General features: G+C 39.0%; 1 protein-coding gene across 1 annotated transcript; it reads left to right on the top strand.

Annotated features, from left to right (window-relative positions):
• Nucleotides 1-14,246: 14,246 nt before the first annotated feature.
• On the top strand, nucleotides 14,247-69,171 carry apob (apolipoprotein B). The gene is made up of 29 exons (XM_033021513.1): nucleotides 14,247-14,380; nucleotides 15,043-15,081; nucleotides 15,838-15,953; nucleotides 18,793-18,938; nucleotides 21,821-21,977; nucleotides 25,432-25,587; nucleotides 25,708-25,814; nucleotides 27,368-27,453; nucleotides 28,970-29,198; nucleotides 33,048-33,275; nucleotides 33,548-33,665; nucleotides 33,761-33,907; nucleotides 34,779-34,990; nucleotides 35,471-35,708; nucleotides 36,585-36,764; nucleotides 36,859-37,047; nucleotides 37,920-38,087; nucleotides 39,054-39,259; nucleotides 39,352-39,507; nucleotides 44,920-45,041; nucleotides 47,012-47,222; nucleotides 48,421-48,599; nucleotides 49,997-50,196; nucleotides 52,304-52,446; nucleotides 54,256-54,677; nucleotides 55,283-62,986; nucleotides 63,316-63,437; nucleotides 66,731-66,910; nucleotides 67,144-69,171. The coding sequence occupies exons 1-29, from the start codon at nucleotides 14,323-14,325 to the stop codon at nucleotides 68,854-68,856; spliced, it is 13,932 nt and encodes a 4,643-aa protein (XP_032877404.1). The 5' UTR covers nucleotides 14,247-14,322; the 3' UTR covers nucleotides 68,857-69,171.
• The last annotated feature ends 2,918 nt before the right edge of the window (nucleotides 69,172-72,089 follow it).

Genomic DNA, 72,089 nt, shown 5'->3' with positions numbered 1-72,089 from the left:
GAGCATGTAGCAAAATAAATAAATCTGCAGAGTGAACCCCATTTTCAAAAGATAATCTTGTTTCCTTCAGTCTTAAAATAGAATTAGTTTCCTGCTAAGGTGTTCTAGATCATGAGGTGAATCACCTGAACGCTCTCCAAATGAAATCACATTTATTATAATAATGGAAGTTGAAGACATCCACAGAAGGAACTTCCTAAAATACTGGATGAACTGATAAGGTGAATCATAGACATTGTAAATTGTATCAAACCACCAAATGTTCAAATTGTTCCAAGCTAGATGTTTATCCATTCAACAAATGCACCAGCACATTGTAATCTGCTTCCAAAAGTAAATTCCACTGAAGCCAATAGAATTTAATTTCAGAGGCAGAGCTACACTTCTGCAGAGAGATCTTATCAACGCTGATGGAGAATAAACAAATTATTTAAAAACATCTTTAGAGAATACAAAAATGATGCACGTGCCTTAATGTTAGAACAATATTGGCTGATTTTAATGGAGTTTAATCCACTGACTTCAACAGACAAGAAGGAAAGGCAGAATTGCCAACTAGCAGATAATTTAGCAGAGTGAAACCCTTGGTTATTGGATAACTGCAACTATTTTGGTAGTTAATCAACCACAATGTGATTCCTAGAAATTTTACCCTATGTGCTGTTAGACATCCAACCTAGGAGGTGCTGTATTTCCTCGGAAATACTGAGAGTCCCATGATAATTGTTCATTTGACTTTCTTATGAATAGATGTAATAGGCACAGAGAACTATCACATTATCTGGGCAGTTGGTGCTGAACAACCTGAAGGCAGTATACATTTCATTTGAAATAGTAATATATTCTGAGCTTCACTAATGTTGTTTTGGCTATGCTCCTCTTAGATAGCTGCTGATTTTACATCGAATGAAAATCAGAAAACTGCAGATGCAGGAAATCTCAAATGAAAACAGAAAATTCGGAACCCTTTTCGATGAGGGTTTCTCTTCCCATAGGGGCTACCTGATCTGCTGAGTGATTCCAGCATTTTGTTTTTTAGGTCTGGAATATTTGTCTGTGTTGAAGACTTAGATGGAAATATATGCTTCCAGGCTGTAAAGCAAAATGAGCAAGAAGGCAAAAGTCATGTCAAAAAGTCCATGGGAATGAAAGTTTTTATGTCTTTAGATCAGAGAAACTGGTGTGTCGGTCACAGGTTGATATCAGAGATGAACAGTCACTGAAAACAGAAAATTAAAGTATATTTTGAGGAATATCTCTGTATTCAAAACAATTAATGTTTTATTTTGTAAAGTATTGAAAATATAGCTATAATGTTCCTTAATTGTTTCATTGTTAGCCAATTTCTTCCACTTGTTTGGAAACAAGATAAATTAATTTATGAATATTATTGGAATTTCGTATCATTTTTATAATGACCAGCTGCCTAGCATCACTCAGATTTAGTTGAAAATATTCTATCCCAGAAATTCATTGGTCAGCCTTACTCAATCAGCATATTTCAAATGCATGCAATGGATAAATGTTAAATACTGGTTAAAGTATATAAATAGTAAGATTAAACGAGAACTTACCAGTTTGAAGTTTGATCGTTATTTTATGAGGAGTAACGTTGAGGGATTACGTGAAGAACCCCGCCAGGACGCATGCGTGTCATTTTTCAAAGCAGCGGTGTGAAATCACAGATAACTGTAATGACTAAACATAGTTAGATTAGAGAAGAGATACCAGTTGAGTATATGATCAAGGGTGGGAGCGGAGGGCACGTAATCCCTCAACGTTACTCCTCATAAAATAACGATCAAACTTCAAACTGGTAAGTTCTCGTTTAATCTTACTATTTTACTTCGGAGTCACGTGAGTGACTACGTGAAGATTTTAAAGCTCTGTGATTTCATGCCGTGGAAACGAGTCCATGCATCACATCTGCCTTGATGACTGTAGGAGGAATTGTGTCAACATAATTTAGACATGAATTCGACATTGAAATTCATAAAATTTATTAACACAAAATTATAACCCCTATTTATGGGGTAAATTAAATTACAGAACTTAAAATTGTTTCTGCAAACGTTCCAGGTTTCATGACTGGTTTATGATAAAATAGTTGGAATGTTTTTCCCCCTGACCATCCTGCTGCCTTGAGGATTTGGTCCATTGGTACATCCAACTGCATAGCTGCCGATGTAGCTGCAGCCCTGGTGGAATGAGATTTAAAAATATTAGTATCCACCCCAGCCTGTGTTAGCACCTGTTTCAGCCATCTTGAGATGGTCTGGACCGTCACACTTTTGTGTGGTTGCTTATGGCTGACTAAGAGTGCCTTTTCATTGCATCTGATGATTTTCGTTTTCTCCATGTATAACGACAAATGTCTTACTATACAGAGACGATCATCTGTTGGGTATGACCTAAATTCTATATTGAGGCCTGCTGATCCCTGTCTGTTCTGCTTTACTAATTCATATATATGAAACGTAATATTTTCAGATGTTGAAGTCATGTTGTCCAGTCTTAATTTATGTAATGACTGTACCCTTTGTGCCGTGACCAATGCCATTAGCATGACTGTTTTTAATGTCAGTCTGTGTAGGGACAGAGCTGTTGCTGGAGACCAATTCCTGAGCATCTTCAGGACAATACTCACATCCCATATTTGGGAGTACCTGGTTCTTGGGGGATTGGTATTAAAAATTCCCCTCATAAGTTTTGTTACCAGTGGGTGAGTTCCAACAGGGTGACACTCTGTTCCTTGCCATAGATAAGTCGATAAGGCACTTCTGGTACAGTTGATGGCACTATAACTGAGCCCCTCATCATAATGGAGGCCTGCCAGGTATTCCAGAACAGACGGGATGTTCATATCTCTGTAGGTGATGCTGTTTTTGTTACAATACATCTCCCACTTCCTGATATAGACCAGATACTGTTTTTTGGTGGACTGTCTTTGGGCCGCCGAAATCATATTCACTGTTCGGTCCGTCAGTCCCAGCTGTAGTAGAGGTATTTTAAACTCTACAAATTAATAAATTCAAATAGTTATGGCATGGGTGGCTATCCCTTGTTATGGGATGAACCAACAAGTCTGGTCTATTCGGGATGGGGATACATGGTTCTAATACCATGTTCATTATCACTGGGAACCATGGTTGAGTAGGCCAATCGGGTACTACCAAAATACCAGACGCAGAGTCCTGCTGTATTTTCCTTAATACCCGACTGATGAGGCAGAAAGGAGGGAATGCATAAATAAACAATTTCCCCCCCAATGCAGCGAAAATGCATCTGTCGCCGCTGCCCCAGGGTCTGGTTCCCATGAAACATAATTTGATAACTGGTGATTAAGCCTGGATGCGAATAGATCGATATCTGGTGTTCCATATCGTGCTGTAATATCAACAAATACTTTTTATTCAACATCCATTCGGTGTTTTCATTAAATTTGCGTGACCTGGTGTCTGCCACTAAATTTAGTTTACCTGGTAGGTAAGTAGCTGATATCCAAATATCTCTCTGGATACACCACTGCCAAATTGTATTAGCCAGATTGTCACATGATGTCGATTTGTTTCCACCATGTGGTTGATATATGCTACCACGGTGGTATTGTCAATCTGTAGTCTAACATGCTGGTGATATGACCCAGTACAATATGACTTTAGGCCATAGAATGCACCCAACATTTCCAGATAGTTTATGCCGAGTGTTAGTAATAATGATGCCTCCTGAGCAGTCCATCTACCTCCACAGCTGGAGATGGAATTGGTGACACCCCAACCAAGTGCACTGGCATCAGTTTGTAGCACCATAGAAGGGTTGCTGATAATGATTGGATTGAAACAAAGCCAAATGTTATCTATCCACCATTTTAGTTCCATTATAGCTTTGATAGGTAGCTTCATTGGTCTGTCAAAATGACCAGCATTGATTTTGAGTGCTTGTATTTTTGCTCTCTGTAAATTTTGGTAATGTAAAGGTCCAAATTGTGTGGCTGGAAAAGCAGCCACCATTTTGCGAATTACTTTTGCTACCAATCTGATGGACGGTTACTGATGTCAATGAGGTTATTGCAAGCCTCTATTAAGTCTATAGCCTTTCCCTTTGGCAAAGTCACCGACATGTGAACTGAGTCAATGGTGAACCCCAAATAGTCCATAGTAGTGGAAGGCGTTAATTTAGATTTAACTGGATGGATAATAAACCCCAGTTTTTCAAATAACTGTTTTGTGGCTGTTACAGTTTGTTTGGCCAATTCCAAAGTTTTGCCCACAATAAGTATGTCATCTAGATATGCCATGACCATGTGTTTTTGTTTCCGTAGAAACGCTAGGGCTGGTTTCAAAATTTTAGTGAACAGCCTGGGGCTGATGTTAACCCATTTGGCAGCGCTCTATATTGCCAACTCTGTCCCATCCAGTTGAATTTTAAGTAACATCTGTGGTCACCTCGTATAGGCACTGACTAGTAAGCATTTTTTAATCGATGCTAGCCATGAAGTAACCTTTGGAAATCAATTGTTTAGCAGTAACAAAGGTTTCCATTTTGAAATGAATATATTGTACAAATGTATTCAATTTGGTAAGATCTATGATGATGCGACAACCACCATCTTTTTTGATTTTGGTAAAGATATTGTTTATCCCTGGATACTGCTTAAATATAAGTATCAGTAGTTAACATACTCCATGCATCCAGAAAGGAGAGTAATCTCCCCCCCCCCAAACCTCCATGCTCCCTGCAATTTGTAGGGAACCAGACCCACCTACCTCCATAGTTACCAGTGGCAGGTTTACTTCTTTTTGTAAATCCTTCGTTGATGTTGAGGCGTCGGTGTCTGGGTTTGTGGTTTGGTTGATGTTGGAGGTTTGCGTATCTTCCAAGAAGGCCGGTCTGGGCCATGGCCTAAGAAAGACTCATGTTTGGTGTACCGGACCTTCGAGCTTTCACCAGTCGGTCTTGTTCTACTGGTGGGTGCGTAAGGGTGCTTGTCTATGGCCGTGTGTTGCAAAGCAGTGCCAGTGCATCCTGTTGGTCCTGCGACATGTCCTTCTCATCCACTGTGCGGGTGAAAGCTGTTATCCCCGCTGTTTAGGAGTTTCCATATACAATTATTTACGACAGGAAACATTCCGGGATATACAGTTACCCGGTGTCAGGTGTCCTCCAGGTTTTGGCCAGTCTGGTCTGGCTGTATGAAGTTGGACACCATGTCCTGTAGATTTTCACGTTCCTGCACCCCCTGCACACTTGATTTCTATTCTGCAAACCCCTCTTCAGGATCAGCCCAGAACTGACCCCCAGTACTCCCCTCTGACGAGGGAGAAGCACTGTGCAGCCCTGCAAGAGGTGCTGCTGTGGGTTTTACATAGGGCCCACAGTGACTCGACTCCATCTCCCGGAGCCTGTCATGTTGGAGCAAATGCTCCACACACCGCTCCATCCGGCTCCAGCGCTCACGGTCGCTGGCCACCCGCGGCTGCTCAAAGTCGGACTCCTCTGAGTCCACGACTTTGATGGTTTTTTGTCGCCTTACCGCCCGGCCGCGGAGTGGATCTGGCCGGTGCGGAGGTGACATCGGGCACAGCTGATCCCATTATAGGTGATTCAAGTGCCACTGGCCGCTGCTAGCCCACCAGCTTTGTCGCAGCCCGTTGGTTTCTCCACCTGTAATCAGCATGGGAAAACACAAAAAGACCGCAGCTCTTACTAGCAATGTTACAAAATTTTGAGATTTTAAAAATCAAGTCTGCAATTTATCCCATCAGATAAAGCATAAAAATAAGTTTAATTTGACACCTAATTCACTTTCATATCTCAAGTATTTAAAAAGTTATGGCCATTTTCATACTCGGAAATGAGCATCTTGTTCCCTATTGATTTTCTATGGACATAACAAAAAAGCTGTGATCGTGAACAGTCAAAAGCCCATAACTTTCTTAAAAATTAAGAGAACTGAATGAAATTTTCAGTTATCATAGATTGAAGCATTCTGAAACAAATATAAAATAATCTTACTTGGATGACCTGAAATTAAAGCATATAATTAGTTAGTTACCTAATTGTAGCTAATTTCAGACTTCAATTACTAGATCTAAACATCTATCCATTTCTTAATAAATGATTAACATTTTTAAATAGCCTAAATGTCCAAATAATATTCACAAATAATTCACAATAAAACATGATTTTTAAATCTCATTTACATTAATTTATAGACCAAATGGAAGGAATTTAGTGTTCAATTGCTGTAAATAAATGCCCATTTAAATCAGCTTTCCAGTGGGATCCTGTGAACGCGCTGGTTTAGAACGTTCACATTGTGGTAGATTTGTGCCCCAAATGCCGAGAAAAATACTGCGGGATATAATGGGCCCAAAATGAGCTACTCGCAATATTAAACTTTGTATAAAGGGATCTTTAGAAGCCCTTTTTAATGTAAAAATATACAGCCTTCCTTCAGTTGTCTGCTTTATGAGACCCTGCGGTTGCTGGTGGTCGCGGGTTTAGAGATTGATTTTTAAACTACTATAACTATTATTCAAGGCCTTTAAAACTAATAATAGCTTTTGCGACGGGGTCTTTCAGCGATTTTTCGTTAATATTTTACAAGGCTGAACATCTTCGATTGGAACAGCCTAGAGAAAATCGCGTTTTAAACCCGCCCCCTCTAAACGGCGCCAAAATCGCGCACACCCGCAGCGACAGATTTTCAGCGACGCTTCAGGTAGGCTTTGCAACATACCTACTCTTACCTGCAGGTCCAGGTTTAAATTGTCGCTACGGGGGAACGTCGTTCCACCCCGCCTCCTGCCGTTTTCGACTTGTCAAAAGTCGATGGCCCCATTCTGAATAGTCTCCCGCCCGGCCGTGGTGTTCTGGCCGGCGCGGGACCAAAAGTCGGCACAGCTGATCCCTTACGGGGCTTGTGCCTTCAGCTGCTGCTGGCTCCCGCAACTTCGCGGTCCTCCCCAGCCAGCTTCACTCGCAGCACTTGTGGACACTATTTTGTCCAGCTTCCCCCCCCTGTGTAAAAACAGCGCGGGGACAAAAACTACCGCAGAGTAAATCACTTACCTGCAGGTCGCGGTTTCAAACTTACCGCTGCGGGGGAACGCTCCACCCCGCCTGTCGTTTCGCAAGCGTGAAAGCGATATGACACGCATGCATCCTGGCGGGGTTCTTCATGTAGTCACTCACGTGACTCCGAAGTAAAATAACTCTTGTATTTGTTGTAAGGCCCTTGTGTGATCTTAGTCATCCTCTTCAACTGACCTGCCATGTGATAAATTCATTGCTCAACTGATAGCTCTGTCATGCTTGCAGAACACTTCAATTGTGCTATTACCTGGCTCAACCTCTCCTTAAAGATTACTTGGTGTCCACTTGTTTTGCTTAACCTATGGGCACCGTTTGGTTTGGAGGTCAATTTGTCTGTGAACAAATTCAGAGAACAATTCTCATTCTTAAAAGAACTAAACTAGCTAAATACAGAGTATCCAATGCTATGCCATTGAAATAGTTATTGAAATCTTTGCTAAAATATCATGGGTCGTGAGGTTTAGTGGTGACATTTTGGGGGCGTTAGTGTAAAAGATCAATGAGGAATCAGAGGATTATTAATTAAAAGGAAAATAAATGGGATTGTTGGATGCGAGGATTCGATCAGAAAAGACACTTTTGTTATGCTATGCCATACTTTATACAATGACTAAATATTTTGAGATGTGCCAAATGGACAAATAATTTAGGAAGAATTTCATGAATTTCAAGAATTTTAGACCAGCAAGTTACCAAAATGTTCATTTAATTAAATCCAGTTTGGTAAGCATTCAGTGAGCAGTACTCTGCCCTGGTTTTCCTTGTCTACAACCTGCCATAGTGATCAGGGAATTGTGTTTTTTGTAATCTTCACTCATCTTGTGGAATTAAAATTAGGCTGCAGATGCACAAAATTAAGAAAGCATAACAGTAACTTCAATTTCTATAGCACGTATAACGTCAAAAAACAGGTGTTGAAGACAACGGAGTGTTGAAAATGCTGTCCAGTCATTTAGAAAATATCAAGGGAATGATCAAACAGTTTGGGAAGGAAAGGTTTTAAGGACAGTTTTGAAGAGGAGAGAGGCATGGCGTTGGCGAGGTTCAGGGAGGGAATTCAAGAACTTGCATTGCTAGCCAATTGTATGGGAACTAATAAACCTGCTGATGAATAAGGAGATAAGCAAAAGACCTGAATGATGTGATCCATTAGCATATTTTGGATCCAGAGATTACAGAGACAGGAGAGGTTAAAGTAAAGAGGATTTTGAAAATAAGAATGAAAATATCAAGACATTGCTTAACCAGAAGAAGGGTAGTCACAGGAGATTTGTTCATCCAGCACTGATCGTAAATAAATAGTTTAAAATGTTGTAGTTGTGCCAGGAGATGTGGAGGAACATTTGAAACAAGTTTTAAGTTATATTTAATGCACTTATTATCAATCTACATGGGGTAAAAAAAAAAAAAATGGTACACAAAGCAATTTTGCTCCTGAAACTGACAATAACTTGTAAGCCTATATCAAAATTAAAGGCAGTTGAAAATGCAGCATCTGATAATTGCTGATATCATTGACTTCTGGCCTTTTTTTGTATTCTTTATTGGAGTTGCAGTACGGCATGGTACATTATCTCTCTTTGATTGTAAAGCACTTATGCAGCTGTTTTGGGCACTTTGAGCAAGCAAGATATGGAGCCTGAATTTAACTGGGATGGCCCAGCATAAATGAGATGTCGTTAGTGGAAAATTGAAGCAATGACCTGCCAACAAATTTGCATTAGTTCTCAAGCCAACATGATATGGAAGGACAACCATAATATACACCGCGTTGTAGCTTTCTTTAAGTATAGAAATCTCATGACATGGATTGGGCCTCCTTTCTAGTCTAGAAGTAAAATTTATCCTAAATCTGTTTTTAATTTGGCTTTTGTATGTGTCCTCTATACACCGTGGGCCAATTCAAGACTAGAATTTGTTCCAGCCATAGACCCACCATCCCACTATTGGACGTCCACCACCCCACTTATCCCATGGTCTCTACACTCACCAGTTTGTGAGTTAGCTTGGAATTTTTACCAGACAGTAAGCTGGACATTCACGTTGCTTCTCCATCTAGGGGAGAGTGTGGAGAGAGTGTCCAGCTTTAAGTTTCTGGGCACTCACATTTCAGAGGACCTCACATGGTCCACCAACACCGCTGCGCTGGTCAAGAAGGCACAGCAACGACTGTTCTTCCTGAGGACATTAAAAAAGACTGGTCTGCCCCAACAGCTGCTGACAACCTTCTACCGCTGCACCACAGAGAGCATATTAACGTATGGCATCTCTGTGTGGTATCTCAGCTGCACGGAGGCGGAGAGGAGAGCTCTTCAGCGCGTCGTCCACAGAGTGCAGAAGATTATTGGGACACCGCTACCAGCCTTGGAGGGCATCTACCATACACGGTGCCTCAGGAAGGCCGTCAGCATCCATAAAGACTCCTCACACCCTTGTAATGGACTGTTCGAACTACTTCCCTCCGGCAGACGTTACAAGGCCTTCTACGCCCGAACCTCCAGACTCAGGAACAGCTTCATTCCCAGAGCTATAGCGGCTCTGAACCGGCCCTGCTGAGTGCCCCCCACCCCCCATGGACTGTCTCCCTCGGATGGTCACGTCGCACAGACACATCTGCACTTTAGTCTGTTTGAACTGTTTTAACTATTTTACTGTTCTTTTACAAACCATGTTCTTGGGGTATCTAAATCTAAATGTTATTAGTTATTTATGTTATGACATTGGATGGACGCTGCATGCCAAATCTCGTTGCGCTTATGTTTTTAAAAAAAATAAAATTATTTTATTAGAAGTACAATCATATGGCACCAAAGTGCCTAATATATATTTTCATAATACATTTTATGTACAGCTTCTTATTTTTTTTGTTATAATAAAGAAAGGTGAGAATAAGAAAAAGAAATTAGATAGTAAAGGATAGAAAGGCGTGAGATATATAGTGTGTGAAGAAAAAGAAAAAAGACGAATGAGTGAAGAAAGTTGAAGAAAAGAAAATAGAAAAAAGAGAATAAGACATTAAAAAAAAAAAAGAAACAAAAAAAAAACAAAACAAAAAAAAAGGTAAGGAGATCATTGTTTATAATCTTGACCATCCCTCGTCCAGTCCTGAAACAGTTAGTTTTTACAATTGTGTTGCACCATATGATTTCAAAAAGACGACAAACGGAGACCAACTCGTTATGAATTGGTCTGATTTATCCATTAGGAGGAATCGCATTTCCTCAAGATGTGCGGTGTCCAACATACTTGCAATCCACATTTTAAACGTTGGTATTGATGTATTTTTCCAAAATTTAAGTATTAATATTTTTGCTATTATTAAACCATACAATAAATTTTGAGATGTGTTCAATTTATTCCCATCTTCCATTACTCCAAATATAATCATTTCAGTATTAGGTTCCATTCTTATCTTGAATAATTTTGTAAATATTTCGAAAATATCACTCCAAAATCTATAAAGGTTTATGCACGAAACAAAGGAGTGTGTTATAGTTGCGTTTTGGGATAGACATTTCTCACAAATGGGGGATATATTTGGATAACATTTGTTCAATCTTGTTTTTGAATAATATAATCTATGTAAAATTTTTAATTGAATTAGATTATGTCTTACATTAATCGAACATTTGTGAATATATATCAAGTACTTTTCCCATGTAACCTTCGTAATTTTTATCATTAGTTGCGCTTATGTGCAATGACAATAAAATAAATTATTATTATTATTATTATTATTATTAAAAAATGCTGCTATACCAGTGAAAGCCAACTTAGCCCAGTACAGAATAATTTTACATATATCTTTGTGTGCTTTGGTCCCAGAGAATTCAACTCCTCATTTTTCAATAGGAAATGTTGGCATAAAATGTCAACAGTGAAAATGTCAGCATCACCTCTTCCTGTTAGAACAACCTCACCTCTTCCACATAGAACAAGAAGCCTTTAAAGGACCTCTTACTCAAACTGCATTTTTTGTCCTCATTGAGTTGTTCTCATCTCCTAAGACTTCAAATCAAAATTGTTTGGTTAATTTGCTCATTGAGGTCAGGAGACAGCCACTCTCAGCTTCTCGCCTCAAGATCATTCAAGGCACCAGCTGTTGATTTCTGTCACTCACCTCAGTTTTCTCCTCACAAATTAGTGAGGATCACCCAAACTCCAGGCTCAAAAGAGGAAACAGCCTCTATTTTCCTGTAGCCCTGAGGAATAGACAGAGAGGATACAGGCATTTGTTTGCATCAGGGACTTCCCTAGCAAGCTCTGACCGGGACTACCCAGCTGTGGTTGTGGAGGGTCTCCATAGCTTCCCTGCACAAATAGCAGGACTCCAGCAGGTACTATTGTTCACCAGCCTCGCCAAATCCCTTAGAATGCTCTCCCACTTTCTTCCATCATTACAACACTCATTCATTCAGTTGGAACACCCCCCCAGTAGTTAGGTGAGTGTTGCATATGTTATGGTAACTCCCTTTCAGAGGTTACTGCAAAGATTGCATATACTGTGCTAAATGCTAAAAACCAAGAGAATTTGTGACCCATTAATGGAGAACATTATCGTGAAGCTGACTAAGTAAGTTTGCCGTGCAACGTTACTGAGTGGACCTGGCAACTGACATTCTTGCTGTTTATGCAATTTTCATAAACTTTGGGCATGGAGTAATTTCTAAGCCAACGTTTCTCTTCTAGCATCTAAACAACACCAACAGGACTCTTATTTAGGCCAGCTAGGGTCATGTTAATGGCAGGAATGTCAACGTTTCTCCTTATCTCTGTTTGCTCAACAAACAGGTAACTATAGCAATCATTAAGTCAAGAATAAATGTGGATTGATAAAATTGGCCGATGCTTCCTTTGGAGCAAAATTATTTTAGGTAAGGGTCTCGACCCGTAACATCGCCTATCCTTCCTTCAGTGATGCAGCCTGGCCTGCAGATTTACTTTAGCACTTAGTGTTTTACTTCAGGCAAGTTGCTTTAGTCCACTTTATCAATGGCATTTCAGTTGGCTTAACAGACGTGGTTTGGATATTGTCCCCTTTGTTTCTTCTTACGTGACTTGCTTTAGCCTAGCATATCCCTGGATCTTTTGAAATTCGATTATAAATTAAACGAGCTTAGTACATAAAATTCTAACTCTTATAAAGAAACAATGAAGACTGAAATATGAAGAATTTGGGCAGGTCAAGGATGTAATCATGGTTCTAGTAAGATGTACATTTTACATGGTCCCTATGGGTTTTCTGCCTTGCTGCAGGTAGAGTCAACAGACCCTTTGTCTGTCCATTTCTTCCACAGATGCTGCCTGACCCGCTGAGGTCCTCCAGCAATTTGTGTTTTGCTTGATGTTCCAGCATCTGTAGTCCCTTGTGTCTCCATGCCCTGCTTTACCTGGACACACCCCTTCCCAGCTTCCACTGCTTCAGACTTTTCATATTGCTTGACCCACATTCAGATGTATCTGGTAAATAGAAATAGGGAAATGTGAAACCACAGTCTTTGAGCACCATCATGAATTTCAGTTCTTGCCCATTGACTCCATCCCTCTCCCTGGCCATTTCCTGTGGTTAAATCAGGTTGCTCTCACTCTTATGTCATTTAACCAATTAGGACTGAGATGGGAAGACATTTCTTCACAGAGAAATGGAGGATTTATGCAATCCTCCACCACAGACGCCAAAGCCAAACCAGAAGCCAAATTGTTGAGTTTATTTAAGGAAAGAGATTTCTAAACACAAAAGGCATCAAGGAGTATGTGAAAAGGCGATGGAATACAGTATTGAGATTGATATCAGCCATCATTGTATTGAATGACAGAGCAGATTCAAAGAGCCAAATAGCTCTTGCTCCATATCTTTCTAGCTTCCTCAATTTGTTACACTGTTAATTGCAAGCTGAGCATTTAACCTTCACCAGTATCATTTACCCCCTTTGCCAGATGAATGCCTTTCTCTGGTTGCCTTAACTTATTTGCTGCTGAAACAATCAACCATCCTTCTGATTGCTCTGAACCTAACTATTCCAGTGCCCATTAAGCACCTTTTAAATGAAAGGTGAACTCTGTTTTTCTTTCTACATATACTACCTGACTTGCTGAGCATTTCCAGTATGTTACATTTCTATTTCGGTGCACTTCTACACAGCTTACATTTCTGTAGACCTCAGCTTGCCCAAATTTCCTCTGTTTCAAATGCAGTTATTAATCTGGGGAAAATGTGCCAGGATAAGAAGTCCAGATAATATTGCAAATGGCATTCTCTGGGGATTCTGAGATATGTAGAAACAAAGAGCTGCAGATGCTGGTTAATACACAAAAGGACACAAAGTGCTGGAGTAACTCAGCAGGTCAGGGAGCATTTCTGGAGAAGGTGGATGGTGTGAAGAAGTGTCTCGACCCAAAGTCACCTATCCATAATTTAGTGCAACACATCAATGGGGAACAATGTTTATTTGCCCACCATTTCCACTGCCATTTAATCAATCAGTTTATTTTAAATAACTTAAATATTCCACTTCACGACCAAGGATGACTGTCTGAGACATATCACATCTACCTGACAAGCTGAGGATGTCTATTCATTTTGATTCTTATTTTAGATTTCCATCATGTGTTTTGTTTATAATGTACTGTTCATATCCACCTAAATATTATCCAACAGAATCCATGGTGTTGTCACTGAGTCTAATTTAAGTCTTCTCAGGCCAAGACGAGCCACAGACAATTTCTCGCCAAGCGAGTAACTCCTCCCCACCCCTCCGCGAATTTCACTCGTATAAACCAGTCAGAGTACGTTCGCAGGCACTATCTGTGGTTAACATTATCTCGATGAACTGCTCTGTGTTTCGCCTTAGTTTAATGACAGATCGGAACCAATCCAGTTGATGTTAGTTTAAATCCCCCTTCAGCCCCTCCCTCCCACAATATTCAGCAATCGTATTATTAGTTCATAATTAATACAAAAATAAACGAATAATTTCCCAAGCAGGAACCATAGCTGTTAACGTAGCTTCACATCAGAACTATAAAATTATTTATGAAAAGAGTTCAGCCGCAATTGCCCCAAACGCGTGAATACCCAGATGTAACCTTTGGACCTCCCGATAACTTTTGCAACTGCAGTGAACTTCACAAACAGATTGGCCCGCTGATTATATAAATACCGAGCCAGGTAACTGCGTAGTCACTTCGCTGGAAGATCACTGGAAGGAGCATCGGCAGCTCAACATGGGCTGCACTACGAAGCTCAGTCTTCTACTGTTGCTCGGTAGCTGGGCTTCTGCACGTAAGTTCATAACAATTCATGACCCATTAAATGACATTTAAAATATGGTATATTGGTACCGCATTTTATATACTGTGTATTCAAGTAGATATTTCATTGCTGACTTATTTCATCTGAAACCTACATTTCATATCTTACAAAGGAAAGACAGTAATTCGTGTACATTCCGAGTAATATTAATCCAAATTAGTTCACAATAATTAAACTTGTTATGCTTTAGTTACAACGAGAAGATAAATAATTATACTTCCTTTAAAACATAACATAAGAAACAATTATTCAATTGATCTCACGCAAATTAACATGTTTTAAGTCATCGGAAGATTGCCCCCTTATCTTTGAGTAGTTTACCTCGACTTTTCACATAAATAACAAAACCACATTTTTACATTGATTATTAACGAAATAATTCAAAGGATTGTTGCTAAAATCATGCATTTAATATGGTCGGGCGAAACTTTGAAAAGAAACGCGTACCCATTATGTTTAGTTTAAGAAGGAACTGCAGATGCTGGAAAATCGAAGGTAGACAAAAACGCTGGAGAAACTCAGCGGTTGCGGCAGCATCTATGGAGCGAATGAAATAGGCAATGTTTCGGGCCGAAACCCTTTACTTTAGTTGTTCACAGTTGTTCACTTTAAAATCTATCTTCATTTTCTAGAATATGGATCCGAAGACAAAAACTACACACCATGCCAAAGTAAGTAGTGTTAACTACATCCCTATTACTACCGACATTTGACAAATCTCAGGAAGTATTTTGAGACCAACCACATTTACAAACGGGGAGATGAAATCGCATCTTATTTATTTAGCATCGATTAACCTAGACAGCTGGAATTAAACTATCCACAACGAATGGATTTTAATGCTGTTCTAGTAAGCGATGGAAGAGAAAATCGGGGGTAATTGTACAATTTTGACAGAGCCTTAAAACATTTTTTTAATAACATGAAGAGACACGGTAATCTACATTCGTCTAAATAATGACATAAAAAACTGTCACAGAACCATAACATATAAGCAATGGTTGTGGAAGTTTGATACTTTTTGTTGCATAAACACAATCCGAGAGGAACCCAGCAGGTCAGGCAGCATTTGTGGAGGGAATGGGAAGGCGATGTTTCGGGCCCGGAACCTTCTTCACACCGGCTGTCTTATCCACTTTGTGTTTTGCGCAAGATTCTGGCATCAACAGTTTCTTGTGACCGCGTTTCAAATTTGTGGTCGGCTGGTGGATCAGCGCTACCTACTGGGGGCTTGAAATGTTGCAGCTGTAGCTCGCTATACAAAACAAACTTCGATATCATAATAATTGAGAAAGCATCACAAGGCTTGGCTACGACCCCCAAATACACACACGGGGCTGGTGATCAATCGTGTAGCATCAGTTTCAGGGTGAGGCCGTTTTACGCGACAAGTGAATGATAACATGAATTAACTTTGTCTAATGTAGAACATACCACTCGCTTCAAAAATATGAAGGTGTTCTCCTACCTCTATGAAGTCGAGACCTCCAACGGAATACTCGGGACGGACACCTCACGATCCGGTGTCCACATGGCATGCAATGTAAGTTGGAATTTCTGTCGAATCAGACCAAATCTTACTCAGAAACCCCTCAGATGATTTGTACTTATTTTCAAGAAATGAAATACTCTTGGTGTTGGAAATCCGAAATATAAACGGAAAATGCCAGGACATCTCACCATGCTGAGGACTTCTTTTCCCCCCAATATTGCATTTTATCATATATACACATTGGTCTTTCTCTACATTCGTTGTATCATCAATTCCATATATTCTCTTCCAATGTACTGATGCCATTCACGCTTCCTCCTTAAACAATCCACCTGAAGGGTGGATTATGGCACAGCAGGTAGAGCTGCTGCCTCATAGAGATAGAGATGTAGAAACACAGAAAATTGGTGCAGTTGTTGGCCATGAGGTCCTTCAAACCAGCACCGCCATTCAATATGATCATGGCTGATCATAATTTGAGGAAGGACATCCTTACTATTGAGGGAGTGCAGCGGAGGTTCACGAGGTTAATCCCTGGGATGGCAGGACTGTCATATGAGGAAAGATTGGAAAGTCTGGACTTGTATTCACTGGAATTTAGAAGGATAAGAAGGGATCTTATAGAAACTTATAAAAGGACTGGGCAAGCTGGATGCAGGAAAAATGTTCCCAATGTTGGGGGAGTCCAAAACCAGGGGCCACAGTCTAAGAATAAAGGGAGGCCATTTAAAAATGAGATGAGAAAAAAACGTTTTCACCCGGAGAGTTGTGAATTTGCGGAATTCTCAGCCATAGAATTGGCAGTGGAGGCCAATTCACTGGATGAATTTAAAAGAGAGTTAGATAGAGCTCTTGTGGAATCAAGGGGTATGGGGAGAAGGCAGGCATGGATTACTGATTGTGGATGATCAGCCATGATCACAATGAATGGTGGTGCTGGCTCGAAGGGCCGAATGGCCTCCTCGTGCACCTATTTTCTATGTTTCTATGATCATCCAAAATCAGTACCCCGTTCCTGCTTTCTCCCCATATCCCTTGATTCCATTAGTCGTAAGAGCTCTATCTAAATCAACTGGTTTGATTCTGACCTTGAATGCTCTCTGTTTGGAGTTTGGACATTTTCCATGCGACGGCAAGGCATTCCTCCGGCTGCTCTTGCTTCCTCCCACATCCCAAAGACATGCGGGTTTGTAGGTTAATTGGCCTCTATAAATTGTTCCTCTTGTGTTGGGAGCGGATGAGAAAATGAGATAATATCGTACTAGAGTGAACGGGTGATCGATGGACCCGTTTCCATGCTGTATCGTCAAACTCCAAGCTGTAAAATGTTTGAAAGACTATTACACAGGCAGCAGGATTCTAGTCTGTGCTCCTTCCCTACAAAACCTTTCAAGGAGTTGCACGGAGACTCAGTGCGATCCTCGCCACCTACTCTGCCCCCTGGAGGCATTTGCTAGCAAATATCTCCCAACAAGGAAAAACCACCAAGTTGCAGGATAACAAAGTAGTCAGTTAGTAGATGATCTTTCAGCAGCAGTTGATGTTTGTCTCAGTATGTGTGCCAGGAAGCAGCTTACAGAGTAGTCGTGTGTTACGCATCTGGGGAGAACCTTCACAAGGAGTACTCGAGGGACAAGAATGCTTAATTGTCCTATGAACCAACAACTGAACAATGAAATTCGTATATACAGCAATATAACTGGCATGTAAATACTATACACACAGACTATACATAAAAACACAAAATGAGCAAGTTAATAACGCCAATACTGGTGCAAAAAACAAAACCCAGAAGTCCTTAGTGCAACCAAAGACAGTCCATAGTGCGCAGTTGAGAGTAATGTTGTGTAGCGTTCAAGAGCCTGCTATTTGTTGGGAAGAACCTATTCTTGAATTTGGTGCTCACGATTTTCAGACTCCTGTACCTTCTTCCCAATGGCAGGTGTGAAATTAGAGTGTGGCCAAGGTAGTGTGAGTCTTTGACGATATTGACTGCCGTTTTGAGGTAGTGCCGCCTATAGATCCTTTCGATGGTGGGGAGGTCAGTACCTGTGATGGACTGGGCAATGTCTACCACTCTACTGCAAGTCTTCACAAGTACACAACACAATACACAATACAATTTATTTGTCACTTGAACCTCATAGAGGCTCAAATGAAATGTTGTTTCTGCAGTCATACATACAATAAAAAGACCAAAGACACAACACAATTTACACAGACATCCATCACACCGCATCTCCTCCTCGCTGTGATGGAAGGCAAAAAAAACTTATCTCTCCCCTGCACTCCCCCCTCCCCCCCGATGTCAGAGTCAAAGTCACCAAAGCCCCCGGCGGGCGATGTAATTGTCCCACGGCCATTAACGCCGCACCGGGTGATGCAAGGCCACGCTCCGAGTCTTCTTGTTGTTGGAGCCCCCGGCGGGCGCTAGCAAAGTCCCGCAGCCATTCCAAGCCACGCCGGGCGATGATGTAAGGCCCCGCTCCAGGTCATCCTCGAGACCTCAAGTCCCCAGCAGCCCTGAACGTTGATGAAAACATGTTTCTTGAATTAATTTGTTGTGTTGTCAACATTTTTCATTTGCACAAAGCAAAAGGCTGTCCAAACATTGAAATAAAATAATTTGGATAAATGCATGAGTTAATATCTTTAAACTGTGGATCTTTAGATGCTGATGTAAACTTTTATTCACATATTAATTTGCATTTGCACTAATTCTATATTTTACTGCATATTATTTATACCCACAAGAATGATGAGCTTCGTTTTAAATAAGATGTGAGATGATCTGAATTTTTAAAAGAATAATGTGTATTGCAAATTCCTCACACCTTACACTGAAATAAATACACACATACAATGACACACTATGCCTTTTTCCCCACAGGTGGAACTTGAAGTGCCCCAGTACTGTACCTACTCCATGCGGATAAAATCGTGCAGCTTGGAGGAAGTACAAGGCATCAAAGCTGATGGCAAGCTGAACTTGGGTCCTTCAAAGGACAGTGAAGCTTTCCAGGAGGCTATGTCCAAGTAAGGGACCTCAGTATTTCTGATCATTATTTACTATATTTCTATAGGAGTTCTCCCATAAGTCGTTAAGTTCCCAGAAGGTTTGTGGATGAGACAAGGTGTTCGTGGATCAAGTGGGGATGGTTATGTTAGTGGAATGTGATGTTTGACAGTACTTGGAGTTTGCTTCATTGAAGCAGTGTTATTTTTGTCTGTAAGTAGATTTAATGACAGAAATGATCAGTACTAATGATGGCAGCTGAATAGTATTAGTTCATCGATAATTCTTTGGAACTTGTAAATGCTATTGAACTTACAACATTATCAGGGTCTAGTCAATCGTGATTTTTGTATTTTTTCTGACTTACGCACAAAATTGACATGTATATCTGCAGAAATTGAACCCATTCATTACTTGGGATGGCCTATGTAATATTGGGACAGATTGATCAAAAAATGAGTCCATTGTCAGGATAAATAACCAGTTACATGCAGACAATATGTTCTCAAGCCAGATGGGAATAGAGGCTGACCTGAAATCGTTCTTTGGCATGATTAACTTTATTTTGCGCCTCTGCAGACAGATCAATGCAATTATTTTTTTTTATTGTCCTGAAAATGTCCCACAGGGTCTGTGTCAACAACTCAAGACGATGGTGATAACCTGGGTACTCCCAGCTCCTCCTACATCTCCCTAAACTCTTTCTTCAAATCATGTTTGTATTTAAAGGCTCAAGATTTGGTGTTGAATGCTATTGAAGCTTCAGCAGCCATCCTTAAGTCTGAAATCAGGATATGCCTGGCTCCCACTTGGATCTGCACTGATCAGCTTCAATGAGGGTCTCTCAAATTGGCAGTAGGCCTCTTAGTTACACATACCACCTCCATAATGTTTGGGACAAAGACCCATCATTTATTTATTCGCCTCTGTACTCTACAATCTGAGATTTGTAATAGAAAAAATCACATGTGGTTAAAGTGCACATTGTCAGATTTTATTACAGGGGATTTTTATACATTTTCGATTCACCATGTAGAAATTACAGCAGTGTTTATACATAGTCCCCCCATTTCAGGGCACCATAATGTTTGGGACACATGACTTCACAGGCGTTTATAATTGCTCAGGTGTGTTTAATTGCCACAATGCGGGTATAAAAGAGCTCTCAGCACTTAGTCTTTCCTCTCCAGTCTTTCCATCACCTTTGGAAACTTTAATTGCTGTTTATCAACATGAGGACCAAAGTTGTGCCAATGAAAGCCAAAGAAGCTATTATGAGACTGAGAAACAAGAATAAAACTGTTACAGACAGCAGCCAAACCTTAGGTTTACCAAAATCAACTGTTTGGAACATCATTCGGAAGAAAGAGAGCACTGGTGAGCTTACTAATCACAAAGGGACTGGCAGGCCAAGTAAGACAGTTGATGACAGAAGAATTCTCCCTATAATAAAGAAAAATCCCCAAACACCTGTCCGACAGATCAGAAGCACACTTCAGGAGTCAGGTGTGGATTTGACAATGACCACTGGCCACAGAAGACTTCATGAACAGAAATACAGAGGCTACACTGCAAGATGCAAATCACTGGTTAGCCGTACACATAGGATAGGCAGGTTACAGTTTGCCAAGAAGTACTTAAAAGGACAACCACAGTTCTGGAAAAAAGATATTGTGGACAGATGAGATGAAGATTAACTTATATCAGAGTGATGGCACGAGCAAAGTATGGAAGAGGGAAAGAACTGGCCAAGATCCATAGCATACCACCTCATCTGTGAAACATGGTGGTGGGGGTGTTATGGCCTGGGCATGTATGACTGCTGAAGGAGCTGGCTCACTTATCTTCATTGATGATACAATTGTTGATGGTAATAGCATAATGAATTCTGAAGTGTATAGACACATCCAATCTGCTCAAGATTAAACAAATGCCTCAAAACATTGGCCAGCGGTTCATTCTACAGCAAGACAATGATCCCAAACATGGGAGATTTTCAAAGCTAAAAAATGGTCAATTCTTGAGTGGCCGAGTCAATTACCCGATCTGAACTCAATTGAGCATGCCTTTTATATGCTGAAGAGAAAACTGAAGGGGACTAGCCCCCAAAACAAGCATAAGCTAAAGATGGCTGTAATACAGGCCTGGCAGAGCATCACCAGAGAAGACACCCAGCAACTGGTGATGTCCATGAAACGCAGACTTCAAGCAGTCATTGCACGCAAAGGATATACAACAAAATACTAAAGATGGCTACTTACATGACATTGTTGTGTCCCAAACATTATGGTGCCCTGAAATGGGGGAGCTATGCATAAACACAGCTGTAATTTCTACATGGTGAAACCAAAATGTATAAAAATTGCATTTATTAAAATCTGACAATGTGCACTTTAACCTCATGAGATTTTTGTAATTACAAATCTCAAATTATGGATTACAGAGGCAAATAAATAAATGATGGGTCTTTGTCCCAAACATTATGGAGGGCACTGTATTAGGACATATTCTCTATTTACAATAAATCTAAGTGTTGCCAAGAATTCTAAGAAATGCCACAATATCAGTTTTGATATATCTTAGCCATGCATGCTCACAGAATGTTGTCTTAGATTCAGGCAGGCACTATAATGTTGTTGGGGCAACTCAGAAGGCATTAATAATCCTGGAAAAATTGAGGAATAATTGAATGCTGAAATTGAGAATACTTTAAGATATTTAAAGATAATATGGTTCGGCATACTTCCTCATTCGTAATTTATGTTATATGTGATAGGGCGGGAGAATGGGACTGGTGGAAACAGCTACAGCTAAAGAAGTCAGACTGGTATCGTCACAACAAGCCAATGTGACACTTTATTTCTGTGAATTTTCTGATACGATGAAATATGTTGCTTTATAGGTATATCTTGAAATTCACCACATCACATGGACATATGGGCATCACTCTATATGCACATGAAAATGAACCAACCAACATCCTTAACATCAAGAGGGGTATCATTTCTACTCTTCTGGTGCCATTGGAATTGAATGAAGATGAACAGTTGGTCGACATTGTATGTATTATTGAAATTGCTTGATGACAATTTTAGTGATTTGAATACAAGAATTAACTGTTAGAAATTCACCCGACAGCAAGAACTGAAGTAAACTTATTGCACAATACTTTAATTCGGAATTATAAGATAATATCATTAGCTGCCTCGGTAGGTGATCAGGTTATAAGTGATAGGAGAGGAATTAGGCCATTCGGCCCATCAAGTCTACTCCGCCATTCGCTCATGGCTGATCCATCTCTCCCTCCTAATCCCATTCTCCTGCCTTCTCCCCATAACCTCGGACACCGGTAATAATCAAGAATCTATCTATCTCTGCCTTAAAACTATCCATTGACTTGGCCTCTACAGCCTTCTGTGGCAAAGAATTCCACAAATTAACCACCCTCAGACTAAAGAAATTCCTCCTCTTCTCCTTCCTAAAGAAACGTCCTTTAATTCTGGAGCTATGAACCCTAGTCCTAGACTCTCCCACTAGCGGAAACATCCTCTCCACTCTATCGAAGCCTTTCACTATTCTGTACGTTTCAAAGAGGGGACTCCTCATTCTTCCAAACTCCATCGAGTAGGGCCCCAGTGCCGTATAATGCTCATATGTTAACCCACTCATTCCTGGGATCATTCTCGACAACCTCCTCTGGACCCTCGCCAGAGCCAACATATCCTTCCTCAGAAATAGTGCCCAAAATTGTTCACAATACTCCAAATGCAGCCTGACCAGCATTACATCCCTCTTTTTGTATTCTAGCCCTTTTAAAATAAATGCAAGCATTGCATTTGCCTTCTTTACTACTGATTCGATTTGCACATTCACTTTTTAGGAGTCTCCCACAAGCATTCCCAAGTCGCTTTTTCGGGATTTCTCCGATTTCTGGATTCTCTCCCCATCTAGAAAACAGTCTATGCCTTTATTCCTACTACCAAAATGTATAACTCCATTATTTGCTAAGTTATATTCCATCTGCCACTTCTCTGCCCACTCTCCCAAACGGTTCAAGTCCTTCTGCAGAGTCCCTGCTTTCTCTTCACTATCTGCCCCTCCACCTAGAAACATAGAAACATAGAAAAGAGGTGCAGGAGTAGGCCATTCGGCCCTTCAAGCTAGCCCACCATTCAATATGATCTTGGCTGATCATCCAAAATCAGTACCCCATTCCTGCTTTCTCCCCATATCCCTTGATTCCGTAGGCCCTAAGAGCTATATCTAACTCTCTCTTGAAAACATTCAGTGAATTGACCTCCACTGCCTTCTGTGGCAGAGAATTCCACAGATTCACAACTCTCTGGGTGAAAACTGTGACCCTTGTTTCTGGACTCCCCCAACATCGGGAACATTTTTCCTGTATCTAGCCTGTCCAATCCCTTAAGAATGTTATATGTTTCCATAAGATCCCTTCTCGCCCATCTAAATTCTGGTGAATATAAGCCCAGTCGATCCATTCTTTCAACATATGTCAGTCCTGCCATCCCAGGAATTAACCTGGTGAACCTACGCTACACTCCCTCAATAGCTAGAATGCCCTTCCTCATATGGAGACCAAAACTAGACACAATACTCCAGGTGTGGTCTCGCCAGGGCTCAATACAACTGCCGTAGGACCTTCTTCCTCCTATACTCAAATCTCCTTGCTATGAAGGCCAACATGCCACTTGCTTTCTTCACTGCTAGCTGTACCTGCATGCTTAAATCAATGATTGATGTACAAGCATACCCAAGTTGTGTTACACCCCTTTTCCTAATCTGACACAATTCAGATAATAATCTGCCTTGTTGTTCTTGTCACCAAAGTGGATAACCTCACATTTATCCACATTATACTGCATCTGCCATGTATCTGCCCACTCACCCAACCTATCCAAATCACCCTGCAGCCTCATAGCATCCTCCTCGCAGGTCACACTGCCACCCAGCTTTGTGTCATCTGCAAACTTAGAGATGTTACATTTAATTCCCTTGTCCAAATCGTTAATATATATTATAAATAACTGGGGTCCCAGCACTGAGCCCTGCAGCACCCCACTAGTCACTTCCTATTTTCGTATCATCCGCAAATCGGCCACAAAGCCTTCAATCCCCTTATCCAAATCATTAATATACTGTACAACGTAATGAGTAGCGGCTCCAGCATCGACCCCCTGTGGACTCCGCTAGTCACTGGCAGCCAACCAGAAAAAGCAAAATATTGCCACTCTTTGCCTTCTGCCATCCAACCAACCTGCGATCCATGCTGGTATCTGCCCTTTGATACCATGGGCTCTCATGCTCCTTAGCAGCCTCACATGTAGCACCTTATCAAAGGCTTTCTGAATATCTAGGTAAACAACATCCACTGACTCTCCATTGTCTGTCCTGCTATATAGTTCTTCAAAGATTTCCAACATATTCGTCAGGCAAGGTCTCCGCTTCACAAAACCATGCTGACTTCGGCCTATTTTTAGCATGGACTTCTAAGTCTCCGTAACCTCATCCTTTATAATGGATTCTAAAATCTTCCCAACTACTGAAGTCCGACTAACCGGCCTATAGTCCAGGTGACTTATCCACCTTCAGCCCTTTCAGCTTCCCAAGCACCTTCTCCTTAATAATAGCCACTCCACTAACTTCCACCATTAAATCCAGAATTGCCTTTTCCATGCTGCTCAGCCTGGGACTAAAGCATAGGGACATTCAACCCAAGTTTATTCTGACATTCACTGCAAGCATAGCTAACCATGCACCCATCTTCATCCCATGTCACCTAATATCTTAAGATAATAAAAATCCTTAAATCACCTTAAATCTCTGATTATACATATAATTGCATGCATAAACTAATACAATCATTTGAAATGCAGAAATGTATCTTTCTTTACTCATGTAGGATGTAACTGCATTATTTTGGGTTAGTCTTTGTTTCTTAATGTGTAGAATTAGATTATCTCTCTAGAATGCAATGAATTTCCCATGTACCTTGATTACTACAAAATATCTTAGTTTTCTGGATTTTGGAAAATGCACAAAATGAGTTTTTTCTATTATTTCATTTTTGTTTTCAGATACCATTACATTAAATCTTCACTGCATTACCATTTCTAAAGGACTGAGAACCGTGGGTGATCTAATCAGGACTTCCTATTTCTGCAGCAGGCCACCTCACCCAAAATATTCTGTTTTCTGACCACAATTATTATTTTTTCCTTTTTTGTGTTTTTTTAATCAATCCATTTGTTTAACCCATCAACCCTGGGCCTTCATTCTTTTGCTATTTAGAAAATACTTTGATCTTCTTTATGACCTCTTTGCACTTGGCTGTATAGAAATCTATTTACCACACTTTTGTATTTCTTTGGAGCTTACAATGAATGTTTGATCGGCAAGTTCCATACATACCTTTATATTTAAACATCAAAGATATTAAAAACAAATGAATCTGTTAATTGTTATAAAAACTAATTTTCCCTTTTTGTCATCCAGGCAACTGTGTATGGTAACTGCTCGAGCATTGTCATGGTGGAGAACAGAGAAGGCAGTCATGCTTCTCGCATTACAATTAGAAGAGACCTTGGTGACTGTAACAAATTCAAGGCTGTCACAGACTACACTAGTCCATTGGCAATGGTTACAAGAATGGTAAGGAAAAAAATGAAGTATATTATTATAATGGTGATTTGTATTGCAAATTATAGTTTAAAAAAATGTCTTTCTCTAACATAATTATTTCCTAATAACTTTTCATTTAAACACATACAGCCGGAATCTGCCCAGTCTATTCTATATAGCAGTCAAACTTGCTCGTATACCCTTGATGTAAAGAAACATGTGACAGAAGCAATTTGCGATGAGAAACACCTTTTCAGGCCTGACAAGTATGTTGTTTCACTCAAATATGGCTCTGATTCATAGTATGCATGCTCCAAGATTGTTAAAATATCTTTTAATCCATATAATGATTATTCCTCCACCTACTTACTTTATGTTAATTTAAATGTATTTATGTCAACCTGTGAGATTTCTAGCTTTACACTCTTCGTCAATTTTGGATTGTTCTTGTATTTGTGTTACTACACATTCCCAAAATATCTCAACCTCTAATAGTGACTGCTATCACATTCACTGGTTCTTTTTAAAATGCCTTTTCAAAAGAATCAAAAAGTGTAAAGGACCTTTTTGAAATTTTCAATCGTTTTTTTTGTTTCCCCAGTAAAAAAACAATTGATTTGGTATCAGGGATTAAAGTACTCAATGCTGTTCAGCTGCCATGTCCTTTCGCCTTTTCAGTTTTACAAGGGAGAGTACAAAAATAAAAAGAAGAATATGAGGCAGTGATATTGTCTTTGTCTCAGAGGTTCTCTGCTTTCTTTACTTGTCAAAAACTTTGCATAATCTCCTATTTCCACATGGACACATTCTTTTCACTGAGCTTCTTTCCTTATTTGCCGCCTGCTATTCAAGCAATGTCGGTTCCTTACATTTTGATGCATCACCTCCATTTATCTAGTGTGTAACATCATGCGATCCCCAATGCAAGTTTCCATCAGGTCACATCAGGTACTGTGAGAGCCAAGCCAGCCACTGTCTGACCATGGACTGATCTTGCTGCTAGAACTTCCAGCCATGCCAGACAGCCCGTTCCTGCACCTGGTTCGCTTCAGAGCTGGAGCTGTGATACACTGCTGGAAATGTTGTCGTGACTCCCTCTACTGGAGGGTTTAAGTGTATCATATCTACTCATCAACATAGCCACTCCTCCAGTGCCCTTTACAGTCCTGAAACGATTTCTGAATTCTATTTTGTAACTAATTTTCTCACAAAACTTGCCTTTTCCACTGCTGCCTATCACTCAATAGTCTTTTCCCCTTTGAACATTTGGGCTTTGGAGGAGGATCTACTGAAAGAAACATTTGCTAATGGAACCATAACAAGACCTAACCCAGAACATTTGTGAGGCCTTTGACTGCTTCCCGTTAGTCAAAACAGGCTTATTCTGACCAGATAATTTCCAGCACGAGAGGCCACAATACACCCATGAACATTATTTGAAAATTCTGAAAATCAGTGCAAGTTTTCTTTTTATAATTTCTTCAAAATGTCACAGTGGGTGATGGAATAAAGTTGCATTAGCACTTTCTCATTGCTCTCAGCAGAGTTAATGGTATTTCATATAACACCATGCCTGCTACATTTGAATGTTACCAGAAAATAGCCTACCCATCTGCTCATAATAAAACAAAATAGTTTTATACCAAGTTGCAATAATATTCCAGTTTTAAAATTAGTGGCTGGAGATGGTCTCTCACCTTTTCCACATCCGAGGGCAGTGACCCAAGATACACAACTGCATAAGTTAAGTCGTTAAGAGAGTTGTCAATTATATAGTAATAGATATAAAATTGATTTTCTTTTTTGTTAGCGATTATCAAGGACCCGGATCACTTGTAAAGCAGACTTTGAAACTCTTAGAAGTCACTCCAATTAATACAGGATACTTTGCTAATGGTAAGATACAGATCTTTGTATGTAAATGTTTTATGGAAATGAATAATAATTTTGCTAAGAATGTTCTTCTTTCATTGTTTAGCTCCACACAATCTCACTCAGTACACAAATAAGTCTCCAGCTTCCTTAACTTTTAAGTGTCTGTGAAGGGCAGTTTGATTTTCTTTTTTGGAACTTAATAAGATATAGATTTAAACATAGGATTATTTAGGATGTGGATTATTTTGATTTTGTAATTCTCATTCTAAATTTCATTATTAATTTGGCACTCCAAAATTTTAAGGAATGGAATATCATGGAATTAAGCACCAAAATTCTAATATGATAATAAGAAAATAGATTTTTTAATATGTTACAGATAATTTCATTAATGTCATAAACAGATGGGTCAACTTTCAATTATCCCCCACCCTTGATTTTTGTATGAATAAAAGGGGCCTGATTAATGGAAGCAGGATGAAAATATAAAAATAATATCTGACTGGAATTATATGTGTGGTGTTGGTGCGGAGCCAGCCTTTAGGGTTGCACAACTGCACAGCTGGTAGAGCTGCTGCCTCACGGCACTGGAGATCCTGGTTCGATCTTGACCTTCAGTGTCTGAGTGGAGTTTACACATCCTTCCTGTGACTGCATGGGTATCTTCCAGGTGCTCCAGTTTCCTCCCACATCCCAAAGATGTGCAAGGTTGCAGGTTAAATGACCTCTATAAATGACCCCTAGTCAATAGGGAGTGGATGCGAAAGTGTGATAACATTAGAACTAGTGTTAATGTGTTAATGATGAACAGGGTGGGCCGAAGGGCCTGTTTGCATGCTGCATCTTTCAATCAATCATGCTCATTGGAAACAGATGGCAGCTTCAAAGGGCACAACCGCAGCTTTGACCCAATAGCTTGCAAATTGCTCAAGGTGCCAAGTCTCATAAGATTAGGCTAAAATTGACCCACAAATTGCAGCAGAATCAGGCTTGTGCCTCCTTGCATTGCCTCTCTCTTCTGCATAAACTCCCCCAAGTCTGAAAAAGGCCCAAATCAAATCAATTAAACAATAATCACACCAAACATTCTTACCTGTGGGTATGCAGTGAAGGAGGTGTTGCATTTTAATAGGCGGCTGGTAAAATACTACTGGATTTATAGCAGCACCAGTCAGGCTCCCAAAGAGACCTTATTCTGTCACACAAGGAATGTCCCAATCTTCCCACCTCAGGTATGGACCCTCTCACCCAACACTCTGTGGGCAAATTACTTTTATGTCAGTAGCTGAACTCTCAACTCTAGTATTCATAAATGTGACAGGCCCCTATTTGTCCATTTGTCTCATGATGAGTATGCAACTGCGCCTTAAACAGTTGACATCAAGCCCTTGCTACCATAAACAATTCGCTTTCAGTTAATATGTCACTCCCACTCTACAATTGCAAATCATGGACTGCATGCCAAGGAAATAAAGTGGGAATTACTTTGAGTATATTTCAGAGCAAAAATGGAAAATTCTTTATCAATCTTTTACAGGTGATTTCACAATCAAGAAAGAATTGACTTTGGAACATGACTTTGATAACAGAGCACAGAATGCAGATTCTGCGCTGTTGGCACTAAGGAATCTGGCAAGAATCTCTGAGAATGGTCAACGTGAACAAAGGGCTGACTTGTTCCAAATATTTGTGGCTGAATTGAGGAGATTGGATGGAGGGACTCTTGAAACAGCTTTGCCTAAGCTACTTCAAATGGAAAAACCCAGGTAATCAAGAACAGCCCTGTTTCTTGGGAATGTTGTTTTAAAGGACACTTTAATAACATTTCAAGTGTTTAATAACAATTATAATTTAATAATTGTATGCAGAATTAGCAGTTGACCCTACTACGACTCTAAAATGGCTGCCTACTGGGACAAGTAATTACTATCTTTCCATTCATAATATGAAGTGCACACATAACAGTAATGCTGTAAGTAATAGATTACTAATATTGAGATGTGCTGTCCAGCAATGCTCCCTGCCAAGAAGGAGCAAAGGCTTCTTAAATAATTTAAGGCTTATGTACTGTTGTAAACGACATGCACAGTCACCATGAATGCAGATACAATATTATGTTCAATGCTGCTGAACCATCTGGAGAAGTTAAGCAAAGCCAAGCAGTGAGATACTAGAACAATGTTCAATCAGCCATGCCTTGCTGAGCTTATAGGTCTGAATTATAATATTCATGTAGCTTAATTAACATAATCGCTAGAATACATTCTGTCATTCAGGATACAATTATCTGGATTTAACATTAAATATAGACCGTTCGATGTGGCACTGTGGATGCACCACAACCAAAGAGCAGTGCTGAACTACTGTCTACCTCTTTGATGATCCTCGGACTATCCTTGATTAGGCTTTGCTGGTTTTACCTTGCACTAAATGTTATTCCCTTATCATGTATCTACAGTGGCTTGCAAAAGTATTCATACCCCTTGAACTTTTCCACATTTTGTCACGTTACAACCACAAACGTAAATGTATTTTATTGGGATTTTATGTGATAGACCAACACAAAGTGGCGCTTAATTGTGAAGTGGAAGGAAAATGATACATGGTTTTCAAATTATTTTATAAATAAAAAACTGAAAAGTGTGGCGTGCAAAAGTATTCAGCCCCCTTTACTCTGATACCACTAAATAAAATCCAGTGCAACCAATTGCCTTCAGAAGTCACCTAATTAGTAAATAGAGTCTACTTGTGTGCAATCTAATCTCAGTATAAATACAGCTGTTCTGTGAAGGCCTCAGAGGTTTGTTAGAGAACATTAGTGAACAAACAGCATCATGAAGCCCAAGGAACACACCAGACAGGTCGGGGATAAAGATGTGGAGAAGTTTAAAGCAGGGTTAGGTTATAAAAAAATATCCCAAGCTTTGAACATCTCACGGAGCACTGTTCAATCCATCATCCGAAAATGGAAAGAGTATGGCACAACTGCAAACCTACCAAGACATGGCCGTCCACCTAAACTGACAGGCTGGGCAAGGGGAGCATTGATCAGAGAAGCAGCCAAGAGGCCCATGGTAACTCTGGAGGAGCTGCATAGATCCACAGCTCAGGTGGGAGAATCTGTCCACAGGACAACTATTAGTCGTGCACTCCACAAATCGGGCCTTTATGGAAGAGTGGCAAGAAGAAAGCCATTGTTGAAAAAAGCCATAAGAGGTCCCGTTTGCAGTTTGCCACAAGCCATGTGGGGGACACAGCAAACATGTGGAGGAAGGTGCTCTGGTCAGATGAGACCAAAATTGAAGTTTTTGGCCTAAATGCAAAACGCTATGTGTGGCGGAAAACTAACACTGCACATCACCCTGAACACACCATCCCCACTGTGAAACATGGTGGTGGCAGCATCATGCTGTGGGGATGCTTTTCTTCAGCAGGGACAGGGAAGCTGGTCAGAGTTGATGGGAAGATGGATGGAGCCAAATACAGGACAATCTTGGAAGAAAACCTGTTAGAGTCTGCAAAAGACTTGAGACTGGGGCGGAGGTTCACCTTCCAGCAGGACAACGACCCTAAACATACAGCCAGAGCTACAATGGAATGGTTTAGATCAAAGCATATTCATGTGTTAGAATGGCCCAGTCAAAATCCAGACCTAAATCCAATTGAGAATCTCTGGCGAGACTTGAAAATTGCTGTTCACAGACGCTCTCCATCCAATCTGACTGAGCTTGAGCTATTTTGCAAAGAAGAATGGGCAAAAAATTCAGTCTCTAGATGTGCAAAGCTGGTAGAGACATACCCCAAAAGACTTGCAGCTGTAATTGCAGCGAAAGGTGGTTCTACAAAGTATTGACTCAGGGGGGCTGAATACTTTCGCACACCACACTTTTCAGTTTTTTATTTGCAAAAAAAATTGAAAACCATGTATCATTTTCCTTCCACTTCACAATTATGCACCACTTTGTGTTGGTCTATCACATAAAATCCCAATGAAATACATTTACGTTTGTGGTTGTAACGTGACAAAATGTGGAAAAGTTCAAGGGGTATGAAAACTTTTGCAAGTCACTGTATACACTGTAAATGGATCGATTGTAAGCATGTATTGTCTTTCTGCTGACTGGTTAGCACGCAACAAAATATTTTCACTGTACCTCGGTACATGTGACAATAAACTAAACCGAACTTCTTCATCGTGCTCTAAGAGTCCAATAGTGCAGACAGATTTCTTCATAATTCTGGTGAAAATGTTGCCCATCCTATTATGCTAGGATTGTCCAGCAAACCTAGTAACCACACCTGAGACCACACCTGGAGTATTGTGTGCAGTTCTGGTCTCCAAATTTGAGGACGAAAATTCCTGCTATTGAGGTAGTGCAGCGTAGGTTCACAAGGTTAATTCCCAGGATGGCGGGACTGTCATATGCTGAGAGAATGGAGCGGCTGGGCATATATACTCTGCAATTTAGAAGGATGAGAGGGCATCTTATTGAAACATATAAGATTATTAAGGGTTTGGCAGGAATCATGTTCCCAATGTTGGGGGAGTCCAGAACCAGGGGCCACGATTTAAGAGTAAGGGGTAAGCCATTTAGAACGGAGATGAAGAAACACTTTTTCTCACAGAGAGTTGTGAGTCTGGAATTATCTGCCTCAGAGGGCGGTGGAGGCCGGTTCTCTGGATACTTTCAAGAGTGAGCTAGATAAGACTCTTGAAGATAGTGGATTCAGGGGATATGGGGAGAAGGCAGGAATGGGGTACTGATTGTGGATGATCAGCCATGATCACATTGAATGGTGGTGCTGGCTTGAAGGGCCAAATGGCCTACTCCTGCACCTATTGTCTATTGTCTATAATGTAAAAGAGTCAAAATCAGCTCCAATGAAAGGAGATATAAGATAATTTAACAGTGTTTAATTTAACTGAGTTAATGTAACGGCTTCAGAGACAATGCTACTGTCAGCCAGACGGGAGGTGATTGGGTAATTTCCCTGTCAACAGTTTGTTGAATTCAGTTCTCTAATTTGCTTAGATTGAGTTGATACACATAACTTGTATACAATAATCCTCCATTGCTGCATTCTGCTGCAGAAATTATATTTTTATTGGGATAATTTTATAGGTTCTGTTTCCACTACTCCTTAAATGGACCAAATGTTCTGAATAAATGAATCTAATATTCTGACTAAGTTGACTCCAGTTGCCAATAGATTGTCATGAATCGTATGTTCCACCCCATTTTAAAGACAGGGTTTTTTCAATAATAAAACTTTGAAGGGTGTCAAAGGATTTCAAGGCATGGCTGACTGATGGTACAAGGAAGGCCAAACACTGTACTGAGCCTTGCAGCTAAGCAGCTTGGAGTAGGTTTATCTGAAGAACATTGTTTCTGAAACCCACTCCAACTTAGTAGCTGTGCAGCAGGTGACCGATAACATTAGGCTGAGAATCTGGGTAAATGCTTTTGTACGTAAGATCCCAAGGACATATTCCTATATGTTTCTGAATTTAGCAATGTATGATTTTGTTGGCAGAAAAGGACTCACTTGTTAATGTTGGGAATTAATAATCACTTAATTTACTGAACTCAAACTATCCTTTTTCATTTTAATAGGTCTGTCACTTTTCAAGCACTTCTCCAGTGTGGTACCTCAGGGTGTTTTGGAACCATCTTAAAAATATTGCAAAGCAAATCGGTCCCTGAATGCTTGGCAGATGCAATTACCTATTCAGTTGGACTCATGGCTTCACCATCTGAGGACGGGATTCGGCACATTCTTAATATGGCAAAGGTTCGGCCAACGAGGGCTATGCTTTATTCCCTGAGTCACATAGTAAGAAGGTAAGCACATTACGTCTTGGTTAATAAAACACCTGTCTTATATAAACCAAACTCTTCCAGAAAACACAAACTATATCATTTTGCTGCTCAAAATATATTTATTCTGTAATAAAATTGTAAATGCCTTATTACCTCATGGCTTAACATTAATTTTAGGTATAACAAACAATACACAAGTTTTGATGTCATGATATATGTTTATAGATGAAGCTAATTATATATTTAAATTGTTTAATATTATTAAATTGTTAATCCTCTCATGATTCTATTAGATTTTACAATGAAAGGAAGCTTGTTGTGCCAGAACTAAAGCAAGTTGCAGACTACTTAAAGTCCATTATTGGAAATGAATGCTCTGGGGATGAAAACAAAATCTACCTCACCCTGAAGGTAACAAATATAGAATGTGACTAACATAGAATATTTTAACATTATTAAATGGGTTGAGCACAACTCTACTTGTGATATTTTTTTTCATTCTTCAGGCACTGGGAAATATGGGAGAAGCAATTGAAGATGCAAATCCTGAAGTTACAATGTCACTTTTAAGCTGTGTTAAGAGTGCCACGGCTTCCTCCTCTGTTCAGCAGGCTGCTGTTCAAGCTTTCAGACAAATGACCTTAACTGATGAGGTACTGACTCTTCTGAATAGTGTATCTATGCACCATTTTTTATTAAGAAACAAACAGTTCAAGATAAAGACCAACAAGCTATTGCTAAACATAAAATATAAAGAAAAAATTAGACATTCTGGGGAAAAGGTGCATCGCAGATTGGGGAGTTTGAAAATGACACTTGTTTTGTTATAAATATACTCATGCCTGGTTATTCTTGATAAGGTGGCTTCTTGAATCTCCAATGTCCATGTATTGAAGTGAAATCTCACTAATAATTGAGAACTTCTGAATCAATCTACTAAACCTTCACTGCACTCCTTTATTGCGTGCATATATATTTCCATATGTAGGAAGAGCCAACCTATGCATAAAATTCCATGCATGGTTTTACCTGAGTATTATGTTATTAGATCAGGATATCTCCAATCTTGCAATCATAGTCCACATTATGTTTGTCTTTCTGATTGCTTGAACATTATATTTCAGTGATTCATGTACAAGAAATGTCAAGTCCTTCTATATATATTCTATATATTTCTTTAATGCTCCCTTTATATGATTTAATATTTTTCTGTAACATATTTCCCATTCATTTAACCTGTTTATATACCTCAGCCCACACTGTCCTCCTCCTTGGTATTATCTGGCATCATCTGGTTATTACACTTGTTATTACACTTGATCTGGTTGCCCAAATTATTAATACAGATGGTAATCAACTGGAATCCCATTCCACTAAGTTTCACCATTTTGTTTATCGTCTAGTTATATAATTCACTTGTGCAGTGGTCCTAGCTCTATTCCAGATCTATACAATGAAAAAGCTCTGAAATAAACTTTTTTGTGTGCTGTCCAAATTATTCATTTGTTAATCATTTACTTTCAGATTCGTACTGAACTTTTTGAAGTATATACAAATGAAGGTTCACCTGTTCTGAAGAGACTGGGGGCCTACCTTATTGTCATGAAGAAACCAACATCCAAAAACCTCAGAAAAATCATTAAAACTCTACAAAGGTTTGAAAATGAACAAGTGAAAAGTTTTGTTTCCACACATCTTAGGAACATTCTCACATCCAAGGATCCCATGGTCCAAGAGTAAGTAAATTTGAAATGTTCACCTCATGTTCAAGGATATAGATGCTGGAATGACCAAAGCCTTGATAACCCTAAGGATGTGCGGGTTTGTAGGTTAATTGGCCTCTGTAAATTGCCCTGAGTTTAAAGGGCGTGGATGTGAAAGTGGGATAATATAGAACCAGTGTGAACAGGTGATTGATGGTCAGTGTGGACTCAGTAAGCTGAAGAAACTGATCCTATGCTGTAACTTTCAATTGATGTCAATTCATTGCAAAAAAAAAAAAAATACTGCTAACAGTGTTGTTTCTTTTCACATTCTGATGTAACATAAAATTGAGATTGAGTATGTTTTTCATTCCTTGGGTTAATGTTTAGCTGGGACCTGGAATGGCTAAAATTCATGCATGTCTATTACCTGGTGCTGTTGACTGAAGACAGTCCTAATGTAATATTGGTACTCATTTGTAACTCAACCAATGTCTATTTTGTTTTGCACAGACTGAAAAGCAAAGTGGCAGATGCTCTAAAAGATACTCAGCTCCCAACACCCAAGGATTTCAGAAAATATTCTAGAAACTATAAAATATATGAGAAAATTATGCTTCCAAAAATACAGGGTAATCTGGAAGGTGGACTGCAGAGCAATATAATTTTTGACTCAAACAGTAATGTGCCAACAGCTGTAATGTTAGAAACTACTTTGAATGTTTTTGGAGAATCTGTGGACCTGTTTGAGGTTGGTATTCATATGTATTTCTTGAATTGATTACATTTGATATATACTAGAGTTAATTTTGTTTCCTGTGAAATAGTGGAGAAAAATAGCCAAGCTTCCTGTAATTGCTGGTTTGTTATGGCCTGCCCCTCTGATAAAACCTGTGATTTGATATGTTGAAAATGGGGATTAATTAATCTGTGATGATAACTAAATACATTTAAGAAGGATTATCTTATGAGTGTTGTACTTAAATGATTGTCACTGCTAGGATAAGAAACTTCTCTAAACATTAAGTCCCCCATGTCACCAACTGCATCCACAAGCAGGACAGAGGGTCAGGGAAAGTTTGGAGAACATCTCACAGGACATATTGTCTCTTGAACTACAGTCAGGACCTTGGACTTGTGCCATCCAGGTTTTCCAGGACTTGTTAAACTCTATCAGTTCTGGTAGGCTAGTGCTAATTGGAGACGCAGATATCTTCAGCTCCTTCTGGTCCTCATAGTTTTAATGGCTGCTGCAGTCATGAACTTCCCCCCAACCTTCACCTGCTTATCAGAACCTCTCTTGACTTTAAAATGAGCATATTTAGGGGGCAGGAAATAGCAGCCAGCTCAGTACTGCACCTCATCTTCTTCAACCCCTACCACCTGCTCCCTCCCCAATTACCAAATTATGTGTCATTACAGAGAACAATAGTTGCAAATAGGAGTGGTAGAAAACTGATAAACAGAAAATGGCCATAATATAAATTATTGACTGTGAAATTCAACCATACAACAACAATCAATTTTATAAATTTAGTATGATAGAAAAAAAATACTTTTGTACCTACTGATTTAATTATTTTTAATGCTATGCATAAGAATTAAACACTATTACCATTTTAAACAGATTGGCTTGGAAGGCAATGGATTTCAACCATCTCTCGAGGCAATATTTGGACCAAAAGGATTTTTCCCGAATAGTGCAATGAATGCACTATACTGGGTGAATGGCAAGGTTCCAGAGAAAGTATCACAAGTGCTATTCAAGTGGTTTGGAATCAACAAAGATGATGAACATCCGCAGGAAGTATGTGTCAGAAAACTAGTCTTAATTTGAACCAGAATATATTTGTAGGCTATTTAAGATCATAACCGTACTTTATGTCTTTGCTGTTTCATAGGATATGATGAAGGAACTTGCACAGAATTTTCAAAAAATGTTGAAGGAAATGGAACAAAAAACACCAGAAGTAGAAGCTTTCTTGAGAATCTTTGGAAATGAACTTGGATATGTCAAAGGCAGCGATTTCAAGATACTGAAAGAAATGATGTCAAAAAGTTTCCAACTACTCCAAAGCCTTCCAGCACAGGTAAAGCACAACAAGTAACATTTTCAAATATGATATTTTAAACAAAGATATTTGGCTCAATAAAAACGTGAGAACTATATTTGAATGATCAGAGATAGAAGATGAGTTGGTCTCTTTTTGGAAATGGCCTTTGCTGGACACTTTTGAGGTTTGAACTTTAATTGATGCATTGCATTGATCTCTCTGTCCGAATTGGCCTGTGTGAACTCCTGCTTGCCAAACACTTTAACTCCCCTTCTCATTCCCATACTGATATTTCCGTCCTGGGCCTCTTCCATTTTCAGAGTGAGGCCAAATGCAAATTGGAGGAACTGCACTTCATATTTCGCTTGGGCAGCTTACAACCCAGCGGTATTAATATTGATTTCTCTAACTTCAAGTAACCCTTGCATCCCTTCTCTCTCTGTCCCTCTCCTACCCTAGTCATCATACTAGTTACGCTGTCATCCTGTTGAGTTCCACTGTCTGCATAATTCGTTATCACCTACCCCACAGTCAAAAATGGACCATTGTAGGTTCCACCTTTCCTTGATCATTGTTGCTTTTTGTATATCTTTCATTCATTTGTCCTAAGTACCTTCTATATCTCCCAGTTCCTGTTCCCCCGACCCTTAGTCTGAAGAAGGGTTAGGACCCGAGACATTACCTTTCCTTTTCTCCAGAGATGCTGCCTGACCCGCTGAGTTACTCCAGCTTTTTGTGTCTATCTTTGATGTATACTATATTGATGTGGGTCACTACATTTTATGTGCGCTTAAAAGAACGATAAAAACCTCGTTAAGGAGTGCAACAATTAAAGTAATGAATGATTTTTAGATTTGAGGAATATTTGATATATTGATTTTATTGCCAATTATTCTTTGTATTTGTAGGTCAGGTCAGCTTTCCTGAACGGTTTAGGTGATGAACTATTTGCTCACTATATTTTCCTGGACAACCAGTTAATCTATCCCACTGGAGCTGGTCTCCCTCTCAAACTATCTATTTCTGGTACAGTCACATCTGGTGCCAAAGCAGCGATGAAATTTGAAGGAAAAAAGGTAATAACTCACGCTAAACATTGACATGCCTTTTTTTTGTATCTGTTAAAATATAATAATGTTTAAGATGACCAAGCCAATTAACAGCAAGACAACAATTAGTATTTAGGAATCACCTTTACACAAGAAACATCATGGAAGCATTGCCAAATAATGTAAGCACAAGGAGTTACTAGGAATGAATAATTAAAAATGGGACAGAGAGGTGGAGAGAAGGGAGTTCCAGGATTTGGGAACTGTTACCATTGGAGGTGCTACTAAATCTAGGGATACTCAAGAGACCAAAACTGTGAGGTATGGATTTTGCAGAGTTATGGGACAGGAGGTTATGATTTCCTATATTTTACATCTCCTCTTGGTATATAAGGACACCATTTTAGCTCATTGAATGTACTCCAGTTTTGTAATCAACCCCATTACCTCCACTATCCTATTCTAATATTTCCTTCAATCTCCCAAAATTCTGCTATTAATCTGCACACTGTGACCACAGGAACATGCAAAACCATAGAGCAGCTAAGAGTGTGAACATTTTAAAATCAAAGCATTGTTTAACTGGGAACCTAAACAGTTCAGCAAGTTCAAGAGTAAAGCGTAACCTGTATTAAAAGATGGGTGACAGATTATTGGCTTGCGGCATGTTTGGATGAAAGATGAAGGGAGCCCAGTTAAAATTGCTATTGAATGTTCAAGTCAATGTGTAACATAACTAAATGAAGATTGGCCAACAGGGGTGGAGTGGAGGAATTATACGGAGATACAGTATATAAAGGTAATTCGTAATGGAACGGACTTTGGATCTAGAGCTCATCTTGGTATTTTATTCAGTTAAAATTAATTAATGGGCAATCTCTATCTGAGATTTTATGTAATCCGATGCATACGCATTAAGTGAGAGTTCTTATGAGAATGGTAGGATACTGATTTGTGAATTTATTATTAAAAATAAATATTTTTCCATTGCAGATCAAAGGTTTGATTAAGCCTGAAGTTGCAACTGAGCTTGTGATCCAGCTAGGTGTCAATGTACCAGATTTTTCCAGAAATGCAATTCGGATAAATGGCAACATATATTTTAAATCTGGTTTTGAAGCTGAGATCAGCATGAGTTCTAATCAGATAAAATTCAACATCCCAGCACCCAAGGAGCCAGTCAAACTCTTAAGTTTCAGGTTGGTGCAAAATTAATTTTTCAGGTTTGTAAAATTCATGGAAACTCAATAGTGATGATGTATTTTAATGTGTACATTCTGGTCCTTTGCAGCACCAGACAGTCTCTGATCCACAGTACAAAAACTGAAGCAATCTTATCTATCATGGAGAGCAAACAAGAACGTAAAACATGCAGACCATTGTTTACAGGGATTAATCTTTGTGGAAGCCTTGCATACTCTGATGTACCATATCTTGGAAAAACAAGGTCAGTATTATGTCAATGAATCAATTATTCTAAAATCAACTTAAATATCAACTATTGACAATATTTAATGATTGCAGAGCAAATGGAACATAGGCTCTGCTAAGACCATATGAAGTTTTCTTATAAATTTTAACACCAATTTATGAAGCAAATGTGAAACCGTAGCTGTTGTCTACTAGATTGACTGATTTTCAACCATTGACTATGATGGGAGGTTTTCCAATCAATTTGGTGATTTATATACATAGCTACTTTAAGATAACTTCAGTGCACCCAGTAATCCTCTAATTAATGGAAATGCCATACAATAGGGTGGCAGGTAGTACTGCTACCTCACGGCTCCATCAAACCGGCTTTGATCACGATACTTGGTGCTCACTGTATTGAATTTACAAACAGCAGGGGTCTTTGTGGAACTCCACTGGTCACAGCCAACCAGCCTCAATATTGACCTTCCACAACAACCCTCTGTCTTCTATCAGTAAGCCAGTTCCAAATCTAAACGATCAAGCCACTGTTAATCCCATGCGTCTTAATCTTCTGGATCAGCCTACCATGGGGGACTTCAACAAATACCTCACTAAGATCCATGTAGACAACATCCGTCACCTCATTAATCACCTTTATCACCTCTTCAAAAAATGTGATCAAGTTAGTATGATTCGACCTGCCATGCACATAGCTATGCTTAATGTCCTCGATTAACCCATTCTCTTCCAATTTAGAATAAATCCTATCCCAAATAATCTTCTCCATAGGCTTCCATACCACTGATGTGAGGTCACTGGCCTATAATTTCCTGGATTCTCTCTACTTCCCTTCTTAAATAAAGGAACAACTTTAGCTATCTGAAGTCCTCCGGGACCTCGTCTATGACCGGAGAAGTTGCAAAGATCTTTGTCAAGGTTCCTGTAATCTCTTCTGTTGCTTCTCTCAATAACCTTGGATAGATCCCATTTGGTCCTGATTATTTATCCATCTTAATGCTCTTCAAAAACCCTAACATTTCCTCCTTCTTAATCTCAAAACTGCCCACACATATTCATATTCTACACACTGATCTCACTGTCTTTCATGTCCTTCTCCTTGGTGATAACAGATACAAAGTATTAATTTACTATCTCACCAATATCCCCAGACACCTAGCACAAATTCCCCACTTTATCCTTGAATGGTGCAACATTCTCTCTGGTTACCCTCTTCTTTTCAATGTATAAAGCTTAATGGGCCTGTCCTACTTGCCGATTTTTCTAGGCAACTGCGGCGACTGTCGTAGTCGTAGCAGGTCACCGAAAAACTGGCGACAACCTACGTCATCCTGGTGACTACCTACGACAGCACCTACATCAGGAGAAGTCAAGCTACACTCATTGACGTCAAACCCACTGTCGCCAAAAAATTTTCAACATGTTGAAAATTTAGCGGCGACCAGAAAGACACTACGACTTTTTGCGCAACTGAGGAGACTGCTCCCAGCGACCACTGGCGAGAATGTGGTGACAAACTAGTCGCCTGTAGTTGCCAAAAAAAACGCCTAAGTGGGACAGGCCCATTAAGATTTTATTTAATCTGATTCGCCAAACTCCTCTTGGCCCTCTAATTGCCAGCTTGAGTTATTTCCTCCTTTCTTTACATTCCTCAAAGCCCTGACTGATTCCATCCTCTTAATGTAGCCCTGACTGATTCCATCCTCTTAATGTAGCCCTGACTGATTCCATCCACTTGGCTTTCATTCTATATAACTCACAATAATGCTCCTTAAATTCAGTTGTGGAAGATTCAGGAACCATTCTACATTAAATAATTCATGGCTAACCAAGGAATTTCCTACATTTCCATGTAATAGTTGGCAAACAGGCACTAAAATTACTTTTTATCAAAGTCTTGAATAAGGAAGATTATTTCAAGAAAATTGGAATATAAATAAGGGGAAATCATATTTCAATTGTGTGAACTTGCATTACATTCCAATTAAAATATGACATTCAGTTTTATTATGTCTTGGAAAACTGTATTAACTTCAGAGGTGTACAATCAATATTCACCTAAATCATATTAGGACAAAACATTTTAAATGGTAAGAAAGATTAGTTTACATTATCTTGTGGCTGGAAGATGAAAGGATTAAAGAATAATTCAAGCAAGGTGTTTAAAATGATGTAGAAATTAAACAGGTTAGATAAACTATTTTCTCTGATGAAAGAATCTTGAATAATGGGCCAAAATCTTGAAAGTTAGAAATAAAATCTGGATATCTTCTTACTCACATAAACTAGTGAAACTTGGGAATGACCTGAGAGTTAAACATTTTTGGAGCAATATAGCTTCCTGATTGATTAGTGCGGCACAATGTTGAAACATTTGAAAATAAATAGTTTGCATTTTATTATCGTAAATGTTATTGATACACACAAATGAAAATGGAAAAGAAAATACAATGAGTGCTAGAAATTGCAAAAAGGAAATGTTGGAATCAAGCTGCTGTCTGAGAGAGATATGGAATTAATGGGCTCAATTGTGCTGATTTTGGCCCATACCTTGCGATTAAAAACAATGTTCATTTGTTATCAAGAATTATGTTTTCTACCATTTACAACATATTTTTGCACATGATATCTATTGGTTAAATGGCTGCTGAAGTATTGCTAGGATTGCTATAATCGGTTCCATGAAGAGTAGTGACTTGTGATCAAGCAGCTGGAACAAAGGCTTTGCCCATGATCTGGTCTGATGGCCTTTTGACAACTGTGGCACCGTGGGACGGTGGCACAGCGGGAGGGTTGCTACCTTACACTGCCAGAGACCTGGGTTTGATCCTGGCAATGGATGCTTTCTCTATGGAGTTTGTACGTTCTCCCCGTGACCACGTGGGATTTCCCCGGGTGCTCCAGTTTCCTTCTACACCCCAAAGATGTGCAGGTTTGTAGGTTAATTGGCTTCGGTGAAAATTGTAAAAATTGTCCCTAATGTGTAGGATGGTGCTAGCGTGCGGGGTGATAATTGGTCGGGGTGGACTCAGTAGGCTGAGGGCCTGTTTCCGCACTGTATCTATAAACAAAATAAACTAAACTAAACTCGCATGTAAAAAGATTGCTAATCTTTCCAAAAGTGTAATGAAAAAAATGAAAAATATAAAATAAAAATTGAAAAACAAATATTTTTAAAACTCATGGGATTGCTGCTAAAGTATGCATAAATAAGCATTGAAATAAATTAAAAAAAATCTAAATTTACCTTCAAAATGAAAGCAGATGACCCCACTCAATTGCTGCAATTGCCGCTGGCATATAGTTGAAAGGCCAGATACCAGGAGTATTCAGTCTTTCAGTTCAACAACTGACTGTTGAGTCCTGGTGCTCAGATATTTAGGTATTTATTCCAACATGCAGGATAGCCATGAGTGCAGATGGTTCATGGTTTGCAGTAGGTTCTGACATCATCAGCTTCACTCCCCTCTGCATGTTTTGCTGCCCTTTAGACCCCATTCACAGCCCCTCAAGGGAGAGTTACTTTGGCAATGCTGGCATTACATCAGCAGCCATTCAAACAATACTCAATTAAATATACACATTACTGTAAATGGTAGAAAACATATCTGAGTCATGAGTCATACAGCATGCAAACAGGCCCTTCAACTCAACCCATCCATGCTGACCAAATGGTCCAAACAGCCGTCGCATATGATACATAATCCTCTGAAATTTCAGCCACCTCCAGCGGCATCCCAGCACTAGCCACATTTTCCCATCTCTACCCCTCTCCGTTTTCCATGGAGGCCATTCCCTCCGCAACTCCCTGGTTAACTCTTCCCTTCCCACCCAAACCACCACCTCCCCAGGTACCTTCCCCTGCAACTGCAGAAGATGCAACACCTGTCGCTATACCTCCTCCCTCAACTCTGTCCAGGGACCTCGACAGTCTTTTCAGGTTAGGCAGAGGTTCACTTGCACCTCCTCTAACCACATCTACTGTATCCGTTGTTCAAGATGTGGACTCTTATACATCAGCGAGACCAAACGCAGACTGGCCGATTGTTTTGCGGAACACCTTTGCTCAGCCCACATAAACTAACCTGATCTCCCATTTGCCGGACACGTTAATTCTCTTTCCCATTCATACAGAGACCTTTCTGTTCTTGGTCTCCTCCATTGTCAGAGAAGCTAAATGCAAATTGGAGGAACAGCACCTCATATTTTGCTTGGGCAGCTTACAGCCCAGTGGTATGAATATTGATTTATCTCACTTCAGGTAGCCCCGGCGTCCCTCTCTCTCTATCCCTCCCCCACTCAAGTCGCACTAGCTTCTCATTTTCACCCTACAAACAGCTTACAATGGCACTTCCTTCATCATCGTTACTTTTTTGCATATCTTTAATTCATTGTTCTTTATATCTCCACATCACCATCTATATCTCTTGTTTCCCTTATCCCTAACCAGTTTGAAGAAGGGTCTCAACCCAAATTGTCACCCAGTCCTTCTCTCCAGAGATGCTGCCTGAATGGCTGAGTTACTCCAGCTTTTTGTGTCTATCTTCGGCCCAACTAAGCTTGTTGCATTTTCCCATATTTGGCCCATATCACTCTGAACCTTTCTTATGCATGTACCTATATAAGTATATTTTAGATGCTCTTGTATAACCTGCCTCAACTACCTCCTTTGAAAGCTGATTCCATACCCACAGCCCTTTGAGTACAGACTTTACCCCCCTGGTTCCTATCTTGCCCCTCTCACCGTAAATTTACGTCCTCTGATTGTTGATTCCCTTACCCTGGTAAAATACTCTGTGCACTCACCCTATCTGTTCCCCACAAGATTTTACACACCTCCATGAGATTACCATGTGGGAAGGAACTACAGATGCTGGTTTATACCAAAGATAGATACAAAATGCTGGAGACAAAACCCTCATCTTCTTGCACTCCAAGGAATAAAGTTCTAGCCTGCCCAAACATTCCCCATAGCTCAGGCACTCGAGTTTTGACAACATCTCTGCACTCTTTCCAGCATAATGGCATCCTTTCTACAGCAGAGTTCTTGAAAACTTTGCTTTGCAATTAAACTTTGCTCTAATCACAAGGCACAGTCCAAAGGCAACACATTCTAGCTCATTAATCTTGTGCCGAATGTACCTTGCCTGCTGATATTAATCCAACATGTTTAATTATAATTACACATTTTTAGCATAATATTTTTTTTATGTATAACTTCTGAATATATCAGTAACATAATAAATTCCATGTACTGACTCAATTCTGGATCAACTCTAAAATATGAGAACAAAGTTTAATTGTAATCAAGAACTTACTCTCCCTATCAAAGTATATTTATGTCAAATCTTTGACTAATTATTACAGGAATATCCTGTGAATTAACCAGTGATATTAATTTGTTCATGTCTTATTCATTTTTCAGTCTTGTACTTCAAATCGAACCTACAGGCACAGTTACAGACTACTCTGCATCATTAACATATAAGTCCCCGAAAATTGACGAGGATTTGGAACACTCTCTTAGGTTTGCTGTTGTGGCCGATGGTATGTTGACTTAAATGGTTTTGCATAATGTATTGAACAGCAGTCCTCCAACAGGCTAATCCATTAGTCAGTAATTGTGGGCAATTTTGGGCCCCATATCTAAGGAAAGATGTGCTGGCTCTTACAAGGGAGTTTACAAGGATGATCCCAGGAATGAGTGGGTTAACATATGATGAGCATTTGACGGCACTGGGTATGTACTCACTGGAGTTTAGATGGTTGAGGGGGGACCTCATTGAAACTTACCGAATAGTGAAAGGCTTGGATAGAGTGGATGTGGAGAGGATGTTTCCACTAGTGGGAGAGTCTAGGACCATAGGTCAAAGTCTCAGAATTAAAGGAGGTTCCTTTAGGAAGGAGATGGGAAGCAATTTATTTAGGCAGAGGGTGGTGAATCTGTGGAATTCTTTGCCACAGAAGGCTGTGGAGGCTGTCAATTTATATATTTTTTTAGGCAGAGATAGATAAATTCTTGATTAGTATAGGTGTCAGGGGTGATGGGGAGAAGCTATGAGAAATGGGTTTGGAGGGAGAGATATATCAGTCATGATTGAATGGCAGAGTAGACTTGATGGGCTGAATGACCTCATTCTGCTCCTATCACTTATGACCTTATGATTAGTCTCAAAGCTGACAGGAGAAATACTTGGTTCTGAAGAAGTTGAGCATGGCCATGGCTATGTGTTTGCATTGACCTATAACATTGACCTGTGATATTGAAGCTAGGTCTAGGAATTAATTCTCAGATTGGAAATTACCCTCCTGTCCACTCTGTGTTCTATACACTGGGAAACTAAGATAGCATAGGTGTTTATACTGCTGCCTTGTGGCTCAAGTGGCATGGCCTCAAACCTAACTTTGGGTGCTGTTTGTGTGAGTTCTCCACATCACTCTGGATTTCCCCCAAGTGCTCCACTTTCCTCAAAGATACAGTGATTGTCTGGTGTCTGTAAATTATCTCTGCCTGTAGAAATGTGACAAAAGAATCAAAGAGTTGCTGGGTATGTGAGGGGGAGTAGATTGAAGGATCACGTGAAAATAAGGTGCAGGAATGGGGACTGATGGACTGAACAGGAAGGGACACTTTTAGAAGACATAGACCTGCTTGGATGAATAGTGTCATAATAAGTAAATGAAAATTGCATCACCAGTAAAGAGGTGGATGTGAGACAATATATTCTCTGCAGTTGCAACCCCAAGTCCTTTTCCCCCAAAACAGCTTGCAAATCAAGTGGGTCATGTGGATGAAAGCAGCTTCAAGAAATTATGGTGTGGCTGTCAGCAGTAGCACTCTTCATTAGTGAGTGCTGTTCTTCCACTTCTTTGGCAGTCACCTCCCAATCATATTAAAACAAATCCTCCTATAATTCTGTGTTCAGTGTCAGCACTCAAATCAGTGCAGGCATTGCTGCCGGACAGAGTCCAACGGGGAGGTTGCCCATCTTTTATTGTGATGGCACATGACTCGGTGTGAATTTACTGCAGTATTCTTGGCCAACTGCACTTTGAAGATACTATCTCCTCATTGGGAAATGCTGAGAGACAACTTGTGTGATTCAATCACAAGGGTTGAAGTTGCACATGTTAGATATGGACCCTTTGAAGATTAAGAAAGCTTTTGGCTATCTTAATGTTGTGAGGGACTTGCAAATATAAAATTACTTCCACCATATGTTTTACTTATGTCATCTTATCAGTCATAAAATTATTTCCATTAAAATAATCTGCTCCAGTCAAAATGTTGGCATAGAATTTTACTCACTCATAGTGCAAGAACACACCTTGCCTTGCACATTAAAAAGCAAAGACAGTAAAAAAAGGGAAACACCTACACCTAAACTCCAGATAAATGGGCTCTACAAGTTGTAATTTGCTATGAGCGATTTTCATTTATAGTTTTAGTTGTTTAGAGCGTTGTTAACCATAGTTAGTTTGCTTTGTGATAACTATAACGTTTTCTGTTTTAATAGGCAGTGACAATGTTGAGGTTGCAGTTGAAATGAAGTACAATATCAACAAGCACAGTCTGACAGCAGATGTTCAGATTCCCAAATTTGATGTAGAAGTTGGCGTGAAACTAGGAGGTGAAGACAGATCTACACAGGTCAAGACCTCATACATTCTTAGATTTGATGCCACAAACAAAAATGTACGTGAAGTGACCTTCCAGGGCCAAGCAAGGTGTGTATAAAATATTGTATTGGACCTACATTTGTATATTACAAGCAAGGCTAGCTAATAGTAAAAAGCACATAAATTCTTCACAAATAAAAAGTGCATCTAATGTCAAAGAAGAAAAACACTATTTTCAAAATACATAAAGTGATGTTTTCCCTTCCAAATGATTTATTATGGAATTTGGTTGGAATTTTACCTTTGCAAATATTTGAAATACATTGCAGGCTTTTCAACATCTGAAAAGTAGAAGGATTAATGCTTCAGACATAAAGCCTTTGTTTAAGTTATTTCAGTGCAGTCCAAATGACCAAAAGCACCATTTTGCCAGTTGCAGATGTGAAGTGAAAGGATTTTGAGCAATCCCAGCCAAATTCTCAAAAGAATACATAATTAGTAATTACATAGAAACATATAAAATAGATGCAGGAGTAGGCCATTCGGCCCTTCGAGCCTGCACCGCCATTCAATATGATCATGGCTGATCATCCAACTCAGTATCCCGTACCTGCCTTCTCTCCATACCCCCTAATCCCCTTAGCCACAAGGGCCACATCTAACTCCCTCTTAAATATAGCCAATGAACTGGCCTCAACTACCTTCTGTGGCAGAGAATTCCAGAGATTCACCTGTTTTTCTCATCTCTGTCCTAAAAGACATCCCCATTATCCTTAAACTGTGACCCCTTGTTTTAGACTTCCCCAACATCGGGAACAATCTTCCTGCATCTAGCCTGTCCAACCCCTTAAGAATTTTGTAAGTTTCTATAAGATCCCCCCCCCCCCTCAATCTTCTAAATTCTAGCGAGTACAAGCCGAGTCTATCCAGTCTTTCTTCATATGAAAGTCCTGCCATCCCAGGAATCAGTCTGGTGAACCTTTTCTGTACTCCCTCTATGGCAAGAATGTCTTTCCTCAGATTAGGAGATTTCACTTATCGAAAGCACAGGTAAAATGCGCTTTGAGAAATGCACTGTGTAGAGTTAATGACGCCTGTGAAATTGAATGCTAGGTTCCTAGTGTCTGTTTTTTTGCCCTTGTGGCATTTTAAGTTCTTGAAATATGCCATTTCCACAACACTGCCAGCTCGTATATCATTGGATGCAGAATGCATACATTTAAGTACATAAACTGTATAATTACCAATGTAAAAATAGTAGGAATAAAAACTATCAAGTCTGACCATTATTGTTCTTCATTTAAAGCTATAATGATGAGCAGAGAGAACTCGTGCTGCGGGGCTTTTTCTCCATTCCTCACCTGGATGTTAATACAAATATTGGAACGCAAATTCGACGTTTACCTGACGGAATATTGACTGAACTCAAATTGGAAGCCTCTATACCTCAGTTCAAAGCATCATACAAAACCAATTTCAAATATGGTATGTGACTAATAAGGACTATTTTAAATTTTGATTTTCATTTCTATATTTTCTTATAATGCAATTGAGGAATTGAAAACTGGAAGCTGGAACAGGCCAGTTTTTCTCAGTACATGTTCCCTCAAAACAATAGCAGTCATTGATTGCACTTAATGTGGGCTTTTTCACCATAATGGATTAAGGGCACATTGTCCATTTTATTGCTTTCACTGGAACAGTGGAATGCACCTCCTTAAATAATATGTTTTTTAGGTTTGCATAGAAAAGAGATCAGGAGGTCCAGAAGTAAACAAATCAGCATATTTTCAGTGTAAAAATGTTAGAAAGATCTATGATCCAATTAATATAGACACAAGGAACTGCATATGCCAGTTCACAAAAAAGACACAATGTGCTGGAGTAGTTCAGCGGGCCAGGCAGCATCTCTGGAGGCCATTAATAGGCCTCATGTCGAACGAGGCATTCTGTAACACCATGGAACCAATTCGAGACCAGGCAATTTACAATGGAAGAGAAGTAAAGCTATTACTAGTATTACTATATGTATGCAACTATTATTTTCTACTTCAAATCATTTTATTCTGTGGATTCTAAGATTTCTTTTTGGAGTAAAAAAGATAATATTTTGCAACAACATTATTTAGTTTATAATTAAAAAAGAAATGGTCAGCAGCTGGAAAGCAGTGAACAGGAAACGGGTAGTCACATTATCGTCCATTAAAGCTTAAAACTTACCTGAATCAGTCCTCAAATGAGCCAACAGATACAAAGCAGCCATACTGAATTAAAACAAATGAGGGATTGCTTACATGTATATAACCTTTCAATTCTTCACATCTTTTGGGCACAAATTCAAACTTTAAGGAGACAAGCTATTCATTTCAACCGTATAGTGCAGGCATTCAATAATTGAACTATCAATCTTTACATAGACCCAAGAGAAGCTAGTAAAGTTGGAATAGGTGTAGAAAGATTAGGACCTCTCTTTCTAGATCAATCAAGAGCTCAAGCCCTCACATGGCTCTTCTCCTCTGCCTGGCTCTATCAATATGGGAGTTGACTGATTTATCATCCTGGAACACCCAAGTTGAAGCAAGGTGTTTGTTTGGTCCCTTAAGCTTGTGTGGTGCAGACCGGAGTCGCAGATTCAAAACAGTTTGTGTCGTGTGCCACCTCAAATGCAGGGGGGTGGGGAGGGGGGGAGATAAGGTGCCACTTACATTTTAAATACAAATCAATCCTCATGATTAATTTCCAGGCTGTAATATTGAGAACAACTGATCTGCAATGAAAATGAGAGAAATAAAATTACAATTGAAGCAACTTTATAGTCATGAATAAAATGCTTTTTTAAAATTAAAATATGTGCAATTCATTGCAATCTGCATCTTTTTTAGATTCTAAGAAGGTCCAAGTAGCGTGGAACTCAGAAGCAACATCTGATCTTAAAACACTTAATGAGAAGATTGCAAACATGGGATTATTTGACACATCAGAATACCAAAATACATTAAACATGCACCTCGATAACTTCCTGGATCAAAAGGTTGTCCAAAGTGATATGACGGTCAGGCACATTGTTTTCAAATCATTGCAGGTAAGATAATGGGTAAAAATGTATCCTTGAGTCCTCAGCGTAGAGTGTTCAATGTAATAGTTTCTGACTTTCATGGTCCACAATGGAATGAAATTTGGTGGAATCTAATAAGAAAGGGAGGTTGATAGTGGGTGCAATGGAATGGGGGGGGGGGGGGGGGGGGAGGAGAGAGGGGGAAGAAAAATAGGAGACCCAGAGTAGTGAGGGGTGAGAGATGAATGGAGGAGGGATAGGAACTGGGTTGTGGGGGGAGGGGGGGACATGGATGGACGGATGAACTGAAAAGAAGGGTGCACACTGGCATGAGGAAGGGAGGAAACTGGGTGGAGGAGGGGATGGAGGGTTACCTGAAATTGAAGAATTCAATGTTCATGCTAGTTAGTTGTAGACTGTGAGGTACTGTTCCTCTAGTTTGCATGTGACCTCACTCTGGCAGTGGAGGAGGCTAAGAATGGATCAGTTGGATAGCAAGGGGAAATTAAGATGGCTAGCAACTGGAGGCTGGTGGACAGAGTCCTTTTATTCTGCTTGGGTAGTCTTCAACCCCATGGTATGAACATTAAATTCTCAGTTTTCAGGTAATCTTCTTCCTCTCCTTTTTTTTTTTCAACTATCCTGCTTCATCCTAACTCCTATATCCTTGCACAACTTTCTTTCCATCCCTCCCAGCCCGCTACCTTGTTCCTTTCCTAGTTTCACCTCGTCAATCTGCTCCATCCACTCATCACCCACTGCTTCGTACTTGGAATCCCCCATTTTTCTTACAATTCCCTCCTCCCCAGTCCATGTTCCCTTCTACCTGTCATCCCTCCCACTGACTCTACATTTAACTCTGCACCTTCCTTCCTTATTAGATTCCACCATTTGCACCCTATTGCATTCTACACTTGTTACCTCCAGCCTTAGTTACTATTGCTATTCTTCCCTCCTCCATTTGACTGCAAATTAACTTCTCCTTATGTAGATCCACCTTTCACTTTCTCTCAGCTATCTATTTCCTCCATCAGCCTAAAGGGCCCCAACCCAAAATGTCATCTGCCCATTTCCCTCCACAGATGCCACCTGACCCACGGAGTCTCTCCAGCAGCTTATTTATTTTCCCTCGCGATTCCAGTATATACAGTCCCTTGTGACATACATAAATACCTACCTTCTAGGTTTGGCCCTTCCTATGCCACTAAACAACGGCATAAATAACCAACAAAGTAATTATGACACAAATAAGCTATCAATCCTGGTCCTTCTTGGATGGCCTACAACCTTTGTCATTGCTGATATGATCATTTCTCCCTACCAGCTGTGTTGGTCTACACTTGCTCGTTCTGTTCCTATGTATCGAGTCACAGTCAGAATCAGCAGCAATGGCATGTCTTTCTTCCTCTGCACCATTATCGCTAGACTTCTCCATGGTTCAATCTTCCTTCCTATCCCACCCACATTTGTTTCTCATCCAGCAACAGTTACTCAAACAACATCGCAAAATTTTGTCCTTTTTAATATGTATAATTTACACAATATTTATCTTCCCATGACCTAGCCAACAGCCATAGCTTCTGGTCTATTGTCTGACAATGCAAGTATTTTCCTCCAAATATATATCAATACCAAGCTATCTTTTCTGGCTAGAACTCTGCCACATACCCCATTCCATAGTCACCAAAAACTTGACTGACTGCAGTCTTGCATTTCTATCTGACCTGAACTGTGCATCCAACTCTAGGGCCTCTGACAACAAAGCTGCCAACATAAGATAGTTAAATATGGAGATTTTGCTTCACTTCAGTTTATCTAAGTTAATACACTTTTCCATGAATTGTTATTTACAGACCTCTCTAACCTAGCACCTTCTGTAACTTGTTTTGATAATCGTTCATTAGAAGCATTATTGAGCATTCGAGCATGTTAAAATTGTTGTTGGATCATTTTACACAATGAAAATGTGCTCAACAGTAGGAACTGAAAGTTGGAGTAAAGTTTTTCATTCAACAAATACAAAAGAATTATTGAAGAATATACATTTCATTACATATTGATTTTTCATTTGCAAGGAATTGTTAAAGGGATCAATGTACAGCAGTTACAAACACACTTGTTTTATCTTTGGTAGGCCAGCAAAGGATGGTTGGAACAGGCTAATGGCAAAGTTCCATTTGCTCCCACTATTCAAAACCATTTTGAAACTCTGAGGAACATGGATTTGAAGCAAATGAGCTCATATTTCACTCTTCCAGAAATTTTGTTTCTGAAGAGGTAAGTTAGTTTGTTTATTTTATTAAGGGTCCATGAGTTGCTTTTTCAAATGAGCAACAGAAAATGCCATCTCTGCTCCCCCCTTAATTCTGATTCCGAGCACCAATCTCAAGGATCTCACGCTCCAATCTCTAGCTTATCCACCTGGTAGCGGGCCAATCTGAGTGATTGTCATGTGGGAAATGAAAAAAATATATAGTTACAATGACCTCCTGCCATCAAATTAATCCTGCTTCAATTTTCTAACATCCCACCACTTCCCTATAAGTATATGGGCGGATCTTGCAGAATGGATTCCAGAGTTCCTGTTGGAAGTTTCAATAGATCTCCAACTTCCATGCATCAATTGTCAAATGTAGGTACAATGAAGTGATATATGGCAATGCTTCTGTCACCCCAGGGCATTGCTGGACACCATATGGAGAACACAGCATGGTCCATTACATTGAGTAACTACCTATTTGATACTGTATCAGGATAAACCCAGCAGAGCTTAAGAACTCTCATAGTCATATATTGTGGAAACAGGCCCATCAGCCCAACTTGCCCACACCGACCAACGTGTTCCTACCGACCTAGACTAGTTCCATCTGCCTGCATTTGATCCATATTGCAACAACCAGGTTCAGGAATAGCTACTTCCCCTCAGCCATCAGGTTATTAAACCTGGCTCGGACAAAACTCTGATTATTAGCAACCACTTTCTGTTATTTGCACTACCAGTTTATTTATTCATGTGTGTATATATTTATATCATGGTATATGGACACATTTATCTGTTTTGTAGTAAATGCCTACTATTTTCTGTGTGCTTAAGCAAAGCAAGAATTTCATTGTCCTATACAGGGGGACATGACAATAAACTCACTTGAACTTGAACTTGATATCTTTATAAACCTGTCTTATCCATGTACCGGTCTAAATGTTTCTTAAACATTGCCCGAACTACCTCCTCTGGCAGCTTGTTCCATATACCCTCAACACTTTGTGTGAAAACGTTATCCCTCAGATTCCTATTAAATCCTTCCCCCCTCACTTTAAACCTATGTCCTCTTGTTCAGGATTCCCCAACTCTAGCCAAGATCTTCTCGATCTATTCCTCTCATGTTTTTGTACACCTCTATAAGATCACCCCTCACTGTCCTGCACTTCAAGGAATAGAGTCCTAACCTGCTCAACCACTCCATATATTTCATGCCCATCCTCGTAAATCTTGTCTGCACCCTTTCCAGATTGATATCTTTCCTATAACAAGGTGCCCAGAACTGAACACAATACTGTAAATGCGGCCTCGCCAACATCTTATATAATTGTGACATGACCTCCCAATGTCTATACTCAATCTCTGATGAAGGGCAGTGTGCCAAATGCCGTTTTGACCACCTTATCTACCTGTGGTGCCACTTTCAAAGAAACATGTACCTGCACTCCTAGATCCCTCTGCTCTACAACACTCCCCAGAGCCCTGCCATTCACTATGTAGGTCCTGTCCTGGTTAGACTTCCCAAAATGCAATGCCTCACATTTCTCTGTATTAAATTCAATCAACCACTTATCATCCCACCTGCCCAACTGATCAAGGTCCTGCTGCAATTTTTTGCTATTGGTATTTTGTTTAAAATGTTTCTTTCATTTATTTCACACCAATCCCTATCCCTCTGTCTTTTATTGACCACATCCCTTTCCCATTTGCTGTAAAGTGCACAGAATGAATCAGTTTGTTACAAGTTTTTCTTTTTAATAAAAATCATTGTCTTTCTTTAATCTTGTTTATTTTCTCTCCCCTCTCCCTTGTCTTTCCCACCACAGCCGTGGCTCCATCGCAGGCACATTTGGGAAAAATAAAATTGACATTCAAGTTCCAATTCCATTTGGTGGCAAAGTGTTTGAAGAAATCAAACTTTTTCCAAGAACTGTAAGATATCCTCCAATGGCAAAGGAAGTATTTAGAATCAATTCACCATCCAATTATTACACCATACCATCAGTATTTATTCCACTTGTTGGAGACGTAACTTCCATTCCTTCTGTTACCATTCCCAAAACGTACAAGCTCCAGATTCCTTCAATTAACAAACTGGAATTCTTCTCCCAGTTGAACAGTAATTATTACAATTGGACCTCCGACTTAAAATGTGAAAGTAATGCAAAGAAAGAGGGAAGACCATTTTCAGCTGATGTAGACATCAAAGCAGATGCACTTCTGGATTATTTGTCATTTAAAGTGAAAGGTGAGTATTACTAACAATTTTTGTAATAATTAATTCTTCTTTATAATAACCATATTTTTGAAAACTAGTTTTGTTGATTGGGAGCTTTAACTTGTCATAGTATATCACATTATATATGACCACACAATGTCATTTATCTCTTATTTAAGCATATGAGGGAAGATAATTGTTCTGAGTTTTTCCCAATGATGGTGATATTTTTAAATAATCAAATCAACTGGAACAAGCAATCTGCTGGAGGATCTCGGAGGGTCAGTCAGCATCTATGGAAGAAAATGGACAGACAACATTTCTGATTGGGACCCTTCATCTACCATTTCTATCAACATGTCATATGTCCATTTCCCCCTACAGATGCTGCCTGAAACCTTGAGCTCTTCTAGCAGTTTGTTTTTTGTTTAAAATTCTAACACCTACAATCTCCTGTATCTCCTTTATGCAAACTGCATTTGGCATGAAAACTAATTACAGCTATTGAATTTTACAAACTTCCATTGCCATTATATTACATCTTTAATTATTATCAATTTACTAAATGTACTTTGCCTAAATTTAATTCCGATCTGAATCCAAAATAAATTTATGTTTATGTTTATGTATCATAGGTTCTTTGTCCTCAAATCAAACTGAAGAGGAAGCATCCACACTCATCACTGGATCATTTAAACATGCCCTGCTCACGACTTCAGGAAAGTTGTCAACAAAATATATTGGTTCAAATGGTAAAAACGATGTAGGATTTGAATGGGAGGCATACAGTATTGGAGGAGCAAAGACCTCTTTGAGTTCATCATATCAATTTGGGATTGGGCATGATTCCAATTTTGAAATACAAGGCCGTGCCAAAGGAGCATTAGATGTATCTACATTTTATTCCACCTGGAACTACACCATGTCTGAAACAATTAACGCCAACAAAGAAGGCAAAGGAAGTTCAATTTTAAATTACAATTGTGCAAATCTCCAAATTACCAATAGAATGAACAATGAATTCAATAGTGATGGTATCACGTTTTCCTCTAACACTGAGGGATCAAGGTTAAACCTAAGAAACAACATAAAAGTAAGATTAACGAGCAAGAAATATGAACTGAAATGTGATACTTCAGGCCAGTCAAGTGAAGGCGACTTCATGAGCAACATAAAATTGATTAAAAATAGTAAAGGACTGAAGGCAGAGAACAAACTGCGTGGTCAAATGTTTGACATTGCCGTAGAAATTGCAGATCAACTCAGCTACACTGATGGACAGCTTACTTTGTTCATGAATTCAACTGGAAAGTATAATGAGATAGATGCAACCAACAGCTTAAGTGTTAAAATATTAGAACAACTTGAAGTTGAAAATAAATGGCATGTGGGTTATAATGGCAATGGTGTAAATAACCACGGTATTCTGACCATTGGAAATGATGGTCTGTCAACTGAACTGACCTCAAAACTTAATATAGATCCTATTGCTTTGAAACTTGGATTCACTACTAATGTTCAGCAATCACAAGCCAACATGATATTTGACATCCAGAATGGAGACAGTAATTTAGTTAATTTGAATATCAATGGAAGAGCAGATAACAGTGGAATATACATGTTCTGTGCATCTTCGGGTGTAATTTTGGAAACCAAAGCAAGCAATAACATCGATCTTCAACTTACTAAAGAAAAAGGCCTGGTTCTTCATACAACAACAGAGACATCATGCCACGAAGCTACACTTAAGCATGTAAATCACTTTACAGTCAATTCCTGGGTATGCAGTGGAGAAATGCAGACTGATGGTCACCTTGATTCTGAAAACACATATCAGCAAAATTTCAAAGTGCTCATGCAACCTTTCACACTTTCAGCCAGTTACAATGAGAAATTCAAATACCAACAACTAGATCTTGCCCATACTGGACAGCTTCTGCTTGAACCATTCAAGATTGACTTGAAGGGTGAATTTGTGGGAAAACAGATGGCCCATCAGGTGAAACATACTTATGAATTACAATGTGCAGAATGGAAAGCATTATTAAGTGCAAACACAACCGGAAAAGTGCTATCTAATAAAATTTATCATAAATTAAACTTGGAAATCGTTGGACTATCTGCATATTTCTACAGTGATGTATCTTGCAAATCGAAACAACTACAATTTCAGAATCTGATTCGCACTGCAGCTCTTCCATTTGTCTTCACTTTAGAAGCAGATACTGCTGCAAATGGAAATATTGATCAATGGGGCAGGCACAATGGAAAGCTTAACAACAAATTCCAAATGAAGGCAGAACCATTTGCCTTTGCACTTCGTCACAGCTATGAAGGTATTTCTGAACATAGCACGAATGATCAGAAGTTGTTGCAAACGCTTCTGAAAAACACCTTGAATGTTATTTTGAATCCAGGTGAGCAAACAAGCATGTGGAAACTGGAAGGTCAGTTCAACAACAATGGCTACATGCAAACTATCAATGCCTACAACAATCCAGACAATATTGGGATAGAAATTGCAAGTGAAGCAGAGGTTGATTTAGGATTTAAACACGCCTCTACGGAGGAGAACACTGTTGAATCAACTGTGCCATCAAAGATAAAAATTTTCGGCAATCTGCAATATGACAAAAATAGGAATGTTCATATTTTGAACATACCATTCATGGAAGACATGCCCCTGTACTTTGACTCTGTAAAAAATGTAATTCTAAACACATTGGATGCCATTAACAAGCTTTTGTTGGACTTGAAATCTAGTCAGTTTGCCCAGAAATACAAGACTCTTTTACGCCAAATAAATGATTACATTAAAGGTGTGAATTTAGATGTGAAGGTTAATGAAATGAAAGACAAAGTGCTCAAGTTTGTAACAGAGTATGAGAAATCAGCAGAACAACTTCAGCTTGCTTTGGTGGAGTTTTCCAATGTTACAGTGACCAACATGCAGATTTATCTTAATTACCTTAAAGAATACGACACGTCTGATCTGAAGGAAGCGATTGCAAATTTCATTAATAAGATTGTGAAGGCAGTGAGAGAAATTGATCAGCAATATGAAATAACCCAACAATCTCTGAAAATCGTCATTCAAATGCAGAAATATTTTGAAGAGCTTGCTCTACAAGAAACAGCCATTCCACTATGGATTCAAGAAGTTGCTTCAGAGTTCAAAATTATATTGCGTGGATTACGGGCACAGCTCCAGAACATCAATTTGCTGGAAGTTGCTGAGAAAATAAACCAACAAATTTCAACGATTGACTTCAATGAACTAATTGAAAAACTGAAACAAAAATTAAATTCATTTGGACAAGAAGTAAATAATTTAATCATGCGAACCTACCAGAATATTCAGTATGTGGCTCAGGTCTTAGAAATAGATTATAGTATTAACTTAATAAATGCCAAGATTCAGAAGATAATTACTAAATTTAAACTTGATACACTGGTTCAAAACCTGTTGGATGAAACAGTGCAACTCATTAAACAATATCAGATAAAGGAAACAATACAGGGAATTGTAAACTATCTTAAAAAGATTGATGTGAAACCATACATTGAAAGAGCTGTTCCGTATATCAGTGAACTATCTAAACAGATAGGATTATATGACTTTCAGAAAATGATTGCCAATATTAATCAATTCCTTAAGAAAGTTATTAAAGATTTAAAAGAATTTGATTATAATGCCTTCGTTGACAAAACAAACAATTGGATCCAAGAAACAAGTGATGTTGTCAATGATAAAATCAGAGCGTTTGAGCTGAAAGAAAAGGTTAGGGCTATGACAAAATACATACAAGCAATTCAGTCTTCAATAACAGATTACGTAGCACAAAGAAACATCAATGAATTCATTGTCGAGATGGTAGATGTATTCAGAAATATAACTGTGGCGATTCACAATGATCTGGTTGTCAAGTATGGTGGCATGATTGAGGATCTCCACGACAGGATCAATAAAATGAATGTCTATGAAGAACTGCAAAAATACTGGCAGGATGCTGTTAAGTATTATGAAGTGCTTGTTCATCACCTCGCAACAGCATATGAGAATGCAAAAGAGAAAATTAACAGTTTGGCTGAAGAGAATAATTTCGCAGATGTCGTGAATCAAATGTACATTCACTTGGAAGAAGGCTTTATTGTTCCAGAGCTGAACCTAGGTCTAATACTGGTGCCTGAATTTGAACTCAGTATTCGTACTGTTAAAAGTGGACAGCTTGTCATTCCGTCTTTTATAGTTCCTCTGACAGATCTAACAACACCATCTTACACTTTCAATTTAAATGATCTTAAAAATATCAAGATTCCTACAAAATTTGAAATACCAGCAATCAGAATTTTGAATTTATTTACTATCCCTGCCTGCACAATCAACTTGAAAGAAATTAAAGAATTCATTGTCACAACAATTCAGGACATACAGAATTTTGAAATTCCCACAGGAGAGATCTCTGTGTTTTCAGATTTCAATTTCCCCATTATGTCATTACCAGGTATAACAATTCCTGAAATTGATTTCAGTGTGTTGCAAGTCCCTTCCATAAGAATTCCAAAAGTGAATTTAAACAACTTCATGCTAAATGATATTAAAATTCCAGAATTCCAACTGCCTCGTGTACCTCACAAAGTGTATGTTCCGGCATTTGGAAAACTCAGCGGCACATTCAATATTTCATCTCCTATTTACAACTTGCACACCAGTGTTGGAATTCACAACAGCACAGTTGATCAAAGCAAACCTGAACTTCTCGCTTTTATCACCGCAAAAGGAAAATCAGATTTAGACATTCTATCCTTTGACCTAGAAGCTAAAGCCAAGTTAACAGCTCTTGAGCAGAATCAGTTGAAACTAAGTGAAGATGTGAAGCTTGACCACACAGCTCTCCTGATCGATCACAAAGGAGCACTTACTTTCAGGAAAACAGTTGTGAATGGAAATGCAGAGACTTTGATCAAAATTACCTCTGAACCCTATACGGCCGAAGCAAAGAATAGTATAGACATTACAATAGATAGGGAACTTTCAGCAAAAATGGAGACAAATTATCATCACAATTTAAATGTTCCAAGTATACATACATCAAGTCAAATTTTGCTGAAGAACACTGTTGAAGCTTCTGCAAATGGAAAGGGGGTAACAAGCACTGTCATAACATCTACAAGTGGAAAATGCTCTTTCAAAGACTACTCTGATGAAGGATTACACAAAAACGAGCTGAATTTCAACTTTGGCGCACCTGCTCTTGTACTTTCATTTGCTGGCAGCACGGACACCAAATACCTAAAGATGAAACAAGAATTAAAGACTGAGATCTTTCCTTCATTTAATGCCAATTTGGTTTTGAATGCAGATACAACAGTTACTCACCTTGGAACTAGTGTCATGAGTGTGAATGGAACTGTAGATTTAGCATTGTTGGAAGTAAAATTGATGGGATATCAAAATACTGACCTTAGTGGTCGTATCACAGGCACAGTAAGAAATTCCTTTACTTTTGCTGCAGAACCATTTGCATTTGTTGCAAAGGCAAATAATAACGTTAATGCAAAGGTTTCCTTACCTATGACACTTACTGGAAAAGTAGAGTTCTCGAATAACTATGAACTGATATTAAATCCAAATGAGCAACGTTGTGGCTGGCAAGTAACTTCAAGATTCAATCAGTACAAATACATTCATAATATTGTTGCAAGTAATAATGATGAAAATATCATTTTGCTTTTTGCATTGAATGGTAATGCAAACCTTGATTTCCTCCGTCAACCCATTTCTATCCCAGGTATTTCAATAGTTCACTCGGCATTCAAACTTCCCCCTGTCACTGATTATTCCCTGTGGGAAGATGCAGGACTCAAATCATTCTTGAGAACAACACGACAGTCATTTGACTTAAGCATAAGGACTGAATACAGTAAGAATAAAGATATTCATGACTTTAAAATTGAGTTGACACCTGTTTACAACCGGATTGAAGATCTCCTTAACGTATCTGAAAATATCTTTAAACATGTCAGAAACACCATTTGGAATTTATCAAGAAAAATACGGGATGATAAAACACAAACGAATCCTGCTTCAAATGACTTGCCAAAATTTCTTCAAATACCAGGTTACACCATACCAGTAGTGAAGGCTGAAGTCTCCCCTTACAGACTAGCAATCCCAAATTTCCGTTTTGTTGCTACAAGAGAAATTACTACACCAACCTTTAGATTACCAATTATTAGTTTCAACATGCCTTCCTACAGTTTTGTTATACCATCTTTTGAATTTGCATTGAATATTCCGGACAGTTTTTATACATTGTCTTTTCCAAGGATCAAAATGCCAGCTCTACAAGATTCTATCAAGATTCCAGCTATGGGCAATTTGACTTATGATTTCTCACTCAAATCAAGCTTGGTGACACTTGGTGCGCATGCTGAACTCTTCAACCAGTCAGACATCATTGCTCGTTATAGTGTCTCATCTACATCTATCTTCACTTCCAACTTTAAAGCAGAAGGAACAACAAGCCTGGCAAGAAGGCGAAGACTGAAATTAGCAACAACTATTTCTGTTAACCATGAGAATATTTACGGAAAGCACAACAGCACTCTAAGTTTATCATGGAACAACGTGGATGCTTCAGTTAATACCAAAGCAAATATTAAACTTCCTAACTTAATTCTTAATTTCACTCATGATTTGAATGGTAATACAAAATCTAAGCCCAATGTGCAATCAAAGGTGTCTCTTGACTACAGATTGTTAGTGCCTTCAGTTGGGACTGATCTTGAAGGAAATGCTGTACATTCATTCACCTTGGGAGACCTTGCATCCTACTTCAATTTGGAAACTTCAGCTAACATTCAGGCCCGGGGAAGTGTGGCTTTCAAACACAAATTTACTGGCAGTTTGAACAATGAAGCCAATGTTTATTTCAGTTCAAATAATGTTCGCTCAAATGCAAAATTTGATTTAAGTTCATCAGCTAAGACAGCTTCTGGCAATAATCTTAACATCGAAATGAAAGAAAACCTTGCTTTAGAGGCCACCACAAGACGGATTTTTGCTGTGTGGGAGCATTCTGGAAATAATGCAATAACGCTTACTAATGGATTTACAAGAGGTAGTCAAACATCTAAAGCAACACTAGAATTAGCACCCTGGAGTGCAAAAGGAAATTTAGATGCCAAATTGAATCAACCCAGTTCTTGGTGGCAAAGGGCAGATGTACAGCAGCAGGTCACTGTAAGTATCACACCAGAGAGCCAAGCATTGAAATGGAATAATATTGGCCACCTGTCTTCAACTAGCTTCAGTGATGCGATAGGACTATTAAACAACAGAACCGAAATACGTCTTGACTTGGCCGGTTCCCTGCATGGGCATGTAGATTTTCTGAAAAATATCTGGCTTCCGGTTTATGACAAAAATTTATGGGATGTACTGAAATTTAGTCTGACTACCAGTGAAGAGGAGCAACAATACCTCCATGCATCTGCACTAATAGTGTGCATGAAGAGTGAAGATCATTTCCTTATCACCCTCCCAGTCCAGAGCTTAGCCAATGGTCTACAACTAATTGTCCCTGAAATTGTACTTAATTTTCCTGAATGGATCAACAATGTTCCAGAACTGATTCTCAGCAACCTACTTCCAACAGCAGATAAAAACCCATTTAACAGTGAAATTACATTTCCAACACTCAAAGTACCATTGGTAAACATTGTTGTGCCTTCATACAAATTCCACTTGTCAGCATTAAAATTACCAAGCGTTTTCATTACCCCTGAATTTAGAGTTCCATATACTACTCTTCAAGTGCCTTCATACACAATTAACTTCACAAATATTGCTATTCCGTTCAGGACAAACATTCTTCCGTTTGAAGTGTCTTTGCCGGATTTTCCCACAGTAAGCTTTCCTAATATGAACATTGATTCTAAGTATGTAGAATATAACAAAATCCCTTATCTTGATGTGACAACACCAGAAATCATAGTCGGGATTTCTTCGTTTACCCTACCAACATTTTTTGGAACTGCTAAACAGCATCTGAAAATGAGCAGCAGTACAAAGCAAACTGCAGATTCTGAACCACCAGCTCTAGTATTCCAAGCCAGAACAGTGGAGATACCCTCCCTGAAAATATCTCTGCCTTTAGCAATTGCTATCCCAGCATTTAAATCATTAAGTGGAAACATCAACGTTATGTCACCAATATACAACACTACATGGATTGCAAGTGTGAAATCGGAAGCAGACCAAGCAGTTACCTACACGGCAAAAGTGGAAGCCACATGCAGTTCTACTCTGAGGTTTCTGGAATATGAATTAGAGGGTAAGTTATAAAGATAGCAATATCTTTTATCTTTTGATCTTTTAGCCTTAAAAATGACAATGCTATTTGCCATATAAATAACATCTTTGAATGCACTTACCGTTCAGTTTTTTTTTGTTTTCCTGTTAAATATACCAATCATATTCTGAGTCACTCCAATTGTCATTTTAAAATTGTTAACATGGATTTTGGTTTTCTAAAACATTTTAATAATTATTCATATAAATTTATCAACAAAATGTAGGCAATTCAGTATTTTGCAGAAAATAAGTCATTTAATCAGAAGAAATTATCATATTTATGAAAGACAATTTCCTCTTCTTTCATAGTCACTGAAACAATAATTGAAACCAGTGATGAATACAGACTGAGTGAAAAAATCTTGTTTTCACATCCTGACTTAAGTCTAAACTGGAAGGATGAAGTTGTTGTTGTTGATGATTATTTCAGGTATGTTGTATATTTTCATGACACTTTTAGGTGACAAATAATTTGTTTACGTTTAATTTGACTTTTAATTCATTCTAATGGACCTAGGCTCAGCACAAAATCAATTTAAACTTTGATTGTTGGATCTGGTGAATTAACATATTTTAATATGATTAAAATATTATAGCTAGTAATACTGCTGCCTCACAACTCCAGCAATCTGAGTTCAATTTTAATCCCTGATGCTGTCTATGTGTAGGTTGAAAGTTCCCTCATGACTTGAGGAGTTCCTCTACATATTCCAGTTTCCTTCCATATCCCAAAGTTTTTTGAGTTGGAAAGGTAATTTGGGTTCTGTAAACAACACCTGGTATGTCGATCACCGAATGGGTATGAGTGGAGTACAAACGTGGGATTAGTGTAACCGTATTATTAATGGTGTTTGATGGTCAGCATGGGTTAAGGGAGCCAAAAAATCTCCATGATGTAGATTTTCAGAGATCAGCAAAGGAATACTATCGAATGATAAGATAAAATAAAATAAGTAAGTAGGCTAGCAAGAACATAAAAACAAACTGTCAGAGCTTTTATATGTATGTAAAAAAACATGGATTGGCTAAAAATATGGGTTCTTTACAAACCACGACAGGTGATAGCAAGAGTCAGGAGAGTTTAATTGTCATATGTACCGACAGCTGAAGTTCCTACTTACGGCAGCATAAATGGCTTCTAAACACAATACACCGAGCTAATTGATAAAACATTAAATTCAATAAGGTAATAACCCAATACGTGCAAAAAAAGTCCAAAGTCATTAGTACACCCAAAGACAGTCCATAGTTCACAATTGAAGTTAGGGTTGTGTTGTGTTCAAGCTGTTGGGAAGAAGCTATTCTTGAACCTGGTTTAGTTTATTTTAGAGGTACAGCATGGAAACTGGCCCTTCGACCCACCAAGTCCACACCGACCAGCGATCCCCACACATTAACACTACCCTACTGACACTAGGGACAATTTTACACTTATACCAAGCCAATTAAGCTACAAACCAGTATGTCTTTGGAATGTGAGAGGAAACAAAGATATTGGAGAAAACCCACGCAGGTCACGGGGAGAACGTACAAACTCCACACAGTGAGCACCCATAGTTGCGGTCGGACCCGGGTCTCTGGCGCTGCAAGTGCTGTAAGGCAGCAACTCTACCACTGTACCAGCGTGCCGCCCTTAATTGTTATGGTTTTCTGACTCCTTCTTTCGATGGTTGGGGTGAAATGATAACATGGCCAGGATGGTGTTGATGCTGGATGCCTTTTTGAGTGCCTCCTATACATTCTTTTGACGGTGGGGAAGTCAGTACCTGTGATGGGCCAAGCAGTGTCCACCACTCTTTGTAATTTTCTTCGCTCCTGGACGTTCAAGTTGCCAACCAGGCAGTCACACAGCCAGTCAATATGTTCTGAACTATACACCTGTAGAAGTTCAAGAGAGCCTTCACCAACATACCGAGATATTATACTAGAGAATAGGGAATGGACAGAGAAAGTGACAAAAAATGCTTGTCATCATAAAAGAACACACAGGAATCCTCCTAGAAATAGTGGAGCATTACTGACCTAGAGTAAATAAGCAGTCATTTAGGATTAATAATAATTGTGTTCATGGAACAAAAACATTGGATAGTAGAGCACAGAACAGGCTGTTTGGTTCACAATGTCTGAGCCGAATGTGATGCCAAGTTGAACTAAGCTTCTCTGCCTGCATGTGATCCATATCTTTCTATTCCCTGCACGTCTGTGTGCCTATCCAAAAGCCTCTCAAATGCTACTATTGTAGCTGCCTCCACCAACACCTTCTGTGTAAAAAAAAATCTGCCCAACACATCTTTTTTAAACCTTCAATTTACATCTCTCCAGAGATGCTGTCTGTCCCGCTGAGTTACTCCAGCATTTTGTGCCTATCTTACATCTTTTTTTAAACTTTGCCTCTCTTACCATCAAAATTTCTGAAGAAAGGATGTTCTGTGATAATTGCAAAATGTCAAATTCTACTTGCAACTCCTCTGAACATGTACATGTTTGTTTACAGCAAGATTCTGTATTAGTTGGCTAGTAAATTGTGTTAGACAATGACCATTGTCAGAAGAAGAGCCAATCCACCTGTTCTCAATGATCGATGGTTTGATCATCATTCTTCTGTAGTTTTGGTGGAGTGGGAGAGCACTATTCACTAGAAATTCAACTGAATCAGCAATATAAATACCATCGTGGTACACGTAAGGTGTATGATGGAAAATCTTCCATTCATGGGGAGAGTGAATTCCAACAATACCATTCATGATGAAACAGCTGATTAGCACCTTTTGATTTATTGCATCTCAGTTTTCCCCTGTTCATTTTAATTGGTTTTGTAGAATATATTTTGGGCTGTGGAGACTTAGTCACTGAGTTTATTTTACAGAGAGAGATTGTAGATTTTTGGATGTTAGGGGAATCAAGTGATATTGGGCTACTGCTGGAAAGTGGTAGTGTAGTTTAAAAAAAATCACCCATTCTATATCTATATGTTATTCTATATCTCTTCCAGATTGCACACTAATGACAGAATTCAGATGCTTTTAATAATCTTAACTTTTATAGAATAAATAGCTTGTGGCTTTTGCAAATCCTATTGTGTTACACTTTACTACAGATCAAATAGCAAAGACATTAATCTACTGGCATAAATAATATTTCGAATGATTAGAACAGCACAGTGCAGGAAATGGCCTTATAGCCCACAATGTCTGTGTCGAATATGACACCAAATCAAGCTAATCTCCTTTGCCAGCATGTGACCCATATCCCTCCATTCCCTGCATATTCACATGCCTATTTAAAGGCTTCTTATATCCATCTGTTTCCACCACGATCACTGGCAAAGCATTCCAAGCACCCACCACTCTCTGCTTTTAAAAAACATGCCCTGCACATCTCCATCAGATTTTCACCCTCGTACATTAAAGCTATGCCCGCCAGTTTATAACATTTCCACATTGGGGAAAAAGGTTCTGAATGTCTACCTTATTTATAGGAAAACATGACTTGAAAATATAAAAAAACTGTGCATGTTGCAAATTTGAAGTAAAAATAGAAAACGCTAGAAATATTAGCAGGTAAGGTAGCATCTGTGGAACAGTTAATGTTTTAGCTTTAGTTATCTTCAACAGAACTGTATTGAATCACATTGAAATTGATTTTTATTGTACCTAGAGAAACAGTATTTTTTCTTTTCTGCTCTAATTTACGATCTATTTCTCTTGGTTTCTTTATTAGGACAACTCTTCAATGGGATGTAGTCATCAACAGCCCGACTTTCACAGATTTTGAATTTCATTTGCATCAAGATGATAGTAGATTTTCTTCTTCCATCTCCACTCCTTCTACAGGATCTCTCAGCATGAGTATTGAAGAGAAAAATCCCGATGTTCTGTATGGAAAGCTATATTTCCACAAACCAGTATGTAACTTTCATGTTTATGAAAAATAATGTCTGGAGTTATTAATGCAACTGTTATTTAGTCGGTTAGCCACAAAATATGTTTCTCACCAAAGTCCGTGATAGCAATGTGTTAAGTCATGATTTCTCAGATAAACTACCTTACGTGGACAGATAATTTCTAAGCTGCTTTAATCAGATGCATAAAATAATAGCACTCGCATGCAATGTAATTTTTCTTTTTTTTTCAACAGCCATCTGCTGAAATCGTTATTTTGGAAAGTAGTGTTTCACTGGAGGACAATAAAAATATTCAATTGCTGTTCAAATGGAAAGAAGGAATCCCAGATTTAGCAGAAGGCATAAAAGAAAGAGTACCAAAGATGATTGGAGCTGTCTATGACTGGGTTAACAAGTACCACACTGAACACCTTGGAATTGAGATTAGTGCTGTCAGTCCAAAAGTAAAGGGCTTGATGAAGCAGAACATCAACGATGTATATGCAAATACAGTCATTAGCATTAGAGAAGCTGATAATTATTTCCAGTCTACAGTTGTAAATATCACCTCAAACTATCAGAACATGAAACACAACGCAAAGACATTATACAAGAGAGCAACAATAGAATTGACAAATGCAGGCTATAACAATGCATTCACCACACTATTGGGCGACATTTCTAATTTACAAAGTGAGTATCAGAATACCGTAATGGACTCGATTGATTCAGCAGCCAGTTTTCTAAAACGTCACAGGTTTCAGGTTCCTGGACATGAAAGCTTTTATACAGTTCCAGAACTATATAAGCTCTTCATAATGCAGGCAAAACAGTATGTTGAAACCATTGTTCGAGGAGTTGATCAATTTGTGGAAGAAAGTCTTCAAGGGACAGTCAAGTACATCGAGGAATTGGAGCTCAAAGTCTCTGGCACTAATACAGTCATCAACAGCACAGAAATAATTAAACAGTTAAGACAATTGCTGCAGAAAGTTCAAATAGAGCTGATTGCAACTTTAGAAGAAATGCAGAGTTTTAATTTTGAACCATATTTAAAATCCCTAAAGGACAATATACTGATCTTTTCTGAAAAACTGGCTTCAACGTACAAAGAACTAGCCAATGTAAAATTTGAAACAGTAAAATCTAAAACGTATCAGTTGTACAATGATGGTGTCAATTCAGCATATGCATACTTTTCAGAGGATTTGAAAATGTATCTTTTAAGACTGATTCAAATGAGCCAAGACCTGTTGCAAGTCCTTATTGAAAAGATTCGGGCAGGAAGCATATATTGCAAATCAATCCATGAAGAATATTTTGATAATGACTTATTTAGATGGACGGCCAATTTCAATGAAATTGATGAAAAGTTAATTCAAACGTTGACAGTATTTGCGGAATATACAAAAGAAGGTCCACATTTAATCGATGCTAGTCTTGCAAGAGCTAATGTTCTGAAACAAGAAGCAAACGTGTTCATTAATCATTCCATTAATACTTTAAATGAATATTATGTAATCATGCAGTCAGAGTTTCAAGATGATGGGCAAGCAATAATTGTTCAATATCTTCAAAGAGTCAAAGAAAATTTGAAAGAGTTTTTTGCAGACATGAAGAAGCAAGCAAATACCTATAAACGGGCACTCAAGAACGAAATAGACGACTTTTCGTATCTTGATGAAATTTATCCAAGTTTAATTCATAATGCAAGAAATGCAGTTGATTTGTTTTTTGAAAACTGCAGCAAATTTACTGAACAACTATTTAAATTCCTGAAATTGATTTCAAATGAACTATTCAGTGGATTTATCGTGAAAAGGGCACCTGGAGAGCTTCAAATTAATGTTCCACACTCTCTTGACTGGAAATCATTTGATGAGGTTCTCAATTTGAAAGAAGGAACAATGAACACAACTTTTATCAGGGGACAACAGAAGGTACAAAGAGGTACTGCTCGAGCTTAGAATTAATTCTGGAACAGTATCAGACAAATAAAATTCTGCTGGAAGAACGAGAAACAAAGAACAGGAATCAAAATTTTAAAATGCATCTTAATATTTAAAGTTGTTTTAAATCAAACCATCTAGCATGCATAACGTACCATTCTTGTGAATGGAAAACACACAATCATTTATTATTTCAGTTTTCAAATGAGAATAAATGCATAGTTATGAATAACAAGTTTTTTTATAGATTGTTTCATTGTAACAAATATAAAAAATAAAACATATTGCTCCAACTGTTCAGCTATTAAAACAAAATAAAGTAATTTTGGCTGTGATTAGACTTCTCTTTAACTTCGTGATGGGGTACAAGAGAGAAATATTTTACTGCATCAGAATACTATTCTTGAACAAGTGGATGGTGAAATTAGATGGGACTATATTATACTGGTATCTGCCCATTTCACATCCATCTAAAGTTTGAATTCTTTATAGGCACACATATAATAGCAAGAACGTTACAAATATGTGGAAGATTTTATTCATAAGTTCTTGGAGTAGAATTAGGCCAAATCTACTCCAGCATTCAATCATGGCTGATCTTTGGGGAAAGGGGAAGAACAACAGGATCTGGGGGTTCTTGTACATCAGTCTATGAAAGTATGCATGCAGGTACAGCAGGCAGTGAAGAAAGCGAATGGCATGTTGGCCTTTATAACACGAGGAATCGAATATAGGAGCAAAGAGGTCCTACTGCAGTTGTACAGAGCCCTAGTGAGGCAACACCTGGTGTATTGTGTGCAGTTTTGGTCCCCTAATTTGAGGAAGGACATTCTTGCTATTGAGGGAGTGCAGCATAGGTTTACAAGGTTAATTCCCGGGATGGCGGGACTGTCATATGCTGAGAGAATGGATCAGCTGGGCTTGTATACTCTGGAGTTTAGAAGGATGAGAGGTTATCTCATTGAAACATATAAGATTGTTAAGGGCTTGGACATGCTAGAGGCAGGAAACATAAGTCATTTAGAACGGAGACAAGGAAACAATTTTTCTCACAAAGAGTGGTGAGTCTGTGGCATTCTCTGCCTCAGAGGGCGGTGGAGGCAGGTTCTCTGGATGCTCTCAAGAGAGAGCTAGATACGGCACTATAGCGGAGTCAGGGGATATGGGGAGAAGGTAGGAACGGGGTCCTGATTGGGGATGATCAGCCATGATCACATTGAATGGCGGTGCTAGCTCGAAGGACCGAATGACCTACTCCTGCACCTATTGTCTATTGATCTATCTCTCCCTCCCAACCCCATTTTCCTCCCCATGACCTCTGTTATCCTTATTTATCAAGAATTTGTCAATCTCCGCTTTAAAAATATCCATTGACAGCCTCCTGTGGCAATAAATTCCACAGATTCACTGACCTTTGATTAAATAAATTCCTTCTTACCTCCTTTCTCAAGGTATGTCCTTTTATTCTGAGGCTATGGCCTCTGGTCCTAGACTCTCCCACTCGTGGAAACATCCTCTCCACATTCATTTTATCCAGGCCTTTCACTATTCAGTAAGTTTCAATGAGGTCACCCAGCATTCTTCTAAGCTACATCGAGCACATGCCCAGTGCTGTCAATTGCTCATCATATGTTAACCCAGTCATTACTGGGATTGTTCTCGTAAACCTCCTCTGGACCCTCTCCAATGCCAGCACATCCTTCCTCAGATATGGTGCTCAAAACTGGTTACAATACTCCAAATGCGGTCTGACCAGTTCTTTATTGCCTCAGCATTAAATCCCTGATTTTGTATTCTCCCGTGTCAAAATAAATGTTAGCATTGCATTTCCCTTCCTTACTACTGATTCAACTTGCAAATGAACTTTTTGGGAATTCTGCAGCAGCACTCCCTTTGCACGTCCAATTTCTGAATTCTCTCCCCAGTAAGAAAATAGTCTATGCCTTTATTCCTACTACCAAAATACACGAATCCACACTTTGCTACGCTGTATTCCATCTGTTACATCTCAGCTCACTCTCCCAACCTCTCCAAGTCATTCTGCAGAGTCCCTACTTTCTCTGCACTTCATGCCCCTCCACCTATCTGTTGTTGCTACCCAGTAGTTATTCATTAATGGTTGTCATCCATTATCAACCAAAGTTTCAAGAGAAAAAAATGTTCATCTATGGTGTTCAGTCTTACTAAATGTATCAGAGTTTGTGAAAGTCTGGAGGGCCAGTGTTTTCCAGAACAACTGGTCACAGTAGGAAAACTGAACTGTTGATGAAACATATATATTTTAAAATCTATCCTTTAAAAATGCAATCAACCACACTGCAATTTCTTTATATTAATAATACAGATCCTGCCACTTATGTTTCCATGCCGATTCCAAAGTCTTGGATGTGCAGGAAGTTCTGAAGCCAGCTCAGAGAAATTCCACTATATCTTGAGCAAAGTTACCCAAAAGGACACAATATAATTTGTAATCAAAGATTTGAATAAGTAGCTGCATTGAGAATCATTTTCCCAGTTCAATTTATCTTGAAAGTATAATTATACAAATTTGCTTAGGAATGAAATCCAGCAATTGCACTGAACGGTTAATTGTTTTTGTGATTCTGTTACTTACTTTTAAATGAAGCAGGCAAGTTGTTTAAATTCTGAAGCCCCAAAAACTCTACATTGATATTCACATAGGATAAAGTATATGAATCACTGAAATTATAAGAAGCCTGTGTTAAGCTGGCAAACTCCTGCAGTTGGGAAGTATGAGGCCAAATAAATAACTGCACATTTAAATCTAGATGGAAAATTATTATTGATGTAAGGAATGCACTCATGTATTACATTTTTGAGGAAGAATCACATATACAATAGATTTTATACTTTTCACCCATTTATGCACTTTAATAGAAAGATTAAACGAGAACTTACCTTTTGAAGTTTGATCTTTATTTTATGAGAAGTTGGAGTGAGAGACTACGTGAAGAAACTACCAGCCCGCATGCGCATCAGTCTTCAGAGCCACTGTATGAAACCACAGTCCAGTTGAACCAGAATCAAGCTGTAGAAAGATTAATAACCCTTGACTTACCAAATGAAATTTATGAGATTCAGGATTGAGAGTGGAGGGCATGAAGTCTTTCACTCCAACTTCTCATAAAATAAAGATCAAACTTCAAAAGGTAAGTTCTCGTTTAATCTTTCTGTTTTATTTCGAAGTCTACGTAGTGAAGAGACTACGTGAAGCCTTTGAAGCTCTGAGG

This window comes from Amblyraja radiata, chromosome 5 (genome assembly GCF_010909765.2).
Source record: "Amblyraja radiata isolate CabotCenter1 chromosome 5, sAmbRad1.1.pri, whole genome shotgun sequence".
NCBI classification, from domain to species: domain Eukaryota; kingdom Metazoa; phylum Chordata; class Chondrichthyes; order Rajiformes; family Rajidae; genus Amblyraja; species Amblyraja radiata.
The sequence above is the reverse complement of the archived record's forward strand: the minus strand, read 5'-3'. Positions and strand labels throughout refer to the sequence as shown.

Coding starts and splice junctions, on each gene's coding strand:
- apob (XM_033021513.1), top strand. CDS start 14,323: ATGGGCTGCACTACGAAGCTCAGTCTTCTACTGTTGCTCGGTAGCTGG. Junction 48,600..49,996: donor CAAAACCAATTTCAAATATG/GTATGTGACTAA, acceptor CATCTTTTTTAG/ATTCTAAGAAGGTCCAAGTA. Junction 52,447..54,255: donor GAAATTTTGTTTCTGAAGAG/GTAAGTTAGTTT, acceptor TTCCCACCACAG/CCGTGGCTCCATCGCAGGCA.